Here is a 60948-nt window from a genome sequence, read left to right as displayed (position 1 = left end):
TCCAGGAAGATATCCAACTCCACTAGCTGTGTGACCACTGGCTGCAAGTTATACTTCTTTAATAAATCTTTTCATATTTAAGATGAAAATAATGAGCCTGATAGAGTTATAGTGATGATAGCCTGAGAAAGTCCAGTGGATAGGGTGTGTTAATTGAGAGTAGCTGTCTTTGTAACTTTAAGCTATACTCTGTAGATTCTAGGAGAGATACCAATTTGTGCAATTACACATCAAAATCTAAATACTGTTATTTAGATTTTATTCAGAAGTGACATTCATTATTTTTCTGTTTAGCCTGTAGCATCACAGAAACATATCATATAAATAATTATATCATTTTACTTTATAGCATTTTATGAAGCTTTGGTTTCTTCTTTGAGAATGTTACTGATGAAATAAATCACTTTTTTTATTGTTGGTCGTTCAAAACATTACATAGCTCTTAATATATCATATTTCACAGTTTGATTCAAGTGGGTTATGAACTCCCATTTTTACCCCGTATACAGATTGCTGTATCACATCAGTTACACTTCCATTGATTTACATATTGCCATTCTAGTGTCTGATGTATTCTGCTGTCTATCCTATTCTCTACTATCCCCCCTCCCCTCCGCTCCCCTCTTCTCTCTCTACCCCCTCTACTGTAAATCATTACTTCCACTTGTATTATTCTTCTCTTACCCCTCATTTCCTCTTACATGTAATTTTGTATAACCCTGAGGATCACCTTCCATTTCCATGCAATTTCCCTTCTCTCTCCCTTTCCCTCCCACCTCTCATCCCTGTTTAATGTTGATCTTCTTCTCAAGCTCTTCGTCCCTACCCTGTCCTTGGTTACTCCCCTTATATCAAAGAAGTCATTTGGCATTTGTTTTTTAAGGATTGGCTAGCTTCACTTAGCATAATCTGCTCTAATGCCATCCATTTCCCTCCAAATTCTATGATTTTGTCATTTTTTAATGCAGAGTAATACTCCATTGTGTATAAATGCTACATTTTTTTTTTATCCATTCGTCTATTGAAGGGCATCTAGGTTGGTTCCACAATCTTGCTATCGTGAATTGTGCTGCTATGAACACCGATGTAGCAGTGTCCCTGTAGCATGCTCTTATTAGGTCTTTAGGGAATAGACCGAGAAGGGGAATAGCTGGGTCAAATGGTGTTTCCATTCCCAGCTTTCCAAGAAATCTCCATACTGCTTTCCAAATTGGCTGCACCAATTTGCAGTCCCACCAACAATGAACAAGTGTACCCTTTTCCCCGCATCCTCTCCAGCACTTGTTGTTGTTGGACTTCATAATGGCTGCCAATCTTACTGGAGTGAGATGGTATCTTAGGGTGGTTTTGATTTGCATTTCTCTGACTGCTAGCGATGGTGAGCATTTTTTCATGTACTTATTGATTGATTGTATGTCCTCCTCTGAGAAGTGTCTGTTCAGGTCCTTGGCCCATTTGTTGATTGGGTTATTTGTTATCTTATTGTCTAATTTTTTGAGTTCTTTGTATACTCTGGATATTAGGGCCCTATCTGAAGTGTGTGGAGTAAAGATTTGTTCCCAGGATGTAGGCTCCCCGTTTACCTCTCTTATTGTTTCTTTTGCTGAGAAAAAACTTTTTAGTTTGAGTAAGTCCCAATTGTTGATTCTAGTTGTTAACTCTTGCGCTATGGGTGTCCTATTGAGGAATTTGGAGCCCGTCCCCACACTATGTAGATCATAGACAACTTTTTCTTCTATCAGATGCAGAGTCTCTGATTTGATATCAAGATCCTTGATCCATTTTGAGTTAACTTTTGTGCATGGCGAGAGAAAGGGATTCAGTTTCATTTTGATGCAAATGGATTTCCAATTTTCCCAGCACCATTTGTTGAAGATGCTATCCTTCCTCCATTGCATGCTTTTAGCCCCTTTATCAAATATAAGATACTTGTAGTTTTGTGGATTGGTTACTGTGTCCTCTATTCTGTACCATTGGTCCACCCGCCTGTTTTGGTACCAGTACCATGCTGTTTTTGTTACTATTGCTCTGTAGTATAGTTTGAAGTCTGGTATCGCTATACTGCCTGATTCACACTTCCTGCTTAGCATTGTTTTTGCTATTCTGGGTCTTTTATTATTCCATATAAATTTCATGATTGTTTTATCTATTTCTACAAGAAATGCTGTTGGGATTTTGATTGGCATTGCATTGAACTTATAGAGAACTTTTGGTAATATCGCCATTTTGATGATGTTAGTTCTGCCTATCCATGAACAGGGTATATTTTTCCATCTTCTAAGGTCTTCTTCTATATCTCTCTTTAGGGTTCTGTAGTTTTCATTGTATAAGCCTTTCACCTCTTTTGTTAGGTTGATTCCCAAGTATTTTATTTTTTGGGGGGATATTGTGAATGGAGTAGTTGTCCTCATTTCCGTTTCAGAGGATTTGTCGCTGATATACAGGAATGCCTTTGATTTATGCGTGTTGATTTTATATCCCGCCACTTTGCTGAATTCATTTATTAGCTCTAATAGTTTCTTTGTAGACCCTTTTGGGTCTGCTAGGTATAAAACCATGTCATCTGCAAATAGTGATAATTTAAGTTCTTCTTTTCCTATTTTTAAACCTTTAATTTCTTTCATCTGTCTAATTGCTCTGGCCAGTGTTTCGAGGACTATGTTGAACAGAAGTGGTGAGAGAGGGCAGCCCTGTCTTGTTCCAGATTTTAGAGGGAATGCCTTCAATTTTTCTCCATTCAGAATGATGCTGGCCTGTGGCTTATCATAGATTGCTTTTACAATGTTGATGGATGATCCTGTTATCCCTAATTTTTCTAGAGTTTTGAACATAAAGGGATGCTGTACTTTGTGGAATGCTTTTTCTGAATCTATTGAGATGATCATATGGTTCTTATTTTTAAGTCTATTGATGTGGTGAATAACATTTATTGATTTCCGTATATTGAACCAGCCTTGCATCCCAGGGATGAATCCTACTTGATCATGGTGTATAATTTTTTTGATATGTTTTTGAATCCGATTCGCCAGAATTTTATTGAGGATTTTTGCATCTAGGTTCATTAGAGATATTGGTCTGTAGTTTTCTTTCTTTGAAGTGTCTTTGTCTGGTTTAGGCATCAGGGTGATGTTGGCCTCGTAGAATGTATTTGGAAGTTCTCCCTCTTTTTCTATTTCCTGAAATAGCTTGAAAAGTATTGGTGTTAGATCCTCTTTAAAGGTTTTGTAAAACTCTGCTGTATACCCATCCGGTCCTGGGCTTTTCTTAGTTGGTAGTCTTTTGATGGTTTCTTCTATTTCCTCTATTGTTATTGGTCTGTTTAGGTTGTCTATATCCTCCTGACTCAATCTGGGCAGATCATATGACTTAAGAAATTTATCTATGCCTTCACTATCTTCTATTTTATTGGAGTATAAGGATTCAAAATAATTTCTGATTATCTTCTGTATTTCTGAAGTGTCTGTTGTGATATTGCCTTTTTCATCCCGTATGCTAGTAATTTGAGTTCTCTCTCTTCTTCTCTTCGTTAGCATGGCTAAGGGTCTGTCGATTTTATTTATTTTTTCAAAGAACCAACTTTTAGTTTTGCCAATTTTTTCAATTGTTTCTTTTGTTTCGATTTCATTAATTTCAGCTCTGATTTTAATTATTTCTTGCCTTCTACTTCTTTTGCTGTTGTTTTGCTCTTCTTTTTCTAGGATTTTGAGATGAAGTATGAGATCATTTATTTGATGGTTTTTTCTTTTTTTAAGGAATGAACTCCAAGCAATGAATTTTCCTCTTAGAACTGCTTTCAATGTGTCCCATAGATTCCGATATGTTGTGTCTGTGTTTTCATTTAACTCTAAGAAGTTTTTAATTTCCTCCTTGATGTCTTCTAAAACCCATTGATCATTCAGTAACCTATTGTTCATTCTCCAAGTGATGCATGATTTTTCCTTCCTTCTTTTATCGTTGATTTTCAGTTTCATTCCATTATGATCAGATAAGATGCATGGTATTATCTCTACTCCTTTATATTGTCTAACAGTTGCCATGTGACATAATATATGATCTATTTTTGAGAAGGATCCATGTGCTGCTGAGAAAAAAGTGTAACTGCTTGATGTTGGGTGGTATATTCTATATATGTCAATTAAGTCTAGGTTATTAATTGTGTTATTGAGTTCTATAGTTTCCTTATTTAACTTTTGTTTGGAAGATCTGTCCAGTGGTGAGAGAGGTGTGTTGAAGTCTCCCATGATTATTGTATGGTGGTCTATTAGACTCTTGAACTTGAGAAGAGTTTGCTTGATGAACATAGCTGCACCATTGTTTGGGGCATATATATTTATGATTGTTATGTCTTGTTGGTATATGGTTCCCTTGAGCAGTATGTAATGTCCCTCTTTATCCCTTTTGATTAACTTTGGCTTGAAATCTATTTTATTAGATATGAGTATGGACACTCCTGCTTGTTTCCGCAGTCCATATGAGTGATATGATTTTTCCCAACCTTTCACCTTCAGTCTATGTATATCTTTTCCTTTCAAATGTGTCTCCTGTAGGCAGCATATTGTTGGGTCTTGTTTTGTGATCCATTCAGCTAGCCTGTGTCTCTTAATTGGTGAGTTTAAGCCATTAACATTTAGGGTTATTATTGAGATATGGTTTGTTCTTCCAGCCATATTTGTTTATTAATGTTACTAAACCTGATTTGTTTTCCTCTTTGATTACTTTCCCCCCTTTACTGTCCTACCTCCCACTGTTGGTTTTCATTGTTATTTTCCAGTTCCTCTTCCTGTAATGTTTTGCCAAGGATTTTTTGAAGAGATGGTTTTCTAGCTTCAAATTCTTTTAACTTTTGTTTATCGTGGAAGGTTTTAATTTCATCTTCCATCCTGAAGCTTAATTTCGCCGGATACACGAGTCTTGGTTGGAACCCATTTTCTTTCAGTGTTTGAAATATGTTATTCCAGGATCTTCTAGCTTTCAGAGTCTGTGTTGAGAGATTAGCTGTTATCCTGATTGGTTTATCCCTAAATGTAATCTGCTTCCTTTCTCTTGTAGCTTTTAAAATTCTCTCCTTATTCTGTATGTTGGGCATCTTCATTATAATGTGTCTTGGTGTGGATCTCTTATGATTTTGCACATTCGGCGTCCTGTAGGCTTCTAAGATTTGGGATTCTGTCTCATTCTTCAAGTCTGTGAAGTTTTCTCGTATTATTTCATTGAATAGATTGTTTATTCCTTTGGTTTGGAGCTCTGTGCCTTCCTGTATCCCAATGACTCTTAAGTTTGGTCTTTTAATGTTATCCCATATTTCTTGGATGTTCTGTTCATGATTTCTTAGCAGTCTTGCTGAGCTGTCTATGTTCTTTTCAAGTTGAAATACTTTGTCTTCATTGTCTGATGTTCTATCTTCTAAGTGATCCACTCTGCTGATAGTATTCTCAATTTTGAGTTTTTAAGTTGGTTTATTGCTTCCTGCATTTATAGGATTTCTATTTGTTTGTTTTTTATTACCTCTATCTCCCTGTGTAATTGATCTTTTACTTCCTGGATTTGTTTATGTAGTTCCTTGTCAAAGTGATCTTTCATTGTCTGATTTTGCTGTCTCATGTCTTCCTTGAGACTCCAGATCATCTGAAGCATGTATATCCTGAACTCTTTATCTGACATTCCATCTGTTGCAGCTATTACCTCTTCTAAAGTTGAGTTGACCTGCATTGCTTGTGGTCCTTTCTTTCCTTGTCTTTTCATACTGCTCGCGTTTCTTTCTGCTTGGTGAAACTGTTGTGTTTTTGAAATTTTCCCCCTATTTATTTATATTGCTCTTGTATAGTTGGAAAATCTCCCTTGCAGGGTGGGTAGTGGCTGTGCTCCTCCTCTAATTAGGGTGATCTGTCTACCATGCTGGTCGGTCACAGGTCTGCCCACCCTGCGGGCACGGGTGGCGGCTCTGTTCTGCCCCCACTTCAATTGTGGTGACGTAACTACCATGCCCTCGGGTCGTTGGTCCTGATCCGGATGTGGGCGGCGGCTCTGCTCGGCCCCTACTCCAATTGGTGTGACGTATCTACCACGCTGGCAGGCCTCTAGGCCTGTTCCGCCGGTGGGTCGCAGGTCTGCCTACCTTGCGGGCTCGGGCGGCAGTTCTGCTCAGCCCCCACTCCAAATGGGGGTACCTGACTGCCTCTCCAACGGGTCGCTGAGCCTTTTCCGGACACGGGCGGCGGCTCTGCTCCACCCCCACTCCAACCAGTGTGACCTGACTGCCTTGGTGCTACGTGTCTACCATGCTGGCAGGCTACCGGGCCTGTCCTGCCAGTGGGTCACAGGTCTGCCTACCTTGCAGGCTCAGACAGCGGTTCTACACAGCCCCTACTCCAAATGGGGTGACTTGGCTACTGCGCTGTCGGGTCGCTGGTCCTGTTCCAGGCGTAGGCGGCTACTCTCTTCGGCCCCAGCTGCAGTTGGGGTGTCGTGATACCACGCTGGCGGGTCACTTGGCCTGTTCTGGGTGCAGGCGGCAGCTCCCCTCTGCCCCTCTGGCCCCCACTGCACCCAGCAGGACCCGGACTGAGAAGCAGTTACCGCGGGGTCCCCATCCCTGGGCCAAAGCCGCTCCAGGAGCCAGAACCTGGCCTCTCCGAGCCCGGTGCACGCTCTGCTAGGAGCAGGCTCCAAGGAGTGATCTCCGCAGGTTCCCCAGCCCTAGGGTAAAGGAGCTCTGGGAGCCAGAGCCCGGCCGCTCCAAGCTCTTCGAGCTCGGTGCACGCTCTGCAGGGAGCAGGCTCAAAGATGCAGTCCCCACGTGTTCCCCAGCCCTGGGCCAAAACTGTTCCGGGGGTCAGAACCCAGCCGCTTCGAGCTCGATGGACGCTCCACTAGGAGCTGGCTTCCATATGCAGTCTCTGCAGGTTCCCCAGCCCTGGGCCAAAGCAGCTGCGGGAACCAGAACCCAGCCGCTCAGAGCTCGGTGCACGCTTTGCTAGGAGCGAGCCCCAAGGAGTATTCTCCACAGGTTCTCTAGCCCTGAGCCTGAGCAATCTGTCTGCGAGACGCAGGCAAATGCCAGCCTGAAATCACCTGTTCCGTAGCTGAATGAGCTGAGATCAGTAGAAAACAGGGATGATTCCATCAGCTCTCCAAGATGGCGGCCGCTGTCCTCCTCCGTGGTCCGACCGGTGTCGAGAACCGAACTGGACTGCTTCTCTCCTCCGTCTCAAAGCCAGAACTCAGCAGTAAGCAAGGCCATTGCGCCGCTGGCAGGAGCCCCCAGAATCCGCATCGCTGCACCCCCGCTCCGGCACCTCGCCGCTTCCCAGTGCCTTTTTTTTTTTTTTTTTTTTAAAGCATGGTGGAGTTACTGGGAATTGATCCCTCGGGTATTTTGCCACTGAGCTATATTCTCAGCACTTTTTACTTTTTATTTTAAGACAAGGTCTCATTAAGTTGCTAAGGCTGGCCTTGAACTTGTATCCTTCTGCTTGGGCCTATTTAGATGAAGGAATTAAAAATCAGTTTGTGCTTGGCAAATCAGTTTTGTTTTAATCTTTCAACCCAACAGCTATATTTATTAATAAAACTTTTTTCATGGAGTGAAAATGCCAATCCCACTTCTTGCTTTCCAAATTAAAGAGTTCAGATTACTTGTACTTTTACCTTGGATACCAGTACCAGATACCTAGAATGAGTAACTTCAGGTAATATTAATATCATTATAACAGAAAATTTTAAAAAGTTTACTTAAATACTATTTTACATTTGAAATATGTTAAGTGAAAAATTAAAATGCCATCCTGAAAGTTAAACAAAACACTATTTTATTTTTTAAACATAAGAGTGCAGCATCATTCAGTACCTTTAAATATATTTTCTTTGAAGATAGAAAATTAAAAAAAGATAGTTTAGATCCAACACGACTGTCAGCCAAATCAGAAGCTAATCAGTCTTCCAATATCATAATAGTGTTTTTTCCTGAACAATAAGTGAAAGAGACAAAATTTCAAAGATATTTTATTCAAAATTCTCCAACTAGGAGAAAAGATAACAATGTTCACACATGCTTTAATAACTTATTTCACTGTACATCTTACGTTCTATACAACAATACAATAAACCAACAAAAGAAAATAAGTCAGCACTTAAATAGGGATCTACCATATAAAAGCATTGAGCACATACAGGACACTAAAAGATGGTATCTACAAAATTTTTCTTGACTGAGCTACATGTAGTATATCCATCTTGTTCAGTGTTTAAGATGTCTACCTCTTTCTGACTCATTATGCAAAAGCTATTATGACCTTTCAGAATAGAACATATCTTTTTCATTAAATTTTGTAGATGGGAGCAGAAGGGCTCTATCAATTTTATATCTTTCATCTACTTATATTTTCCCTTTCATGTCACTTCCAGTTTTAAATAAAAATATCTGTGTTTGATATGCTCCTATGTCAACACTTCTCTAGCAGAGAATTATGTTAATTATTTTTTAGCCAGTAAAATGGTCCAAACACATTAAGGAAAGTAAAGAAACAGACCACTTAGTTCTGACAAAAATAGCACCTAAAAAAATATCACTTCTGTCAAGTTTTTCCTGCTGCTCTTATGTGATGCAGGCAGCAAGGCAATAACTTCCAATACGTGGGCAGAAATAAAAGGTGGAAGAAGACCAAAAACTGTTTTCTGTTCTCAAAAGATCTTATTAGTTAGTGTATTCTCTAATGCATTTTATAAACTTGGATCACCATGACTGCCAAACCAGGTAAATGATAGACTCTGTATGAGAAAAATAAGTGGAAAGGACTGACCAGTGGAATCCGAACTTCTTCCAAGTAATTATACTTTCCATGGGGGGGCAGGGAAGGCACAGGAGGTGCACATTTCTATTTGGCTTGAAAATAACAAAAATTAATCTGAAAAGTTGGCAACAACTACTAAAACAATTCAATTTCCTATATTTTCCTGGACAGAGCTTAACCATATTGGATGTTGACAACAATGATAAACAAAAACCACACTGAGTTTACCATAATCAGGGACTGCACATAACTGCCTGACATTTTTATATAGACTGAATTCTAAAGACTAAATCTACAAAGTAGGATCTAATGATTAAATTTCAATAATTATTGAATTATTGATCAATCTCTTCTTCATATTCAAGCTAACTTCTTTTCTGTGGAACTGAAAATTTTAAATGCTCTAAATTTGCAGATGATTGCAAAAGTCTTACAGTAATCCTACACACCAAGAAACACCAAAAAATGTCAAGTCAATTACTATGATATATGCAGAAGCTAACTCAGATTTCACTTTGATACGTGTAAACCATGAATCATAAATTTCAAAAAAAAAAACACAGTAGTTGTGGTCAAATTTATATACTATTAATATATCTTTAAAAGACAACAATAGTATTTGTTATAATTGTAAACAGAAGCCCCCAAGAGAGCACATCTAGAAAGAGAGATATTCAATGTTAACGATGCACCTGACATCCCCTACAGACCTCTTGTGGCAACTGTAGTGTAACTAACTTTAACTGCAATGCTGAGTAGGACTCTAGGGGAATAATTTGGGGGAATGATGCTTCCCACACCATGGAACTATTTCAATAGCAATAGTGACTGTGATGAAATATACTTAATAAATTCCACGTTTAAAAAGTCATCAGGACATCTCGTTCTTGTACACTTGTGTAGAAAGGTCTTCCAAAGATAAAAGAATGTAGGCCTGGTTTGATTTTCTCTGCTAGAGCCATTATTATGTTAAGATCGCCCTCTGCTGTTAAATCAAGGTCTATCTTCAGATTCCGAAGAGATTTAAAGGGCTTTTTCCCCTTCTGCCTACAAATAATAAAAGAAAGAAAGAAAGAAAGAAAGACCCAAACATTATAATACAGCAAATATCAAAAGGGAACAAAACAAAAACATACAAAGGCTTTTCTTCTGTAGAGGACTGTTACTCACGTATCATCTTCTATGTATTTTATTAGTGTCAAGGCTTTTCTGTGAAGGACAAGCAGAAACTGTGCAAGGAAAGTACTCCTGAGAGATAAACCAGGTTTCAAATGAAAGACCTGCAGGAAAATGAAGCATTTTAACACATAGATTTCCTACCATTCTATGTATACAGCATGTTTCCCTGACAGTGTTGGGAGTTACCTGGCATTTTCACTAATGCCCTCTAATATACAGGAGTATGGTAGTAGCACTAGACTGAAAGCAATCTGAGTTTTTATAATTTCCTATTTTATCTATTTTGGTGCACTCAAATTCTGCATTCTATATCAAAATATATCCATGATCATTTATTTTATTATGAAAAAATCATTATGTAAGTTATTTGATGCTGTATTATCTAACTTTTTTCTAATCGAATCTTAAAATTTCCTATTTTATCTATTTTGGTGCACTCAAATTTTGCATTCTATATCAAAATATATCCACGATCATTTATTTTATTATGAAAAATCATTAGGTAAGTTATTTGATGCTGTATTATCTAACTTTTTCTAATCAAATCTTAAAATTGAAGCCTTCAGAAGTTAGGCCATGCTCATGGACTATGGTTTTGAAATACATATCTATATTCTAGCATGGGTAGGAGAAATGTGTGCTTATGTAGGGGGAGAGTAGAAGGGTTTTACTTCGGCATGAGAAACATGGAAATTGCATGACTACAAATTATCCTTGAACTTTGCAATATATCCTTGAACTTTGCAATATATCACAAACTACACAGACCTGGATCCAAATTTTCCAGTTAACATAAGGATCTCATTATTTCAAAGTTACACGTATGACAGTCTCCTGGCTCAATCCCCAGAACAACATTACAACAATGTTTTGTTATATAAGAAATAAGTCCCAGGTATCTATCATTTTCTTCAAATGTGTAATTAAGTAAATATTTTTTTAAAATGAGACAATAAAGATGTTATAATCTAAACAGAAGTATACTAAGTTTTAAGAACATTTTTGGCTCAATAAAAGCAAATAAATAACTTACCTCCCCTCAAAAAACAAAACCCCTGAGTGAGGCTAGCATTTGAAATTAAAATATTTATTTTCAGTGGGAATGCTGGATCTTTAATTGTTAATGAGGCTAGTCTCTACTAATAATTCATAAGAAAAATGCTTTAGGAGCTTTAGAAAGATCATAGAATAGGTACTACAAAAAAGAGAACTTAATTCCATGATGTTTCAAATATATAGCACAAGCACTATATGATATGTTTGAAAAGAAAACATTTAATCATTCTGACAATGGATGGTTCCATGTTTACCTGATCCAGGAAGGCTTTGACTAGAGTGTCTCTGTGTAAGACATCCTGGAAAATATTCCTACAAAGAAAAGAAAAGGTCCAAATGTTGAAATGGCTGTTTAAGACACTTTCTACAACCTCTCACTCCACAGTCAATAAGTTAAATTCATATAAATGGTATATCATGCATAAACATATTTATTAGATTATAGATGTACATTTTTGGAGATAGAAAATATATTTCCAGAGGCTGGCATTGGATATTTAATGGTACAATGTGTGTTTAGCATGCATGGGTCCCTGAGTTCAATTCTTAGCACCAAAAATGAATAGATAAAAATAAATAAATAAAATTTAAAAATACACAGATCCAAACTCAAGGACATTATTGGTGTTTATCAGGTTAACATATAATTATTTTTTCTAAATAATATTCCCACACTATGGAACTACTTCAACAGCAATCATGATTATGATGAAATATACACAATACACCAGAAAGGGTATGTGTACATCTACTAATCTATTTCAGAACTCTCATCTTACACATACAACAAAAGTCTTGGGGCTGGGAATGTGGCTCAAGCAGTAGCGCGTTTGCCTGGCATGCGCGGGGCTCTGGGTTCCATCCTCAGCACCACATAAAAATAAAATAAAGATGTTGTGTCCACTGAAAACTAAAAAATAAATATTAAAAAATTCTTTTTTTTTAAAAAAAGTCTTAGACAATTAATAAATATAATTGCTAATTCTGACAATCTCACAAAAAAAATAAAACCAGCAGCAAAAATAACATTAATGTTATCACCAAAAACTAAAACAAATCAGTGACATTTGAGTGGGATCAAGGAATAAACCCAGTTGATAATTGGCGATATCACAACCTCTGGGTTAGCATTAAGAGGACACCATCTGCAAATAACATGAACTAGAAACCTAAGAAAGTGTCATCTACCTTGGCAATGACCAAAGAGAGAGAAGTCAAGACATAATACCCACTTGAAATGATTTGTGTCTAACACAGCACCTAGGACATACCAGATGCTAAAACAAGAAAGGCTGTTTTCTTCCCAGGCCTCACAGCTTTTCATCTTTTCTCTTCCATCTTCCTTAGGTTTCATTCAGATCAGAGAGGTGACATAACATTCAATAAACGAAGTAATTTTTTAAATGAAAGAGAGACTGAAAATAGTAGATACAAATCATCATATTACTGATAGGAAGGATACAGAAGAGAATGGGTGGTACAAACTAAGTAAGAGAGTAACTCAAGTTTCTTAATTTAGGAGATGAGTGTAACTAACTACAGCAGGAACTGAGAAAGGAGAAGTCAACATTTCAAGATTATTGGCTGGGCATTAACAGCACCACTTTTCAAGCTTTGAGGAGAGATTGTGACTATAAGGCCCAGTGTTCTGGTTTATTTCATTGAATGAATATCTCGATCATATCAGAATTGTATGAAGCAAAGTATCTAAAAATATTTTCAGTGACTGGATTTTAATATATAGACAGTGACTAAAATTATTTTTATAAGTTAAGTTGAGGTAGAATGCTTGCCTAGTATGTATAGGTCACTGGGTTGGACCCCAGCAGAGCAGGAAAAAAAAAACAAAAACAGCTCCCATACATAGAAAAAGTAAGTAGTATTGTTTAAAACACAAAAAATGGTAAAATGAGTCTACCACAAATTAAAGTTTACACATATTCTTGTAATCGAAACTATTTTTCAAACTTTTATGTTCAAAACATTTAGGGTTGTAAATAAAATTTTAAATTTATGACATTATTATGCCATTTTCAGCAAAACAAGAATATCTGGCTTAAACATATTTACAAAACAAAACGAAAACACTAAATGGTTGCAAACCCATTCTTTTTTTGTTTTTTAAATACAGCAACAACAGAACTATTTTCTTTTTTTTTTTTTTTTTAGAGAGAGAGAGAGAGAGAGAGAGAGAATTTTTTTTTTAATATTTATTTTTTAGTTTTCGGCGGACACAACATCTTTGTTGGTATGTGGTGCTGAGGATCGAACCCGGGCCGCACGCATGCCAGGCAAGCGTGCTACCGCTTAAGCCACATCCCCAGCCCGCAAACCCATTCTAAAGTTTACTAAATTCTCTTAATGGAGCTCCTAAGCAGGCAATCAATCAAAAAAAAAAAAAAAAATTCTAAACCTTTTAGAAAGTACAGATTAATTTTGAGAAATCTATATTCATACCCAAACTACTAATATGTGAAAACTCAGTGACATGGAATTCCAATTTGGCCAATGCTTTTTTTCTGAAGCAATTCCTCTAAAACTTTCTAAATAGCCAATGAGAACACTGGAGACCTGAGAAAGATGGACCCTAATTAAGTCATCTTTATGCATATAGAGACCTATGTTGCTGGGGATTCCTTGGACATAACGTTCTTATTCTGTGCTTTTGGTCAACATTTTACTATGGCTACTATGCTACATGAGTCTGTTGCCTCAGTTCAAAATTTTTCTTAAAAGCAAAGCATAGAGCTACTCAATCCAATTTTATTGCTGCTTTATATACTTCAACCTAGGTTATTATAGTTATGGTTTTTTGAGTATATTCTATGTGCCAGCACTGTGCCGAGCACTTTTAATTGATTCAAAAAACCCTAGTATACTACAATTCTTTTTCTGACTTCAGAACACCATTTAAGTATTTTCTTGAAGTTTTATAACTATGAATTATCATCATCATGTTTTTTTCCTTAAATGATCCACAATCAATATTTAACTGTCATTATTATTCTTTTTAGTGCACTGATCACACTTTGTGGTAAGAAATGACTAAGGCAAATATAAAAATAACATAAAATATATTGCATGCAATATAAAACACAAAACATAAGAACACTATATTAATGTATTTCAACAGTTTAATTTTTTTTCACAATATCTTTATTTTGTTTTTTTATCTTTTTATGTGGTGCTGAGGATCGAACCTAGAGTCTCAGATGTGCAAGGCGAGCACTCTACCACTGAGCCACAACCCTAGAATTATTTAATATTCATGTACAAGAAAAAAAGACTTGGAATTACTTTATATAATAATCCTGTTCACTAAATTATACACTAAATTATAAGTAGTGAAGGGAGGCTATTAACCATACTATTTCCTACAGGCTATGAGCTCAATACCTATTTGTTAAAAAAGTATTTAAATGTTTCTTTTAAGAGCTAATTTTAACTTATTTTAGGGGAAACACAATAATATTTTCAAAATGGATAGCTTTTTTTTTTTTAAAAAAAACAGTTGATTAAATATTTTTTAAGCATCATTATGCTAGTGATATTTCTTTCCTTTTAAATATAATGTGTTTGTTTTTACTCATAAAAGATTCATATTGTTTGCCAAAATCAAAAGGCGGAGCATTACATACAAATCAGGAGTGAAGCTCTCATCTGTGTAGATGATGGTGTCCTGTGCCATGTCTTCTTCTGAAGTGGCTCTCCAAAATGCTGTCAGCTCCGATCTCATGTATCTACGCTGATTATAAATGTGTTCATGACAGGGTGGCATCTGCTTCACAGTATTGACATCCACATCGATATGTGTGGTGGGATATGGTGCATACATGACTTGACGGAAGGGCAGTACAAAGCTTCCAGTTGAATCCTGTCAGAATGAAAAGAGAACTTACTGTCTTACATGCCAAATGATATGAAGTTTTTTTTTTTCTAATTAAAACAATGGCTTTGATTTTATTCTAGAATTTTATCATACCTTACAGACAGAAGTGTTCATTACAACATCAGTTTTAAAGCAAAAACATGAGAAACACTTTAAGCATCCAAAAAGAAGTGATTAAATAAATTTAAAATGAATTTATTATCTAATTGATAAAAATAAAATTACTGAAAAGTTCATGTTGAAATTGGAAGAGGTTTACAAAATATTGTGAAAAAGCAGGTTAGAACATGCAGAGTATAATTCAATGGGGAGAGGTTGAAGAAACTACATAATTTACAAAGCTGAATTAATATTTCCAGAGATTTTATTGTTTCAATATATTTTTCATTTTTAATTGACACATAGTAATTATACATATTTATGGGGTATAGTATGACATACATACAGAAGAAAAAAATACTAGAAAGATATGTGCCAAATAATAACTGTGGTTATATCCAGGCATAGTGGTGCATGTCTATAATCCCAGTGACTCAGGAGGCTGAGGCAGGAGGACTATGAGTTCAAAGCCAGTCGGAGCAACTTAGCAAGGTCCTGAGCAACTAAGTGAGACCCTGTCCCAGGATAAAAATAAAAAGGGCTGATGATGTTGCTCAGTGGTTAAGTACATCTAGGTTCAATTCCTGGCATCAAAAAAAAAAAAAAAAAAAAAAAAAAAAAAAAAACTGGTTCCTTATTGATTGTATAATTACCTATTGTGTATGAGATACTATGTTATGAAGAGAACATAGAAGCTATTTCACTCTAATAATGCTGCAGTAATCATTTTTATATTATGTCAAGGTATTTTCTGGAAGGTTATATAATTTAGATTTGCATGGAGAACTCCTGAAATAGTTTTTCATTAAATCAGTTTCAAGTTTTCCATTAAGCATCTGGTACTGATCTCTTTCAGGATAAAATTATATAATAAAATGAGAGGCTGCTGAAGAAACCTTTTATGTTATGCCTTTAGTAGAAAGAAGTACAAATTTTTAAATTTGTAAAACTTAAATTAGAAACATGCTTCTTTAGTTTATTTTAATACTATTCTTCTGAGTGCAGTACAGGCATTTTACTGTGCTCAATTAATAATTTATAAAGCTGAATTAATATTTCCAAAGACTATTGTTTCAATACATTTTTTATCTTTAATTGATATATAGTAATTATGTATGTTTATTGGGTATAGTATGACATTTCAACACATGTGTTCAATGTGTAATGATCTGATCAGGGTAGTATATCAATCACCTCAGATATTTATCATTTCCTTTTGTTGAGGATATTCAAAATTCTCTCTACTAGCTATTCTGAAATATACAATTGATTGCTGTATTAATTCAAAATAACGTGCTACAGGACACTAGAAGTTATTCCTCCTATCCAACTGCATCGTTATACTCATTAAGCATCTTCTCTCCATCCCTTCTCCCTCACACCCTTTCGAAGTTCTGGTAACCATTACTCTATGCTTCTATGAGATCAACTTTTTAGCTTTTACATGTATGTTAGAATATAGATTATTCATCTTTCTATGCCTAACTTATTTCACTTAACATAATGTCTTCCAGTTTCATCAATGTTGCAGCAAATAACAGAATTTCATTTTTTTTTTTTTAGAGAGGGAGAGAGAATTCCAATATTTATTTTTCAGTTTTTGGCAGACACAACATCTTTGTTTGTATGTGGTGCTGAGGATCCAACCCGGGCCGCACGCATGCCAGGTGAGCGCGCTACCGCTTGAGCCACATCCCCTGCCCCCAGAATTTCATTTTTAATGACTGAATAATTTTATTTATCCATCCATTAATGAACATCTAGGGTGATCTCATACCCTGGCTGTTGTGAATAGTACTGTAATAAACACACCAGTGAAGATGTTTCTTTGATATATGGATTTCATTTTTATTGAGTACATACTCAGTAGTAGGACTGTTAGATCAAATGGCAGTTCTATTTTTAGATTTCTGAGGAATCTTCATATTGTTTTCCACAATGGAGTGCTAATCTATGTTCCCACCACAAGCGAGCTCTCCTTTTTTTTTTTTTTATCTTTGAAAGAATGTTATTTTTTTGAATTTTTGATCATATCTACTCTAACTGGGGCTAAGATGGTATCTCATTGTCATTTTAATTTGCATTTCCCTAGTGATAATATTGAACATTATTTCATTTGTTTATTGGCTATTTGCATACATTTGACAAATGTCGATTCAGATAATTTTTAAATCTGATTACTTTTTTAAAATTTGCTGTTGAGTTATTTGAGTTCTTTATACATGCTGGATATTAATCCCTCATCTAATGAATAGTTTGCAAATATTTTCTCCTTTTCCACAGATTGTCTCTTCCCTCTGTTGACTGTTTCCTTTACTGGGCCAAAGCTTTCTAATTTGAGATTATCACATTATTATTTTGAATTGATTTTGTACAGGTTAGGAGATAGTGGTATAGTTTCACTCTTCTGTATACAGATATCCAGTTTCCTAGTACTATTCATTAAAGAGACTTTCCTTTCTCCAATGTGTATACTTGGTCCCTTTGGCAAAGATCAATTGGCTGTAAATAATGTGAATTTGTTTCGGGATTCTCTATTCTGTTTCACTGATCTATGTTCATGTTTTTATGTCAGTACCATGCTGTCTTGCTTACTATTACTTTATAGTATGTTCTGAAGTCAGGTATTAGGCCATCAAATTTGTTCTTTTTCCTTAAGATTGATTTGGCTATTTAAGGTCTTTTGTGGTTCCATACAAATTCTAGGAGTGTTTTCTATGAAGGATATCATTGGTATTACAAGAAGAAATGCATTGATTCTGTAGATTGCTTTGTGTGGTAAGAACATTTTTAGAATATTAATTCTAGTCCATGAACACTGGATGTCTTTCCATTTTTTGGCATCATCTTCAACTTCTTTAATCTGTTTTATAATTTTCATTGTAGAGATCACATCTTTGTTTATATTGCTCCTAGATATATGTTTTTGTAGTTATTGTGAGTAGGTTTTTTTCTTGATTTCTTTCTCGAAATTTTGTTATTATTATGTCAATCAGTACCATTTGTATGTTGACTTTTTAATTTGTAAATTTACTGAAATTGTTTATCAGTTCTAACAGTTTTTTTGGTGAAGCCTTTAGGTTTTTTGATATATAAAATCAAGTCATCTACAAACGGATAATTTTATCTCTTCCTTTCTTATTTGGGTGTCTTATGTCTTTCTCTTGCCTTCTTGTTCTAGCTAAGACTTCCAATATCACACTGGACAGGAGAGGTAAAAGAGGACATCCTTATCTTGTTTCTAATCTCAGATGAAATTATTTCAACTTCTCTCTAATCAGTATGATATTCGTTGTAAGTTTGCCATATTCAGCCTTTCTGGCATTGAGGTGTGGTCCTTCTATACCTAATTTTTTAAGGGTATGTGCAACATTTTAAAATATTTTAATACTTATTTTCTTTCATTTTGCTATGCCTACATCCTTAAGAAAGCATTTACTATGAAAGAATCACACAACCATAAGGAAAGCATTTCTTCATTTCTTTGACTATAACTGAGACATCAATAGTAAATTCAATAAAGTGCATAATTGCTTTCCCTTAATTATTGAAAATAATTATCAATTACCTTTATATGTTTTAGTCTTTGAAAAATAAAGTCAGTTAAATGAATATAAACCTTTTCTAATATGTATTAGTAATACATACTTTTTCAAATGTGTATATTAATATATATATATATGAATTACTCAAATCTTACACACTTTTAAAGATCTTTAATTTTCAATAAATTTCCTATGTAAATACAAAATGGTAACACAAAAATTCAAATTGGTTCAGTAAAAAGAAATATTTAGAGGTGCAACCTAATTCAAGCACATATTTTTAAAAAAATCCTGAGGCTATACACATATCTACACAGGAAACCACCTGGCAAAGAAAAGATATTTCATGGTGTTACACTGACGATACTAAATATATATTCATAAGATAATATAGTCTATGCTCAGAACTATGTAAAGGAAGTCAGTCCTTGGGCATTAAACAAAATACTTCAAGTATTTTTACAAAGAGTCTCAAAAATTATTTTTAAAAAATGGTTTCACTTGTGATAAATGGAAAGTATACCTTTAGCAGGCCTTGCACAAAGAGTCCTGACTCATATTTAAATGATGATTCTGCTTCACATAATCTGGAGCATTTTCTCTCTGCTGGAGTCAGAAAAAGGCATAATGTTCTCACTATCTATAAAAGAAAAGATTTTAGCATTAAAATATGAAGTAAAAAGACCACTGATTTGCTTATGAAAATTTTTTTAAATTAAAAATTTTAATTGTTTTGTCAATTAACATAAAAATATAAATCCTGTATTCCTTAGTTACCTGGAACAGTCCATAGGATATAACACTTTTTACTTACAAAAGGTGATTTTTATGGCCAAATGAGTTCAAGATATGCTTAGTAAATTAACTGTATGGTGTCTCAAAATCTGTAACTTTTCTTTTTTTTTTTTTGTACCAGGATTGAACCCAAAGGCACTTAACCACTGAGCAACATCCCTAGCCCATTTAAAAAAATCTTTTTTTCTTTAAATTTTGAGACAGGGTCTTGATAAGTTGCTTAGGGCCTCACTAAGTTGCTTAGGCTGGTTTTGAATTTGTGATCCTCCTGCCTCAGCCTCCCCAACTGCTGGAATTACAAGTGTGCACCACCACATCTGGTAAAATCTGTAATACTGAATACATATCGTGACTCTCCAGGTGAAAAATATAATATGTACCTTTTCTCATACTTATTTGACATATTTGTATTAGGTTATTAATTTTAGTGGGAATTTATGACCTAATACAGTAATTGGTTATATCTCCACCCAGCAACAATTGTTTTTCAAGCAAGTAAATAACTTTCAAGAATAAAACTAAGTGCATTTAAATTACCCAAATTATAACTTATGTTGTAACAGTTCTACATGTAAATCCCATTATAATGAATATCAAGGAGTATCCAAATTCTTAAACCAAAAGAAAATTAATTCTATTAAATTTGACTTAATATAAACATGCTATTGGTGGGGGTTCAGAAAACACTGATTCTAATAGCATCTGACCTAGGGTACAACTAGAAAAAATAAAAATGAGCCATATAACTGTTGGAATTCAGACTAGAGTGATAATGTTAAAGCACTGGTTTTTAATTACAGAAGTGGAAACTTTTTTGTCAAATTAAAAAGACAAAAGGCAAGCTATTCAATCTTAAGAGGATAAAGGATGAGAAAAAAATATTTTTTTAGTTATACATGGGCACAATATCTTTATTTTTTTTTAAGAGAGAGTGAGAGAGAGAGGAGGACAGAGAGAGAGAATTTTAATATTTATTGATTTTTTCTTAGTTCTCGGCAGACACAACATCTTTGTATGTGGTGCTGAGGATCGAACCCAGGGTCTCACACATAAGAGGAGAGTGCTCTACCGCTGAGCCACAACCCAGGCTGGAGAAAAATTTTTAATAAACAGAGCCTTCCTCCTTTCATAAAGCAGACTGAGAAGCACTTCTAAAGAACTCTAAGGCTTTGTGGGGGTGGGTCACAAATGGGAAGCCACATTTTTGGGGCAACACAAATAAGATTAATAGTCTCTAGATGAAATATAATGAGAGAATATTAATCTCTCATAAATGGTTGTATAAGAGATATAATTTTGGTAAATTAAGGCTCATGTGAATACATGGGATGACAAATTAAACAAAAATAATGAATAGCTTTATAAAACAAATAATCACCTCCAACATACCTCTTATTTAAAATGTTGTTAAAAAGAAATTAGATTTGCTTAAATTGATAGACATATGTACTTATCTCTGGATTCTTTCTAATTTCTAACTAATGGTCAGTGAAGAAAAGTACAAAATATCTTAATTTACCGACTAATGCTTGGAAATATAACTAATTGTTCACTAATTAGTTACTCAAAGCACTGAAGGAAGTAGTCAAAACATTACTGAATAAAGTATAGCCTCCACTTACCATCTAGAAATATTAGCTCCCTAAAAAGGATAGACATGGGGTAAAAATCAAGGCAATGAAATCAAGATGATCAAATGCAGTTCTTCAGAACTAGTATTATAGGCCAGGCTATATGGGCAATGGCCAAACAGACTCCATTTTACCCTAAGATTCCATGACATGTAAGAAATCCTTCTCTCCTGGGAACACCCTGCCTCTGTACCCATCAACAGTTGCTTGGCATAGCATGTGTGACAACACAAAATGGCAATTCTTATATAACGTAAAATTGTTCTCTTTGGTTACCATTTTTCTTGAACAAAGTACCCTGTCAAAGAATGATTGCCTAGACGTTAGTAACCATTCTTTAAATTGTATTCAACTGGGTCATTTTGACACACTTTCCCTTCTGTTTATGATTTTAGATCTCATGACATTTGTTTATGGTTTTGAATCATAGCAACAGCCACTTATGATTAATGTGTTTCTGGAATATAAAGGTAGACTCACAGCCTGGGATAGAATCGAAGGGTGTAGACTTGTAGCCTGTCCCTTGGCCTGCCAGCTGGTGAATTCAGACTGCCTGCTGGTGAATAAATGTTCCACCTCTTGCTTTAAGATCAACTTAGTGATTTATTGCAATCTTGCCATAACACTAGTACCAAAAGTACATAGCTATCTTTATATTTATTAAAGATAAAATTGGGAAATAGAAGGCTTTTAAAAGCTATCTGATTTTAAAATATTCTCAAAACCCTTTATACACAACTGAGATTGGTGTTTATGAGTTATCAAAATGAAACTGATAACTGAATTCCTATTCAAACAGTTCATTTCAAATTCATTCTGCCATAGGGTATCACAATAATTCGCTAACATTTTATTTTTTCCTTATACTATTAGACCATTTGAATTATAACTTAACATGTAAATGACAATCCATGACATGTTAGTAGTATTAAAATTCAGATCATAGTCTATGTTATAAAATGAATTACCTTATTTACTTTCTCTGCACTGCTGCCTACTACAACAGAGCAGCCACAGGTTTGCAAGTGTGAGCTGATGGCACTGTAGATCAATAAATAAAACAGATTTAAAACCCTGGCTATAAAACAATTTCATAAATTTAAAAAAATAGTAAATAAGCTTCAAATAACTCAAGAGTAGTTTTACATGATAAACACCAACACCATAAGTATAATACTATCTTTTATTTGTATGAAACTTCACATTATCTAGGGGCCTTTCACAGAGATTGTCTCGTTTGAATATTAAGATGACCCAGTTAGTAAAATATTATTTTATAGCTTAAGAAACTGATATGTAGAGGGGTTAAAGCCAAATGAGATTAAAAATAGTATATGAATGGCTGACTTAATAGATTTAATACTAAAGGGCTTATGATTCAAGCTATTAAGATTTTTTAGGTTAAACATGCCTGATACTCCATCATGAGCCTAGAGGAAAAGAATGTAAACATAAAAGTTAATACTTTATTTTTTCACTTCTCATTTTTAAAAACAAAGTTCACGATTATCTGCAAATGTAAAGAAATATGAGATAATACATGCAAGGCACTTGGTATTAGGAACTAGCACATAGGCGCTCAAAAAATAGTGGTCATTACTATTATTTTCCTTAGAAGAAATATAAATAGAAAATGTGAGCTATTGGCTCATAAGTGATTTTATGTGCCAGATAGTGTTGTAAGTGCTTTATATGATTTATCTGATTCAATGCTCACAATAACCCTAGAAAGTAAGTACTATTATTCTTCCCATTTTACAGATGAGGAAAAGGAGGCACAGACACCTTAGGTGGCTTATCCAAGCTCACACAACAGTAACCCAGGCAGTCTGGCTTGAGAGTCACCCTCTTAAGTACTAAACTTCATAGTTAGATAAAAAAGATCAGCACAAATAATTTTAACGAATAATTTCCATTTCGAGGCCTAAATTACTTGAGGCTATCTATAATACAACTTAATTTAAGGATTCTTAATTTTAACATCAATGGGAAGTAAAACAAGAAATCAGAATGAAAGGACCAAGCTCTCTTGTCTGGGTACTATGGAAACTCAGCATCTTAAAACACTAAAAGGAGTAACAGCAGATATATCACAATGAGTGAAAAAGTAACACAAGTGTTAGTTCAAATATGCAATGTTATCCTTAAATTGTCTGGGGAAGTAGGTATCATTATTTTCTTCCGTCCAAATCTTGTTATGGGTGAGCATATAAGATTTGTATCTGTTTCATTCAGCATTTAGGAAATGAAACAAAATTCTTACTTGAGAAGAAAGCCTTCATGACAACTGTCACCAATATCATCATCATTGAGTACCGTATCAGCTATCTAAAATGCACCCAAAAAATGAACAAACGAAAAAATTAGTCTGGGTAAAACAGGATTGAGAGAATGCTTTTATACCTAAGTTTTAAAGTCTAGGTTCAATATAACACATTGTCCTCATTTTGGAGCATCAAGAAAACCCATAAAATAATCTCTTTGAACTATCACAACCTTTTAAAGAACAAATGTGAAAGGTGGTCAGTCAGGTTAAGCAACATTTTTTACAAGACAACTTCCTCTTCTGAGCTGTCAGAATCAAGAGACCAACCTCAATGACAAAGTCAGAAAGCAGTAAGAATATTTTCTAAAGATCTCTCTCTATACATGCATAATGTGTGATTTAAAATGTTCTCAACAAATGATTAAGGAAACTAAATTAGTGAATGTAAGTAAACTTCCATTAATAGTCATTAATTTGCACATTGCTTTGTTGCAAAAAATACTGTATTAAATACTTTAATGTTTCTATAAGTTCTGGAATTTTCCCACTTTTAGGAAACATAAAGGTGGTAAAATAACTAAATTTAATTTTGCCATGACTATCAGTGATAAAAAACTGATCATAAAATTCAGGATTCTATGTGTGCTTATTTGTGGCTAATACTTCATCCGAATAGTATAATGATAAAATGCTTACCAGCAAAATTAGAATGTTATTAAAATACATAATAGTAGAATAATTCAGGGGAACTGATCAAGGTTACCCCCATAAGAACTTACATCTATTTCTTCAGGAACACTGTGAGATTTCATAGATGAAAGCAGTTCCATTACAGGAATGACTTCTCCAGTAAGCATTGGAATAATACTTTGACCCTGCACAATAAAGTAAAATGAAGACTTTGTTAATGCCCCATACTTTCACAAGAATTATTTTGCTTTTTTTGCAGACCTTGTACATGCTAGGCAAGTGCTCTTCTACTGAGCCACACCCCAGGAAGCCACACCCCTAGTCTCTCATTAGTATTTAGAAAACTAAATATTTTTTAAAGCATCATTCTGTCCCAGTCATACTGAGGAGAACCAGAGCAAAGGCAATGTAGCCATGCTTAAAAGATTGGAATTTTACAAGAAGAAACAAAAAGGGAGGGTAGCCTATCAGAGCAATAAGAGTAAAGTTAAGAACATTTTCTCCACTGACGATTCCCTTCAGGAGAACTTTTCTGCCCCTCAATGAAATGGACTGTATTTAATTTCTATGAGGGAAGTTATCCTCTTGTAGTCATGCTTCTCAAACTCTTAGCATCTATTATTCCCCAAGGTCATTCAAAGGTACAGGATAAACATGGTATCTTTTCCTAAGGAATCAATGTTACTGAATGTCTAAATGGTAAGAAGCTAAAAAATGTCACTGGCAAATTTCAATATTAAAACAAACAGATATATCATGGAATAAAATATAAGCTGCATTAGTTTTAAAGATACAGCATGAGACTGAAGAAATAGTCTTAAATGTGCTTAAAGCTGTGTTGCGCCCTGAACACCCACTCCTCATCTTTCAGTTACTCATATACAGATATCTGAGAAACAATACCTAGAAGATCATATATACATTTTAAAAATTTTTATATGAACAAGTTTTCCAAAAAAGGGAGCAAAATAGTAATTTGTAGATGTAATTATCATTTCCCTTTATTTATTTATCTTTTCAGATGTAAAATATAGATACTTTTTGTCCAGTTTATTTTATATGAAGACTGTTTATTTTCAGACTCACTCTGTCAAACTAACATGTCGTTAAGGCCTTATAAGGAGCCAAATGCCTTGTATGGATATATGCTATGGGAATAATGGGATATGACTGCATGTAATCTGCATTTTACCTGATCTTCCATTCTCTCTGTGCCTTCTAAGACAATCTTCTGGACATTTTCTTGCCTTTCCTAAGCAAAAGAAAATTTACTTATTAAAACCACTGCATTTGAATACTTATTTTTTCAATATAGATATGTTCTGTGTAATTTACTTTATAGAAAAAAATATTCTCTAGAGGGAACTAAAGGGAGCAAGGCAGGATGAACCCAACAAACCCATGCTTTCATAGACAGTATAAAACAAAATACCCTTTATTCTGCAGTGAAAAAAGAAATATAATTTAGCAGGAAACAATCAAGTTTACACCTGCAGTTTCAAAAAGGAACATGATAAAGCATTTTTAAATGAAACAAAATCAAATTGAATCTGAGGAATACAGAGCTTGTTTATTTTAAATGATTTTCATAAACATATGAGGAATAAGGAGGTGAGTCTACAAAGAGCAAATACCTATTCTTTAAAGGTGCTATTTCTCCTTACAATCAGTTAGAAGTCTTACACAATTAATAATGCCTTAGTAAGACTTTCAGGTTAGTATTAAATTGGAAAGTAGGAAGAAAACTTAAATTTGTTCTTTCAAAATGCTAGAAGAATACTGAAATATAAATATGATTATATATTAGAGTACAGGATTTAGTGGGAAATGATAATTCCCTCTAGCTTAACCTGCAAAATTAAAAGGAATATCTATCTCCTAGAAACTGTTTGGTCCAACCTTCTCATTTTATAAATTTGGGAACTTGGCAAGTTAAAGGGACCAAAGGTTCCCAGCAGATAGTTTCTGAAACAAATGTTCTAAACTATTATACCTACACATTGTTGTAAGTACAAGACAAGGTCATGCAATGAAATAAAAATAAAAATGTTTTAGAGTCAAAAGCTCCTAAGACAAATCTAAACTCTAAAAATTTCTTTTTCTCTAAGCTTTAGCTTTTTGTTTGTAATACAGAGTTACCACCTCCTACCTTCCATGATTACTGTGAAGACAAATTCATTTATATCTAATGGTGTAGACATAAATATATGTTGGCTTATGTCAAATGTTAAATGCATATAATTTCCAAAAATTAGATAAATGTGTCTGAAAATAAACCCTGAATGGCTATGTTAGCATGATTAACAAGCTGAGAAACCACTCACCTTATGCATCCATATCCTTCCTTTCCGAATAATATGCGTTAATCTATCAACACACACTCTGTGAAGTGGGAGATAGAAACTAAGTTCCGTCTGTGGAAGTATAATTGATAGTCCATAAGTACTCCGATCTCCATTCCAGTTTCCATCGAAGATTAATGAAACAATAATTACTCCTTTTTCAGACAAGACAAAAAACTTTACATCTATAGCCCCACTCTCTGCATTTCGAAGAATTTCTCCATTTAGGGTGTGGTTGGCAAGAAAAGTTATTTCTCCATCACTGAGAAGTACCTGATCTGTCTTAGGGGCCCAAATATGCCTTACTCTAGGACCAAGAATATTGTCCCAGTAAGCAAAGGTAGCTGCTAATAAAGGTGATTCACCACTTAAAGCAATCTCTGTCTTGGCAACAGCAGGAGATGGTGGTGGGCAGAGAGTCGACATCACTGCATCCCAAATTTCACATTATCCAAATGTTCCAGAGATATCTAGATGAGAGCATACAAAGCAATGATTAGGTTCAGCAATTTTAAAGATATCCATCCGAACCCCCAAAGAGACGAATATTATAACTAAAGCTCATACAACAGACCATTGTTACCCAAATATCTGGACTATGTGCAATTCTACCATGATTAAATATTTGGTTCTTAACCATTATAACTAAAGAGGGGCAAAATGGGAAGGGGAAGTCTCAGCTAGACATGGTGACACTTCTTGTGGGTTGAACTGTGTCCCCCCAAGATAGGTTCAAACTCTAACCCCTTATATATGTTAATGTGACCTTATTTGGAAATAGGTGTAATTAAGTTAAAATGAGATCATATTAGATTAGAATGGGTCCTAATTCAGTGGGCTTCTAAGGGGAAAGAGAGAGATTTGGAGACATGTAGACACAAAGGCAAGACAGCCATGTGAAGACCAGAAGATAGAAACTGAATGATGCAACCACAAGCCTGAGAATGCCAAGGACTATAAGTAACACCAGAAGTGGAAGGCACAAGGAAGCTTCCCTACAGCCTGTAGGATCATGTTCCTGCTGATACTGGACTTCCAGCTTCCAGAACCCAGACAGAATGGATGCTATTTTAAGTTATCTAGTTTGTGATGCTTTGTTACCCTAGCCATCTGACAGTAGAAATACCTTAAACCTGCCAAAAAAATTTTTTTTTCATAAGATGACAAAATCACATGTCTGAAGCTACAACAACAACAAAAATGATTAAAAAGTTTGGTTATCCTTGACAAACTCTCTGGGAATCAGGATACTGAAGCTCACTACTGGTGAGCTGAAAGGTAAAAACACTGACAGGTGAAAACAAAGATAAATACATTTAATACATTAGTAAAGAAAATGGTATAGTACTTTACCATTGTGAAGAGAGTTCTATACTAAGTGGCTAAAATAAATGCTTCAGTTATTAGAATAGGAAAAAACAAACAAATGGATAAAGCCCGTTCAAAGCTTTCAATCTGCTGAGGAAACAGACATAGAGAACACAAACAAGCTTGCAGCCAAGCTAGAATGCAGGGCTCAACTCATATATCTTGATCCACTCAAAGACATCACTCTGAAAGTGTATATTCTATGTAATATTAGTGTAAACCTAACCAACCTTGCAAGTACTATAATTGAAGACTTATAATCAAAGACTGAAAGTGAAAACCATTAGGACAATTTCATTTAAGCAAGTCTAAAATTATGGATTCTATTATCATAATGTAATGGAGAGCAGCTACAGGTGAATGCTGATACACCTGTTTGATGACTTTGGAGCTAACATTTGATTTATAACAAAATTTGTGTCAAATTAAACCATTTTATATTAAGGAATTTTATCTACATATTGTCAAGAGAGTTCAGAGTCTTATGAAAAGCAGTGACTTCTATTTTTAAAGTTTGTGGTGAATATTTTTATCATACTATGAAAAGGCACACAAACTATGGCAAAACACTTAATGGTGAAGTATGTACGAAAATAGTTAACAAAAAAAAAACAGTATTTACCTGTGTATTTTTAATTTCAAAACTTCATTTAGGTAATATTTGCGTTTTAGTATATGTCAATTTAATAAGTCTTAAAAGGCCACAATGGATATGAGCTCTATCGCTTGTTAAAAATATCTACTGTTTTGAATATAACTTCAACAGTCAGTTTACAATGACTGAATACAACAAGGTAATCTGAGTTGGAACTGTTATGATGCTTTTGCTGTCATTATCAACAATAGCAAATGGGAAGTGGAGGCAATAAATTAAAGTAAACACATAGCCATAAAATCATACTGCAAAATATTTCTTTTTTATTCTTTCTTTTTGGATAAAAAGGTGAAAATCAAAAAGGCAACATTACAACTCAAATTATTATATTGAAATTAAAAGAATTTCCTAAACAGGATTGAGAGCTATAGCAAAATCTGATTGAAATATGAGAAAACCTTTTACCTGATTGTGAGAACTAAATTACTAATAATCACTAATTACATTCAGTCTCACTCCTAGTATTAGAAAGAAAATGAAGGCTAAAGATCATGTTGAACTGCTTAGCTTTAAAAGTTGACAAAAGAAATACAGTAGTTGCCCCTTATCCTTGGGGGATACCTTCCAACTGGATGCCGGAAACTACAGGTGGCACCTCTCTCTATATACTGTAAACTCTAATTTATGAATTAGGCACAGTAAGAGATTAACAATAAAATAGAATTGTATAAGTTATGTGAATGTTTTCTCTCTGAAAATATTTCGTTGTACTATACTCACCTTCTTCTTCCTATGATAATGGGAGATAATACAATGAATATGTAATAAAGTGGAGTGAATGACATATGTGCTGTGACTCAGCTTTAGGCTACTAATGACCTTCTGATGATACATCAGGAAGAAGACATCCACTTCAGGTGATCCTGGATCATTGAATCATGACAACATTGATGTTAGATGTTAGCAGGAGACTACTTTGATGGTTGAAGATCTTCCAAGTTCAAGGGAGTTTTCTGGAAGAAAATTTAATCAGAAGTTGTTGTCTCTAACTCATAGGGTTGCTGCAGAGGTTTTAATACTATGGGTGACTTTAATGCTGTTCTATCTGAAGGCAGTATTCCATAATTTTGCCCTTTAATGTCTGTGCAATTTCAAATACTTCAGCAAATTTTAGAAATGTTCAGGTTGCTAGTTCTGTTTCAGTTTCATCTTCCTCTTTCTCTGCAGATTACTAAATAAGTTCTTCTGATTCCTCATTTTTAAAACTTCCCAAAGGCCCTCAACGTTTTTCTACTTCTTCATCCAGCATTTTGGCAAATCCTTCTCCACCAACTTGTCTTACAGCTTCTCCAGTATTTTTTGTATACTGCAGTAAATGGCTTGGTGCCACATGTTTCAGAAACCTGCTGATGCCTTTGTGTAAGTTCAATGCTTTCTGGTACAATGTGCTGCCGTCACTCAGAACACATTTTCTGTTTATCATATATCCACAAATTGAATGTGTTTTCCATCTTAACTAAGCACTTATCACACACTGTGGCTGTAACTTTTGTAATTTGAGGCATATCAGCAAAACTAGCATAGTACTTTTTCCTTCTTCACAATTTCACAATTTTTTTATCATAGATCTTAGCAATGTCAACATACAGGGTTTTTTCTTTCCTTATTGAGAACTTTTACCTTTTCACTTAAAGAAAGGAACTTATGTCATTTTCTCTTGCATATCCAAATTGCCAGCATCCTTACTCCTGTGTTTTGGGCCATTATTAATTAAAATAAGGGTTACTTGAACATAAGCACTGCCATACTGTGACAGTCTACCTGATAACCAAGATGGCTACTAAGTGACTAATGGGCAGGTAGCAATACAGTGTGGATACACTGGACTGTTCAAGGACAGCTGGGTGCAAGAGAGCAGAAAGGTGTAAGACTTCATCAAGCTACTCAGAATGGCATGCAATAGAATTTTTCATGTATTATTTTTTAACTATATTTGAATACATAAACTGAAATCATGGATAAGGTGGGACTACTATAACCTAAGAAATGAAATGTCACAGAGAAGTATAATCAGGAGAGTTGTAAACATTAATTTAATGCTCGAATCATCTTTGGTAAGAAAAATCCATATGTACAAATGTGGCAAAAAACGTTCAGCTGAGGGCTGGGGATGTGGCTCAAGCGGTAGCCTGGCATGCGTGCGGCCTGGGTTCGATCCTCAGCACCACATACCAACAAAGATGTTGTGTCCGCCGAGAACTAAAAAATAAATATTAAAAAAAAAATTCTCTCTCTCTCTTAAAAAAAAAAAAAGATTTCTTAAAAAAAAAGGTTCAGCTGAAAACTAATATTTTTATCTACATATTTTATGTACATGTAGTGTAGGCTACTCCAGGTTATCTAACATTAGTCATATAATCTTTTTAGGGAAGCAAGGATCCAAATTGGGTGAGATGGTGGTTTGCCATTCCTATAAAGAAAGAACAGGGTTCATGAGGGTTTACCCAATACACTTTCTAAAAATAATCCAACGTATGCAGACATATTATATTAATTAGCATCTATTTAATCTATTAGCATACTGGTAAATTTGAGCTTTTGCTTCTTTAAACTTTTGCTAAAAATCAGCTATATCTTTCCTGAATGGTATTTAGAAAGTTGACTGGTCCACTGCTGTGAATCAGAATTCTTCTATGATAGGCTCTCATTCCCTATAACAATGTTTTCTGTTAATTTTTCCCAGACCCAAGAGAAGCAGGGTCCTAAACCAGCCCACTTCCAAAACAGGGGCTGCCTATGGCTACTTTAAGGATAGTGAACTGCTTAAAACACTTTCTAAATTTTTAACATCAGGCATTACTCAGAGATGAAGTTCCTAATATCACTATCGAGCCATCTCTCACAGATCAAAGTTTCTCAGATTAACAGGTAAATTAATCTACCACCCCTTGGAAGTACGCAATTAACACTGAACCAATAATAATCTTGAAAGAAAGGAGTCTCCATTTTTTTTTTTAAATCTCTTTCTCTGAAAGTAAACTTTAGACTGCTAACATAGCCAAATAGAGATTTTATTAATTTCTCAAGTGGAATGTAATTGTTTCCTGGAGGAGGTAAATACTGGCTTGGTTCACAATCAAGAATATAGTCTGCAATTTTTTTCACTTTTGTTTCATAAAGAGCACAGCCATACTGGGGCAATTTCCAACAGATTCAGTTTTCTTAAAGTGGCAAGGGCATGGTGGAGGTGCTGGTTAACAGCACTTGTGTAACAGAGGTTTCAGATACCTGTGGTCAAACTTGATCCCAAAATATTAACTAAAAATCCCCCCACTCCCAAATCATAAGTTTTAAATAGCACACCATTCTGAGTAGTGTGATAAAATTCACAGTCTGCTCCAAGGATGTGAATCATCCCTCTGTGCTTTGTATTTATATAGATATATTCATCTATATATTCATATACACTACCTGCCCATTAGTCACTCAGTACTCCTCTTGGTTATTATCATAAGACTGTCTAAGTATCAAAGTGCTGGGTTCATGACAACCTTTATTTTACTTAATAAAGTTGAAAGTACAATGATATTTTTAGAGGGAGAGAGATAGAACATTCATAGAACTTTTATTACAGTATTTAGTTATAATTGTTCTATTTTATTATTAATCTCTTGTGCCCAATTTAAACTGGATCATGTCTGTATGTAAAGGAAAAAACAGTTTATAGTGTTCTATACTATATATAGTTACGATCTGTGGTTTTAGGCTTCACTGGAAACCTTCTTATGTATACACTAAAGATAACTACTCTATATTTCAAATATCCTGGTTCCATATAGTTTTTTTTAAATTTTTAGTTGTAGATAAACACACAGTATCTTTATTTATTTTTATGTGGTGCTGAGGATTGAACCCAGTGTCTCACACATGCCAGGCAAGTGCTTTGCTGCTGAGCTACAGCCCCAGCCCACGGTTCCATATAATCAATACCCCATATGTCATAGTCTTGTTTTCTGTGATGCTCCCAGGTTATGCTAAAAGTTTCCCAAAGTTTGTTGAAGATCCTAATAGTCCTTTTTTGAACGGTTTGTATAAAGTAAAAGTAGTGCCTAATTGTGTACCCTCGCCTTGCAGCACTGGTGATGGACAGGAACAGAATAAACAGAATTTATTCATCTGCGCCTAACAATCTGGGCGTCTGAAAGGGGTAACCCTCCTAGGCCAATGCACCAGACTTCCCACCTTTTCCTGAACACAAGTCCTGGTGGAATTCACCCTGATTAGAGAGACCCTGTGTGGACGCAGACATGTAATCAGTGCACTTCTTTCTGGAACAGATTACCATCAGCCAAGTGATACCTAAGTCACAAGAGTCACTTCCTTTAATAAATGTATGCAATCTCGGAGCTGTGAAGCAACCAGGCCATGTCTCACAGATTGGGAATACACTCTGCCTAGCACTTCTGCCCACATTTACAAAACAGCACTCCTCACAAACTTCTACTGATAATCTACAGACGACCAGTAGTCGGTTCACACCCCATCCCACCCGGGGCTGTCTCCTCTCGGCAGGAGCCCTCTCCGGTTCGCCCAGAGGGGCCGCGCGCACTCCGGCTTTCCGCGGGCCAGCCCCTTCGGTGCCCGAGGCTCCCTTCCTCGAGCCCGCAGCGGAAGCGCAGCTGGAGGTTGCCCCGGGTCTCGGGAAGAGGCCGGCTCGAGGCCTGCGGGCGAAAAGCCGGGAGAGGCCCGAACCCATCCCAGTCTCCGTGCCACCGCCGCCGGGGGCCGGGATGCAGGCAGCCCTACTACGCTAAAGCTGGAAAGCCCCAGGGCGGCTTTCATCCCGGGAAGAGAATGAGTCGAGCGCTGGGAGAAAACCCGCGATGGCCCCAGTGGCGACCCGGCAGGCTGACCCCAAACTGCTGGTCTAGGACTTGCCAGTTGTCCACTCACCCACTCGCCGCCGCCAGAACCTCCGCCACCGCCGCGGGCGCAGGGACCGAAACCGCAGCCCCGCCCCCGGCCCGCCCCCGGCCCGCCCCTCGCGCGTCCTACAGCTACCGCACCGCCCCACGCCGCAGTTCCTCTTTCGTTCTCTTCTGGTTAATATTTATCAGTTCGTTCCATGTTCGCTCTTTACGAATACTAAGAAAGAAAGTGGAGGGCAGGAAGGGTGGGAAAACAAAAACACACGCCACCTGCTCTAGTTAGACCCGCCCCTAGAGAGAAGGAACAGGGCAGCAGGCGTGGCTGACGCGCCAAGCGCCATCTTTTACGTGGGCGGAACTTGTCCGTGCTTGATGCACGCCTATTTCCTAGTAGGACACCGTAGAACACTCTTTGACGTTTTCAGTGTGCGAATGTCGTTGGCGCGTGGTGAAAGGAGGCGTCGGGGCGGGCCGACTTGCAGGTTCTTCTTCCGAAGCCGTGCTGCGTGAAAAATGTTATTGTGGCGTTAACCTAGATAGTTGGTGTGGCAGTAGTAGGGAAATCTGCTGGACTCTGAGAAAGCAGAACAGAGTAAGTGGTTGTCAGGTAGTGGACGTTCAACAAATATTTGATGAATAAGCGCCCACCCCCCCGCCGCGCCTTTACCGTATGGTTAACTAGAACACGTTTATGACTCCATGACAAGCACAATATATTAGGCATTACCCCTCATAGGTCGTCACTGCAATTTTAGCATTTTCTCAAGCATGATTGCCATATTTGTAAACATCATTTTTGCTAACGCACAATGTGAATACTTTTTTTTTAACCTTGGAAAAATGCACTTTATGTTTGATATGCTTAGTGATTCTTTTGTTCTGCAAGTGTGCATATACCTCTTTTGCCTTGCAGATGAATAGCACTTAACTTTTTTTTCAACATTAAAAGTCATGCAGTAATGTTTTTTATTCCCAGAAGAGAGAAATACACAAAGTACTTTCCATCAGTCTATACCTTCAGACCCCTTACTTACTGTTATATGCTAAGTGGTTACCATTTGTCAAGTTTTCACACTATGTTTTGTATTATGTTCTTCATTCCATAAGGAATTATACCTCATTTATATGGGAAATTGAATGCATAGAAACAGTAGAACCATGATTGGGAGGCCAAAATGGGGCTGGGAAGCTATAGATCAAAGGGTAGGAAGTTTTAGTTATGTCAGATGAGTAAGTCTAGAGATCAAATGTACAACATGATGGATACATAGTAATATTGTATTCTATACTGGAAAATTGCTAGGAAAGTGGGTTTTAGGTACTAGCATGCACAAACAAAGGTAACTATGAGACAATGGGTCATTAATTTTTTGACTGCAATAATCACTATATATGTCTGTTGAAAAATCATATTATGTACTTTAAATATAAACAATAAAAAAGAATTACACTTAGTTTTCCTGACATCTTTCGGCTATAGGTATTACTCCTTTTTTTTCCCTTAGGAGATCATAAGGGGTCAGAGAGAGTAAATTATTTGCTCAAGGCCACCCATTTAATTGATTCTGTACAGTATCCAGCAATTTCAGGGCCCCTGATGTGCTTAGGACATCAGCTTGATACCAGGTCGATTACAGCCTTTCTCAGGTAACACCTGTGGTGATTAATACTAACACCTCTATTTTAGAGTAAGATTGGAACTTGGATTAAGTGCCTAGGGAAGGAATACAACTCCTAAAATAGTTTTTCCTACTTCAAAATTTTGCCTAGAAACAAAATAATTCCATTGTCTCCAACGGATTTCTGGTTTGTGCAACATCATTCCTAGAACAGTTTCATTACAGAAATAATAAAACACAGAGGCCTAAATTCTGTATAACTCTGAGAAAAAAGATAAATTGTAATACAAAAGTGGTGCACACCTGTAATCCCAGCGCCTGGGGAGGCTGAGGAGCATGTTTTCCAAGTCAGCCTCAGCAAAAGCAAGGTGCTAAGCAACTCGGGTTGAGACCCTGTTTGTAACTAAAATACAATATAGGGCTGGGGATGTGGCTCAGTAGTTGAGTGCCCCTGGTTCATTCCCCTGTGGGCCCCACCCCCACCCCAAAGTAGCTTTGTATGCATGATGTTTTGTGCTCAATGAATGTGAATCTTTTCCCCCACATCTAAATGAACAATTATTTAGCCTTTGTGTAGCAGTGCAGTAGCTTGTATATTTTCCATTGATGTGAAGCAAAATAATAAAATCAGGAGTGAAACAATAATTATAATTTAGTAAGGTGGTTCATAGTGCTTGTATTGCCTTAAGATCTAGAATTGGAGGACAAGTATTCTAGCATACATCCCTTCTTCAGAAAACCAAACAGAAAAATGATATTAAGTTTTTAGTAAGGTGATCCATGTTAGCCCTCCAAAGAATCATTTGGAAGGACTTTAATCCGTATCCCCTCCAAACTCTTCACCTTCCCAGAGAAACCACCTCAACTAATTCTACCATCTTATTGAAAATGAGCTTTGCTATATATCCATCTCAGGAATCATAGTCCCATATTTTCCAATCAGAATAACGATTTAAAAACCCTATGTAGAAATGTTTGAATGATCCACATAAAATTAGCATTCAATCATAGAAAGTGGCCTCTCTAAGGGAACAGTAAAGCAGATAGAAACAGAGCTGCTGTAAGTATTGTTTCTGCTTTTGATTACTTATGAAACTTGGGGCAGTACTTCTCTGTGACTCAGTTTCTTTAGCCACAAAATGGCATGCGTAATAATTTCTCACAAGGTTATGAAGCTTGTGCAATTAAGCAAGCTAAGAATTTAGAAAAGTACATTCAAGAAGCGATGACTCTAATCTCAAATTTAGTAACTATCCAGGGATAATAGAAGCAATAACAAATGAGTTACAAGTTTTTTTTGAGTTATGTACATATTTATACTTTTCATAAATATTATATCTTAACCCAAAGAACATTCCTGCTGCCTCAGAAGTGCCAGTTGTTTCTCATCCTGTCTATTAATGTGTTTCAGAAATGTAATATCTGCTGCTTTAGAGTTGGAGCTGAGGGTTTGCTGATTAGCTCCCATTTACCAAGATTATAGCAAATTAGATTTAACTGTGATTGGCATGTGAACAATCTGATGTTGGACATGGATGAGGAATATTGCTATATGAACCAGGGTGCATTTAGTTTCTTTTAAGTAATAAGATTTTATGTGGTTGCTTAAATCATTGCAGACTTAAAATATGCACTTTCATTACCTTTTGGTGAAATCTGAGTGAACCAACACACGATATAGGTACATCCAGGTGTAAGCTTGGTTCTTAAATATGGAAAGGTAGTTCCATGAGCCAAGTGTGATGTAATGATTTAGATAGATCTCTTTCTGTCTCTCTGGAGCTAACATAATATAGGCAACACCCCTGCAAGAGAATGTCATTAAGATCCAATTATATTTCTCTTCAGCTCCTCCTGGGACTCACAATTCTATAAACACTAAGCCCATAATCCTCTCAATGAGAGGAATTTCATCATCTACTAGAAATTATCCTCTGTTCCTTCCACATTGGTGTTCTGTATCTTATGAAAAACAGTTGTGAGTGACATAAGGCCTGAATTAGAGTTCCCGGATAGGGGTGGGTTGCTCATCAGTATACACAAAATGAAAAAAAAAAAAAAAAAAAAACAAGATGTGGGAAAATAGAGCACCATCTTCTTAAATCTTAAGAGGAGCTGGGGTTGTGGCTCAGTGGTAGAACCCAGCAAGCTTGAAGCACTGGGTTCAATCCCCAGCACCACATAAAAAACTAAATAAACAAAATAAAGGTATTTTTAAAAAATCTAAAAAGCACTAGTTTATGGAGGAGAAGAGAATTTGAAATGCTCTAATTTCTTTAGAGGTTGAGAGAAGTTGTACTTGATAGGCTGGTGGTCATATGGGATGGACTTTAGATGCGATGAATAGTGCACTCTGATGCTTTTGATGCTGCTCTATATGCCTGAATCTCAGAGGACCTGTTCAGTTGAGCCACAGGGTTCTCAATGGCAAGGACTCCCTTTTTAGCCCTGCATTTTCTAAACCCAGCTCAGAATATCTTCCTGCGCACATCTGCCTCATTTTACCCTTCTAGTTGCAACTCTGTTTGGATTTATGCTTATACTTTATTGTGCTTACTGACATGCTGCTTTGTAAGCAGGTTCTTGAGTTATTTTCTGTGTAGTGTGCAATAGTTGCCTCTCAACTTTGTCACAGAACCATAGGCTTACAATTTCACCCATTGACTCCTCCTTTAGCATGTGTCAGATGATTAGCAATGCCAGGTGGTTGATTGAAACTTCACTCCAGCTACGCAGGAGTGTATTCTTGGCCCAGAGCTCCTGTGATGCAATTGCTTCTTTTTGAAAATAGCTTTTGCTTTTATTTGAGAGTCAGGTCACACTGATTTAAAGTGGGTGAGAAGCTATGGGGGAACTAATATCTCTATTGTCATCAGTGTAGCCTCTTTGCTAGCGTCCTTGCCCCTACTATTTCAATAAAGAAAAGAAAAAATGACGCACATATGTAATTTTAGCTACTGGGGAGACTGAGGCAGGAGCATGGCAAGTTTGAGGTCAGCCTGGGCAACTTAGTGAGACACCATCTGGAAAAATATGGAGGTGTGATGGGGGTGTAGGGGTGGAGATGTAGCTCAGTGGTGGAGTACCCATGTGTTTAATCTCCAATACCAGGGCAGGGGGGAAAAACTTAAAAAAAAGAAAAAAAAACATAACTAATGTCTCTGGACTAATTTAAGTTATTTAGTTTTCAAGTGTTTTGACATCTGGTAAGTTTTGACATTTACCTTTTTTCTTCATTAAAATTATCTTGACAAACTTGTCTCTTTCTCTTCCATATAGTTGTAAGGTCTGATTGCCTGCAAATTTTCTACAAATAACTTTGTTATAGTCTTATTGGAGTTGTGTGAATTTATAGATTCATTTCTCTTCTTTCCATTTACGAGCATGGCATAGCTCTCTACTTACATCTTCTCCTATCATCATTAATTAGGTTTTACAATTTTCTCTTTATATCTTTTGTGAGATTTTCCCCAAGTTATATTTGAATTGTGTTTTCACTAAAAATTATTTCTTCTAAAAATGGCACTCTCTACTTGTTGCTGATATTCAGTAATGCCAGTTTTATATGTTCATCTTGAATTTGGCAACCCTCCTAAATATTCTTATTGGTTATAAATTTTAAAAATAAACAACAAACAAACCCCCAAACAATCCCCAAACCCAAGAGCTACTAGTCATTTAACTTTCATGAGCTTCAGCTTTCAGTAGCTTCCCATTTCCTACAGTGTCCTAAGTGTGGCTCCACAGTCCCTTCACAATCTGCTTCAGTTGACTTTCCAGAGTTCATTCCTACTGCCCTTTCCCATTTCCCTTGCTGATCCCGAGCACTCACTGCTCTGTGACCATTCACACCATTTATCCAGCCCCATCAGTTAATAAGGAAATCTCATTATCTATATCCATATGCTGCCTCCTACATGAAGCCTTCCGAATTTTCCCTTTTGGAATCAATGAATCATTGCATTGTGCACTTCCACTAGTAATACAAAAACCAAACTTTATATTCACACGCTACATTTTTAGGGCAAATGGTGGTCATCCAATATTGACAGACCTAATAGAAGCTATTGGAAGTGACACAGTATAGGGTTTAAAGGCATGAGCTTTAGAGTCAGATCAATTTAGACTTAAATTCTGTCTCAAGCACTTTGTACCCCTGGGTGTTACTGAATGTCTTTGAGCTGCAGTTTCCTCCTCTTGAAAATGGGATTGCTTTAAGGACTAGATAAGATGATTCCTGTTAAGTGTTTGCCCTGATACCTGCATGTATCAGTAATTGCTTAGTAAGATTAGCCACTATGACCACATGATGGATGCTCAAGGATGATTGCTGAATAAATCTATCCTGAGCTCAAGTCTACAGATGAAGATAGAGGAAAAGTAACTTACCCAAGGTCACAGCTTTAGTTTGGGGCTAATCTATAACTAATACTTTTGCATGCCATTTACCAGGGGAGACCTCTTTGTCACAGGAAGGCATATAGAGCCAGGTGAGGTGGTATACATCTGTAATACCAGCAGCTTGGGAGGCTGAGGCACGAGAACTGCAAATTGAAAGCCAGGCTCAGCAACTTAGTGAGGCCATAAGAAACTTAGCGAGACCCTTTCTCGAAATAAAATTTTTTAAAAAGGCTAGGAATGTGGCTCAGTGGTTAATCATCCATGGATTCCATCTCCAGTCTTCCTGAGGACAGAGACCTTGTTTTGTTCACCCTTTGCCTCTAAACTTAGTGAATTCTCAATGAATGTTGAATACAATTCAACTCGAGAAAATTTCCATCAGTGACAAGTATAAATTAATAAAATCCCTTTAATCAGTGTATAGGTTGCACTTAGCAAAATTTTACTCAGCTCTAAATATGGCACATGCTCAAGTAACATTAATGATAAAAAGTGTAATTTGAACATTATTGCATTTTTAGGTGACAAAACAATAGAGCACTTAATCATCAAGTTTTATAGATAGAGTAGACATTTCATACACTGCTAAGCAAAATGAATAAGAAATTAAGACACATTTTATATTTGCAATTGTATCTATGGAATTTATCATCAGTTTAAAATTTGCCTATAGAAGATTTAAAAGTATTGCTTTTACAGAAGTAATGGAATTTGACAAGATGTTATTATAAAGGATTAATTAGTTGTTTTTTTAGGAGCAAGGAACTGAGTCATAGGTAGTAACTCTGATTTCAATAATATATGAAGTTACAGACTGCTATATCATTGTTTTTCATCTCAAAAATATGTGGAGAGACATACACCTTAAATAGCTTACCTGGAAAATTACAGAATGTCTACTTTACTATATTTAAGATTTTGCAAAATTTCACATACATTATAGACAGATGTGCATCTGTCTATAGTAGTATAGAATGTAGTATAGAACAACAAACTGGGTGGATAGATGGGAAGGAAGTTATTATTTTCAAATCACAATATTATTTCTCTCAAAATTTATTTTATTTTTCTTAATTTTATTTTTTTATTCTAATTTGTTATATATGACAGCAGAATGCATTACAATTCATATTACACATATAGAGCACAATTTTTCATATCTCTGGTTGTACACAAAATATATTCACACCATTTGTGTCTTCATACATGTACTTAGGATAATGTCCATCTCATTCCACCATCTTTTTTATACCCCTTGCCTCCTCCCTTCCCCTTACTCCCTTTTGCCTTATCTAGAGTTCGTCTAATCTTCCCATGCTTCCCCTTCCAACCCCACTATGATTCAGCCTCCTTATATCAGAGAAAACATTTGGCATTTATTTTTTTGATATTGGCTAACTTCACTTAGCATTATGTTCTCTAATTCCATCCATTTACCTGCAAATGTCATGATTTTATTTGCTTTTATTATTGAGTAATATTCCATTTTGTGTATATACCACATTTTCTTTATCCATTTATCTGATATGAGCATCTAGTTTGGTTCCACAGTTTAACTATTATGAATTGTGCTGCAATAAACATTGATGTGGCTGTGTCTTTGTAATATGCTGTTTTTAAGTCCTTTAGGAATAGACCAAGGGGTGGGATAGCTGGGTCAAATGGTGGTTCTATTCCAAGTTTTCCAAGGAGTCTCCATATTGCTTTTCATATTAGCTGCACCAATTTGCAGTCCCACCAGCAATGTATGAGTGTGCTTTTCCCCCCACATCCTCACCAACACTTATTGTTGTTTGTATTCTTAATAGCTGTCTTCTGACTGGAGTGAGATGAAATCTTAGAGTGGTTTTGATTTGCATTTCTCTAATTGCTAGAGATGTTGAACGTTTTTTCATATATTTGTTGATTGATTGTATATCTTCTTCTGAGAAGTGTCTGTTCAGTTCCTTGGCCCATTTATTGATTGGGTTCTTTATTACTTTGGTGTTTATCTTTTTGAGTTCTTTATATACCCTAGAGATTAGTGCTGTATCTGATGTACAGGTGGTAAAAATTTGCTCCCAAGCTGTAGGCTCTCTATTCACCTCACTGATTGTTTTCTTTTGCTGAGAAGAATCATTTATTAATTCTTGATATTAATTCTTGTGCTGTAGGATTCTTATTAAGGAAATAGGGGCCTAATCTGATATGATGGAGATTGGGGTCTACTTTTTCCTTCTGCTAGACACAGGGTCTCTGGTTTAGTTCCTAGGTCCTTGATCTACTTTGAGTTGAGTTTTGTGCATGGTGAGAGATAGGGGTTTAATTTCATTTTGTTGCATATGGATTTCCAGTTTTCCCAGCACCATTTGTTGAAGAGGCTATCTTTCCTCTTATGTATGTTTTTTGCGCCTTTGTCAAATATATAACTGTAATTATGTGGGTTAGTCTCTGTGTCCTCTGAATTTATTTTCTTACCCAGAAATTTATTTTCTTACTCATTGTTTGCCTATATTCTATATGCAGGATGTTGAAGAGAAACAGTCTTCTCACATTGCTGATCACATCTCAAGTGTCAGTTCCTTTTACCAAATAGTGCTTTAAGAAAAGAATGAAGACACTGCACAGGAAATGACACAGGATCTAATACTACAGCAGTTTTTCCATTACAAATCCAGAGATGTGCAGTTTTCTTTTGTGAATACAGAGGAGAAAAGAAGAGATAAAACCAAGTGGACTGTTTGATGAATAGCAAACACCTAACTCTCTCCTAGTTTTTTTACACTGAGATCCAATTATCTCCCACATTTCTTGAGTTTTCACAAACTATGTGTGTATTCAAGTAGAATTAAAAAAAAAGAAATCCTAATGAAGAAAAAAATTAAAAAACGAACAAAGAATTGTAGTTCAGATAATTTAAAATGTTTAAATAATGTCCTTGTGGGGGGGAAAAACATTAGAAAAAGTGTAGTTCAATTTCATACTTGGTGTAGGGCAGTTTGCACAGTGTCCAGCTCAGTTTGCCAAGTGCTTGTTAAAATTAATTATCGTACAGCAGCTTTCACTGTCTAAGTCGAACTCCCAGAAAATATGCTTAGAGTGGAAAAATGCAAATTGTGTTATGAGGTAATTTTGCACTCTAGGGACAGATTTTTTTTTTCATCTCACAATACTTCATGTTGGAAAAGGTTCATTATTATTTATAAAGCAGAACAAGCCCCAAAGCCAATCCATTTCCAGCCGCATTGTCACTTTCTGCATTCCAAACACCACTACATTCCCAAATGAATAGGCTAATTTTTTCCTTACAGAGCCATAAAACTTGCTTGGGGTATTACTAACTTAAGTGACAGCACTTTATTCAAAATAATTCTTATTCTCCATGAAAATCATTCAAACTCCTTATTTTGATGTGGCCATAACTCTGGTGGAAGAGAAATAGGCTTATTGCTTGTTTATCACTATTGAATTTTGTTTCTCTGAATACTGTGGTCCTATAACAATGGGGGCTGCTAAAATCCTTTAGAGTATGGGCTTAGAAGACAATTATTTACTACTTACAATTTTATATGCACTCCTAAAACTTATTTTTCAAGTGTATTTGATCAGTGAGGTGATTAAGTAATTCATTCAATGTAGAATGCTGTAATATCCTATATTGCAATATCTAAACATTGTTATCTAATTAATCATTTCAAATGCATCCTGATTCTACAGTAATTTAAGGCAGGGTACTTTTTCTGGGGTGACTGGGGTAAGTCATGTGAGATGAATGTGTCTTTCTGCAGGTCTCCAAAGTTCCAGGAGAGCCAGCGTGTTGCAGCTAGGAGGTTTTTCATTTCAACATAAGAACTTGTGACAGTCAGAGCTGCATCAGATGGCAGCAGTGGTAATCTCCTGTCAGGGGAGTGTTCAGAGGTGGACTAGCTGTGCCAAAGAGGCCATTCAGATATTCCATGTTCTAGTCCCAAGAGCCATGATTTAATGGCTCCTTTCAGTGTACGTTTCCTCTTTTCATCGATGCCTGGTTCCTGCAACCCAAAGAGCACTTACAAAGTGAAATCCTTTTCTAAGTGTAGGACAGGAACAGAAACCTTCAGTTCCTCTTCTGATTCTGGCCAACCCATGCAGAGAAAATATCTGTGAAGGCTGTCAAAGGGAAAAAGCTTCCTGAGATGATAGAAGATTTTAAATTGGAGAGGAATAAAATAAAGAAGTGAGACTTTTTAAATTGTAAGTTGCAATCCAACTCTTATTTCTGAGAGATACTTTTGTTTTAAGAAAGAACAAAAGACTATTGGGGGAGTCTAATTTTGCAAGGTTATTCACTTTTTGATCTTTGGGTAGAAATCATGGGGCAATGTCCTTCCTACTACTCTCCTGACCTCCTGCCTTAGGAAAAAATCAACCCTTTTGGGGTCAGTGCTAATTATGGCAGAACTTTTCCTGAAAAAGACTTAATTTTTATGATATCCAAGGCTCATTTATAGTTTTTCTTCCCTTGAAGCCTTTCTGGATTCTTTCTTCCAATAGGACTTTTTCTGTTTCTGGTCTAGAATATTTATCTTTTAGGATTTATTTGGCTACTATTGGGCTCCTTTCAAATTTGAAATAATTTCATCTACTCAGAGGCGTTTGGATTCATCATTTTGGCATCATTATTTATTTAATGACATAGTTTAGAGGTTGAGAATGTGCAAGTGTGTACTGATACCTTCATAGTCAGAGGGGTACACACACAGGGGAGCTAGGACAATGACTTGTTTCTGGTATAGTCTGTTTCATTGTGTTCTTCTGGAGAGATAAACTGCCACTTGCTACCCAGAAGACAGAGTAAAATATATTTAGGATTCACCAGAGTACAAGTATTTTTACATCAGGAAGCAATTGTCTAATTCTTGTTGGGCAGCACTGTTGAAGGTATATTTAGTAGTAATTTTAATCAGCTTTTCACTACTGTGACCAAGAGGCCTGAAAAGAACAATTTTAGTTTATTGGTCCCACACTTTCAAGGGTCTCAGTCTGTAGATGATCAACTCTGCAGCTCAGTGCATCAAGTGTGGCAGAACATTATGGCAGAAGAGTGTGGTTGAGGACATGGCCACCAGGAAGCAGAGAGAGACTCTCCTCACCATGAACAAATATAAACTCCAAAGGCATACCCCTGGCAACCCACCTCCTCCAGCCACATCCTATCTGTCTACAGTTACCACCCAGTTAATCCCTTCAGGGGATCAATTCACTGATTAACCCAATCATTTCAACTCTAAACTTGCTGGCATTGTCTCACACATGAGCTTTAGGGGGACGCCTCATATCTAAACCATAATAGTAGTCATGTTGGTTTGTAGGGCTGATGTAACCAATAACCACAACCTAGGGAATTTCAAACAACTTTCTTCATTCTTTCACAGTTCCAGAGATCAGAAGCCCCAAGTCAAGTTGTTGGCAGGCTGTACTACTCTGGAGGGTCTGGGGAAGGATCCTTCCTTGCCTCGGTTTCTGTGACAGTTGACAGTCCTTGGTTTCCTTAGTTTGTGAAAACATCACTCCAACCTGCTGCTCTAATTTTACGTCCCCTTCTCTTCTGTTATAGAGACACTTGTTATTGAATTTAGGACCCACTTGGGTAATCCAGGATAATCTTATCTCAAGAACCTTAATTTAGTTACATGTACAGACTTCTTTCCCAAATAGAGTAACATTCCTAGTCTCCAGGGATTTACATGTGGATATTTTGGGAAGGGATGTGTCACTGGACCCTCTACAGCAGTACAAAACCTTCTCAGGGATTTCCAGCCCTTATTCACTGCAAGAATCTACTCCCTCTGGCCGTTGGAAAGGAACAGAATTTGTGCCTTTGTTCCCATTTCCACCATCCAAATCAGTGGTGAATCATATAAAGGTAGCACAAGTAGATTTAATGCCCAGCACTTCAAACATGTTTTTAGTAACCCCATTTTGACTGATTCCAGGGTCATATGTCCACCTATTTCTCCCTTGTGCTGTGCCATGGGCAGGTGGAGGGCAATACTTATTGACCTCCTAGTCCTTAATAGCCTGCCCTGGAACAGAGAAATTAAGCATTCATACCCACAAGCCATCCTGTTGGAACCAGATTACTGAAGGAAATCATTTCTAGATGTGGGTGTTGCTATAGTTTGTGAGAGGCTTCATCCCCAGGGTCACACTATTAGGAGGTGGTAGAACTTTTGAGAGTTCAGGCCTTATGGGAAATTACTATGCCATTAAAGTCATGCCATCCAAGACAATAGTAAGACCTCAACTCCTTTCTCTTCCTCTCTTTGCTTCTAGGCCGTAAGGTAAGCAGTTTTACCTGCCATTTATCTCTGCCATGGTATACTGCTTAGCCACATGCCCAAAACAATGGGGCAAATTATTTATGGACTGGAACCTACAAAACTGTGAGCCAAAATAAATCTTTTATCTTATTAGTTGGTTATCTCAAGTATTTTGTTATGGTGAGGGAATGCTGACCTAAATATCTTCAGAAAAGTTCAATTCCAGGACCAATTACGAATGTTAGGAAAGCAGCTCTAATTTTGTAGACACTATTTCACATCAATAGAAAACAACATTACAACACAAGATCAATATTTCTGATATCATGCTTAATGTTATTCTTTGAGAATGACCAGAAATTGTCATTTATATAGAGATGTGTTCTATTTTGATAATGCTAGAGAACAAGTAATGACTTTGGAGAACATAAAGACTTATGTTCCCAGGGTCAAAATTTACCCCCTAGTCAATGTAATATAAAAGCCACTAGTACAGCTTACCTGAAGGGAAAATGAATTCCACCCCTACTTTCTTTTATCTGTAATAATATATTATTCTAGTCCTGTGTCTATTGCATTTATTTTTTAGACTTGTTTTAAAACTGAAGAATATAGCACATACATAGAAAAGTACACAATTCTTAAAACCACAGCTCAGGGGATTATCACAAAGTAAATACACTGGATTGTCACCATCCAGGTCAAGGAAAAAACAAAAAAAAAAAAACATATTGGGAGGTTCACTCTCCCCAGGAGTGACCCGCAAGCCCCTTTTCTGGCACTACTCTGGCCCATCTCACCAAAGTAGCTAATGTCTTGGCAGCTAACAGAATTAGTTTTGCCTGTGTTATAGTTTTATATCGCATGTATACTTTAAACCTTTTAAATCAAAACATCTGAAAACCATCCCTTTTGTGATATCCCTTCTTGGAGGTAAAAATAATTGTTTCTTTGTAGGTACCTCTCTGTCGGTAAGATGGGTAGTTTGGCCCATAAATCATTATCATAGAAACTTATTTGTAATTTACATGAGAAGTCAGCATGAAAAGTAATATGACTTGGTGATCTAACACAGAGAAACAAATGGAATTATTTAAAATAAAGATAAATGAGCACTGGATTTTTCAATTTGTAAATTATCTGATTATCTTTGCTTTATTCTTTCTCTTGGTAATTGTGACTTTAACATTTGGGACACAGTAGCATTTGCTTTATTATTTTAAAACATTTTTTTTCTACTTGCTTGGTCTCCTGTTAGAATGCATTTTCCCAACAAAATGCTTCAATGTTTAATAGTTAAGACAGAAATGACTCTAAGGGGTGAGGCTGTAGCTCAGTGGTACAGTGTTTGTCTGGCATACTATGTGTGAGGCCCTGGTTTTAGTCCCAGGCACTGCATAAAAAAAAGGAAAGAAATTGAAATTACTTCTAAGCTAATAATGTGTAGATGTAGAGAGGCTTAAATTTGGTGGCATAAAATTCTGACTGACCCCAAGTCCTAATTAACATATGTGAACATTATATTTACTTCATTCAAGGGTGGAATGGGATGTGAGATACAATGAAGAAGGAAAATGGAAAAACCACAAGGAATGTGATTTGCAAAGGAATCAGGTATAAGGTATAATCCAAATTCAAAAATATTGAAATGTTGGAGAAAAAGTGCATTCTTAAAATCCAGGAATCATGTTATTGTCATCTGCTGATGACATTGTACAGAGATACCTAATGTTGGTAGAATTTCTTGTAAAATTTTTTTTAAAAAGTAAACAAGCAAAAAAGTCTCAAAAAATCACTCTGGAAATTTTATTAACCTCCATTAGTTGTCATTAGAAGTAGGACCAAGTTATCTTCTTGAGGTAGTGGGAACATTTGTGTATCTTGTCATTTTAAGATCTCTCCTTGCCCTTAAGTGTTTGTTCCACTGTCTACCCTTCCTTTCTACCATCTAAAGAATTCCATTTTTTGAGTTAGTCCTTTGAGTATCATTTGTGCAAGATGCCTGGGAAAGGAAACTGGCTGCTTGGTTTCTTCTCTGGCTTTCTCTTGGTTCATTTGCATGGCTTAATTGTATATGTTAGTTAATTGTCACTATTAAAAGCACAGCTCCTGACCTGGAAGTAATGAAGTACAGGACACATACCTCTTATTTTCCCAACTGTGATCTCAGTTTACTGAGAATAGAAAACCCCCTTAAGGTCTGAGAGTGCTTGACTCACATGAAGGGAGTTTCCCAAGGGTGTAAAAAGTGGAAGTCCAACTGGCTGGGTAACCCTGTGTTTAGATTTGAACACTGGCTCTTTTGTATGGGCTTTTAGGAGTGGTCAGTAGGTGCCATTTTTTAAAAATTTGCTTCACTTTGACTTACTTGTAAATACATGTAGTTATGCAGTATCATTTTCCATATCTTTGTAAATATCTGAGCAATTACTTTCTTAATTTTTTGTTAAATCATCTTAGTTTTTGAAGTATTATTTTAAGGAAAGATTTTATATCACTTTTATAATACAAAACCACTACCACTTCCCAAAAATGTGAAAGAAATAATAATAATAATACCTTTTAAACCATCTGCCTTTTTTTGGTAAGTGGCTTAGAAGAATAAATTGGGGATTTGGAATTAGAAGATGAAACTTTTAATCTCAGATCTTCTACTTTTGAGTTCTTCAATTTCGGGAAAGTCACTTAAGTGCTCTAAATCCCAGTCTCCTCATTGGAAAAGAAAAAAAGTGTTATTCTTTGAGAATGACCAGAAATTGTCATTTATATAGAGATATGGGGAGGAAATAATAATGCCCACTGCAAAGGGTTATCATGAGGATAGAGATGACACTTACAATCCTAATATTTGCCTTCCTTCTTTCCAAATGACATTGGATCAATCAGGCTGCAAAGGAAAATGGGTGGTTCCCTTTATTTTTAAGCCTAAAGTCAAGGCAGGTTTGGCACATGGGGCTCATCTCAAGTGAAAACACCCATCCCATTGGCTGGCAGTGGTTCCCTGATAAGGGAGGTGTGAGACCCCACTGTGACCTATGGATAGATGATGTCTGCTCCAAGCTTTGGGGGAAGAAGGCTGATCTCAAATATGTAACACCACTTAACTCCTGCCTCCTCTTCACCAACTTCTCTTGGCTCTCCAGAATCTGCATCTTGGAAGTCATGTTCAGCATATACTATCTTCTCAAACAAACCCTCCAAACTCTCCTCAAGTCAATCATACAGAGTTTTTCCCCACCCTGAAACAGTCAGTGTTCCAAAGAAAGCACTCAGGCTCTTCTCATTCTGTCACCACTTTCTCACTCCTCTGAAAGAATTAAACTTCCAGTGCAAGGAGTTCTTCTTTAGAGAGAGAAAATGCAAAGAAGAGCTGCCCATGTAACTGATACAGTTGTTCTACCACTTTCCATGTCCTGTAATGTGTCACAGAAGGTTATTGGGCACCTGCCCAAGGAGGCTGGGGTGAAGGAAAATTGTATGAGTCTGGTTAGTGTTAATGAGGTTAGTGTTGAAGTCTCCACGGCACTTGCTGAATGCTACTTTATCAGTCTCTGCAAATAGCTCCCATAATGGGAAGTGCTACCAAGAGTGACACAGTAGAAAAAGCATGGGGCATAAAAGACTATTTATGACACTTCCCTTTTTTCTAGCTCAGACTTTGGAATGAAGGTAAACAAATCATTAACACACAACAAAATTATTTTTTTAAGCTTTAATGTTCTGCCTTGTAGGGAAAAAATACTGTGGAAGGAAACTTGACAAAGAATACTTTGGAGAATTTCACTTTTAAAAGACATTTTGATGTTAACAGATTCTAAAGGCTGACGTCGACATTTCTAATATGTGTCCATTACTATTTAATACAATAGGTTAAGTGTTGCTTTAGGGAGTTTAGAATTGTTCACTTCCAAAGAGTGAAGAGGATGCTTATTATTTTTCTCATTACTTTTCTTTAGAATTTGCATTGCTTTTATCATCCACAAACTGCTCCTTGGTAATTTTTATCGCCAACAAACCTATATCCTGATTGGCTTCTCTTGAAATAGAGGGTATTGTTAAGTCACTCAGGATAACAGATATTGTACTGATGGGATCAATTAAAATGAATCGTAGCCCAGGGAAAGGTGCTTTGTGAACCATTACAATGTGACAAGGATGAGTTTGGAAATAATACCTTATTTTATGACCACATTTCATAATCTTGCTCACCCAGATATTTATGACAATCACATTCTGGACCCACATAAAGGATGAGATAGAGGAAGATAAACTGGCAAACATGATTTAAAAGGAACTGATGTTTATTGATGAATTTATTTCAGCATTTCAAAGGGTTTTCAAAAAGGCATCTTTTATAGACAACTAAAGGAAGAGGGCTGTTAATTCGGTTGACATCTGAAAGCTTTTCCACACCTCCTCCTCATTACACTTTCCAGTCTTTTGCTCCTCTCTCCATTAGACATTATAGAACCTCTGGGAAATTGCATTTGAAAGTGACCCCAAATCCCTCAAACATTGACTAAAGGCCAAAGTTAGGGTGTGTGACCTTTCTGACATTTTTTTTTTAAATAATTGAATCGAATGCCTAAGCTGTACAGTTCCTGTCATATTATTTGAAATTCTGATTTTAGTGATTATATGAGAACCTTCTAATATGATGAGGGATTTAAATAACTCACTACTAGATTTTTCTTTTTCACTTCAGCTTCATCCCAAATCTCCCTTACTCAAACCTCTTCAAGGATTATCTTTCTGGCTGCCGAGGAACCCCCAAATTTCTGCCTGGCTTTAATGGCTCAGTTCCCTCACATTCTCTCTACCTCCCTCCTTCTCTAGCCTCATTATTCTCTGTACTCTCCCTCACACTGCATCTTATGCTCTCTCTGTTCTTCCTCTTACCTTCTCCCCTGACTTTCATTTCATCAATGTAATTCCCATATTGAGCTTTTCTTTCTCTCTCTCTGCCTTTCCAAGTCAGAAAGACCTATTCAAGGCCTATTTTCTTCCAAGGACCCAGGCTAGGCCATTCTGTAAGTTCTCCTTCCTCTGAAGTAGTTTTTAAAGCCATGATATCCAGCAGAAATAAAATGCAAACCACATAGATAGTTTTACATTTACTAAAAACAAGTAAAATGAATTTTGACAATGTGGTTTATATAAATTAACATATCCAAAATATCATTTATACATGTCATCAATTTAAGATCAGTGATGATATATTTTCAGTTTTTCTAAGTCTTAGAAGCCTGGTTAATATTTTATAGCAGATCCCAGTTTGGACTGGCCAAATTTCAAGTAATCAATATGGTTAGTGACTATTATATTGGACAGTGTAGGTTTAGAGTCTATACTATATTCTCTAGCTCTAAAACATATACATTTTTAAATCACATCTTTGTGTTAGGACCTAATTACAAACCACTCCTTGGCTTTGGAGGTCATGTTTTATAATTCCTCTGTCTTTAGAGTTCATTCCTAAGTATGCAGTAAGCTGTTAGTCATTGCCTGTTGATGTATTGGTGATATTAATCTTATCTGTGACCTCTTCAATACAGCACACTTACTCCCACTACATCTCCATGCTTGAAATTTTCCTCTTCTCCCCCATACTTGTATTATGATTCAATAACCATATCACCTGTGTTGTGTTAGATTTGAAGCTTTGTGTGTATGTTAGATAGAATTATAAGAAATAAAATGTGCATTATTTTCAGTTCTGTTGCACTAGAGAGCAGCATTTTCACAGAATACACACCATTCAGACAACTCAGGCAAAATAGGATTTATAGCTGAAATCAATGGAGTAATTGCCTCCATTGTTTTTCTTTACTTTTCTAACGGAGACCTGGGCAAAGACAGTAACAATCTTATTGTAGCAGGACTGAACCATGAAGCAGAGACTCTCCAATTTGATTATAATGGCAAAGACACAGTTTTCCAAGATGAAACCAAATCATTGGGCTGAGAGTAGCTTATAAAATAGCAGTCAGGAAAAGAAACTCTAGAGAGTCCAAGACAGATGAGGGGACCTGAAACAGAGGACAAGATGAGGAGGTTATTAAACTCTGTCATGGTTGCTAAGTGGGGATAAGCAGGTAGTCTATACAAACCTTACCTATTTTACAATTTTACAAACAAAATGGGCATGTGCACTATTTCTAGGCCTCTCATCAATGTACTTCAAGACAAATGTCCCCCAAACAGAATGTCAGTATTCTAATCCTAGAACTGTGCCAATAAACAATAAATCAAAGTTCATAATTTGTCTGATCACATAAATTATCATATTAAAGTTACAGACATTATCTTCATATAGTCTAATGCTTAGATCTTAGAATATTTATTTAGAATCTATCAGTTGGTCCTTATTAAGTACAAAATCCACTTAATAGTAAAGTCTATTTCTGCTTCTTATTGGTGATGCCAAACATATTTGCCTATTAACTTTTCCTCCACATCATATCCAATATATCTGTTCCTGAACAGAATTGCTTATCTTGGCTTAATTTTATGTGTTACAATTTCTCCATTTAAAATATTTGGGGTATTTACAAACTAGTGAATTTCAATAGCAGGATCTTCATATCATAGGCATTTCAATGAAAGCAAAGCTACAAGTAAGCACCCACGGTGCTTCAAATGAGGGGCTTGGGAATTTGCTGTGACCTAGGTGTGAAAACTGTCACATTGTGCTACTGATATTTTTCCCTCAGGATGTATGTATGTTGTCCATGCCTTGGCCAATTCCTTCATCCTGAATACAGAGTTGCACATGCACATGCTGACTTCTGAGGAGCCTGGGAGATCCTTGTCTCAATACTCACTTACCACTTGCTAAGCGATGCCTACAGTGCTAAAATAAAAGCATCTTTTTTGCTTATGTATTTTGTCAGTGGAAATGTCTACAGATGGGAGACTTTGCTTATTGGCAATTTATGCCAATGTTTGGCAAATTGTAGGTAATCTTCTGAATGGGCCAAGCCATGATGCTTATTTTTTTCTTACTATGTTTTTCTTGTTATGTTTGTTTTATTTATTACAATGAGTTTTTAAGTATTTTAAAACTAATAATAAAAAATTGGGTTTTGTAATTTAAATGTCATTTTGTCATTTATTTTAAAATTGCATTTTCCAGTAACTCATTTTTAATGCATTGTCCAAAAGCATTGGTCTTCAATGGGTCTTTGGTCATAGTTTAAAAGACACTTATTTTATTCCTTGGTATATAGAGTAGGCAAGGGTTTCCCTTTCCTTCCTTCCTGGTCACCATCTGTCCTACCTTAGAGTACATTTTGATAGGAGGAAGGAAACATAAAACTTTGGCCACCAGAGGGAGGGAATAAAAAAGAGGGAATAATTGTTTTAATGAAAAACAGGACTGTCCTTGTTATTTTGCCTAAAGCTAGTTTCTGCATCTATTTACAAATCTCCAATTCTGTGATCTCTTATTCAATGTTCTCTATGTTCAAGGCATTGTCCTTGGTGCTAAAAGGGACTGGGTAGTCTTACATTCCTCTCATTAAAACTTTAGTGATTCCCAAATGTGCCTGCTGTACATCAGAATCACATGGAAAGCTTTAGAAAAAGTATAGATTCCTGATTTCATCTGAAATCCTACTGAGTCAATATCTCTGTGGGTGGTATCTGCAGTATCTTTTCAAAAGCTTTTCAGTGATTTTGATGCCTGACTTGGTTTAATTGTACTACTTTTAGTCCTTTGTCACCATTTGACATAAAGGATGTAAATTAGAATTAGCAACAACTGGAATATGAAAAAAATGTAATCATTACCTCAATAAGCATAGATTAAGCACTCTACTTTTCCACACAGTAGATACAAGGAAGTTGAACTAATCAGGGTTATTAGTACTAGATGCTATAACCACAATATTTACACTTTAATTGAACAATATATAATAGAGCTTTATTTCTTTTTCTTTTGTTGATACCAGGGATTCAACTCAGGGGCACTTGACCACTGAGCTACATGCCCAGCCCTATTTTGTATTTTATTTAGATACAGTGTCTTACTGAGTTGCTTAGTCCCTGGCTTTTTGCTGAGGCTGGCTTTGAACTCATGATCCTCCTGCCTCAGACTCCCAAGCTCCTGGGTTTACATGCACGTGCCATTGCGCCCGGCAAGCTTTACTTCTTAGAGTACGCTGCAGATTTGATCTCATGGTGAGCTCTTCTCAAAACAATGAATCAGAAATGTATGCTCTTTCAGCTTGGAACACCACCATCTTTGCCACAAGCCCTCCAAGTTACCCACGTAGGGGAAGAAGGAGAGGATCATGCATGAGGAATGTTTGTGAACCAGGCCAACAAGTAGGATACATTCCATCTGCTCACACTGCCTGTCTAGAAGTAGTCACAGTACCTCGGTTAGATGAAAGGGGGCAAGGAAATGACCTTCCTGAGTGTCCAGGAAGGAAAGAAAGTGATTTGGTAAATACATAGCATCTCTGCCACAGATATATAAAGTGTAGTCTCTGTTAGTCTTTTAAGCAACCTCATTTCTCCCAAGGTAGTGGGAAATAAAACCACTGAAGAGACACAGTTTAAGCAAGTACAAATTTACTTCTATAGATTTTATGAAGGGTTGTAAAGGGTGTTCTCCTAATTCTCCCAAGGAATGCAAGGTAATGGAGGCACTTGCTTTTGCATTATAAATTACATCATTAGTGCATATCTATGAGGTCTCCAAATACTGCTGTTCACATTCTACATTCCATATATGTGTTATGTAAATATATATGTTTTCAGTATTTTCAAATGAACTCAGGAACAGTGACCACTGAGCCACATCCCTATTTTTTTCCTTGGAGATAGAGTCTCACTCACTATGTTGACCAGGCTGACTTCAAACTTGCAATCCTCCTGTTCTAGTCTTCTTAGTAGCTAAGATTACAGGCAAATGCCTCTGTGCACAGCTTATGTTCCAAATACTTTTAAGCCAAATTTTCATTTGGTCTATCTTTTAGATTAACCATGGACCAAGGATATGATGGTGGTCCCATAAGATTATATTGGAGGTGAAAATTTGCTGTTGTGTAGTGATATAGCTATTGTATAGTAAAGGTGGTTGTATAAAATTATAGCACATATAATTATTTATAGTACATAACATTTTCCAATGATAATAAATGACTATGTTTTGGTTTATGTATTTGCTATACTAGACTTTTATTTGCTATACTATGCTGTACTATACTTTTCATTTTAGAGTATACTCCTACTTATTAAAAAAATTTCTGTGAAACAGTATGCCACCTTATACCAGCAGCAGTCTCGTGCATACTGTGCTTACTGCATTTTCATTGCATCATTTTCTCTTTTATTTGATTTAATCTCATGTTGTTTTGTTTGTTATGGCTCTAGGAGTAACATATGCCATACATATATAGCATATAGACTAGGTATCTTGTAGGATATGGCATTTGGGTTTATGTAAGTATACTCTATGATGTTTGCACAATGATAGAATTGTCTAAAGGTGCATTTCTCAGAATATATTGCTGTCATTAGGTGATACTTTATTTTGTATTAATAAAAACAACTTTTTATTAGGGTAAGAGATTAACCATCTAAGATTGCTTTCTGTTACCAAGATTATGTGCTGAGTAATTGCCCTTCTGAGTAATTATACTCCTGGGATATAACTTTAGGAAATATATATATATATATATGTATATATACATATATATATATATATATTCTCTACCTATCTATCTATAACTATTACACACAATTGTTCTTTGAACCATTATTATTACTCAAAATATGTACATTTTAAAATAATCAAATGTACATTTTAAAAAAATCAAATAGAAAGGAATGGTTAAATAACTGTTGATATATACTCAAATGATATATTAATAATTATATTAATGTTAAAAACTGATGACTTTCTAGCAGCTTGAAATGAAGTGTATGACATAATATGGTATTAAAATACCAGTATACAAAGATGTGGACATTCCCACTAGTAAAACAAAGATTCACTAGTAAAAGGAGAAATCAGGGAAAGCAATCAGAGGACAATGAGGTAAAGCATAGAATCTGTCATTTCAGTGAAGCTTGAAATATGGACAAATGAAAGGCAAGAGAGGCAGGAAAAGTTGAAGTGCAATCCATTCATCAGCTTTAATGCACTTGCATTGTTGTAGATCCCAGGAGGAAATAAAAAAGAGATGGTTTTAAAATTGTGCCTCCACAGGCCCTTGTCTTTACAAGGTCGCAATTTCATTGAGAGCTTTTTGTAAACTTGGGAGCATTTTAGTTATTAATATATTCAGATGATATTTGAAATTCCTCAACAAGGTGTAATTTATCTTTTAAAATAATAGCCTTTATAGAATGCACATGCTGCACATACAGTACTAAATATTTGAATTTAACAGTTTTTAGTACTGCTCTCTGCCCTTGAGTTGAGTTTTGTTTGAAATAATCCAAATATTCTCTAATAGCAATGCAGAGGATAAACATACATAAAAGACTCATTATTTTTGCTACTAAACACATTGCAAAAATAATATTTATTATGCTCTTAGGAATATGGATTAAAAGCAAAATGAGTTACTCAAAAGATGTCATGTTCTGCAAAAGCATACTTTGACTTTGAAAGTAGACCAGCAAGGTTGGAGCACAGAATCAAAAGGCCAAAGGGGGCTTGAGAAATCATATTTCCATTACTTGCTTTCATGCAGAACTGCAGCTAACCCATCTTAGAAAAATGAGACCCTGGTTTTTAATGACATCCAGGAAGGCATACTGTAATCATATTGAGGAATGGCTTTGGGAGTGGACAATAAACTTGTCTGCATATCAGTGTTATTGCATTTGAAGAAACATTGCTTAGCTATAGAAAGACCTCAAGGATTAAAAATGCCTGTGTAAGGCACTAGCTCTGGGGCAGCAGTTTATTTCTCTGGATTTCCACAGTCCATGTGCAGAGAAGCAAAACAGATTCATATACAAATCGTGTATACACATACATGCTCATATTAATAAAAATAACCAACTACAATCATTTCTACATAGGACTCCATAAGTAACAGTAGTTTTATTATTAAATAACGTGTTAAATATCTGCAATCCAGCTGTAATATCTTAGAAAACCTAGTAATGTCATTCCTTCCTTATTTAAAAAATATGTATTGAGACTGTAGTGTGCAAAATATCACGTTAGGTACTATGAACCTTCTACACACAAAAAAGGGTGCTGCTCTCATTTACACTTAGCAGTGGGGAGGAGACACAAATAAAATATACCTAGGAAATACGTCATAGAATGTGAAAGGATATGGATGCCTTGCAGTTGAAGCTAAAGACATTGAACTTGGACTTATGACCATCTGTTCTCTGGGTAAGCACATTCATTCTTTCAATAGGTATTTATTCAATGACCATGGGCCAGGCCCTATGTTGGTAATGAGTAAGCAATGGTGAAGATGATCTAGATCCAGGTCTCCTCAAGTTTGTAGTTGAGGGATAGGTATGAAGCAAACAACCTCCAAGCAAAGTAAAAATGAAATTATCATCAGTGCTGAGGAGGAAATGTATTCATTTCCCAGTACTATCATAACAAAATCCTATAAATGTGGTGGCGTAAAAGAACACAAGTTTATTTTCGTATAGTTCAGGAGGTCAGAAGTTGGAGTTCAAGGTGTTGGCAAGGGTGGCTCCTTTGTGAAGGCACACCCCCTAGCTTCTGGTGGCTACTGGCAGTCCTTGGTGTTCCTTGGCTGGTGGCAGCACAACCCCAATCTCTGCCTCCATTGTTTCATGGCATTCTCCTAATGTGTCTGTCTCTGTGTCCAGATTTCCCTCTTCTTATAAGGCCAGCAGTCATATTGGATTTAGAGCCCACTGTAATTCAATATGACCTCATTAAAACTTGATATTTCTTCAAAGACCCCATTGCCAAATAAGGTCACATTCACAAGATCTGGGATTAGGACATGGATTTATCTTTATGGAGAACACAATTCAACCCCTACCAGAAAAGAACAGGATTACATGGATAGAAGTAGTGTGGGGACTTAATTTATATTGGGGCCCTCAGAGGAACTAACATTTAAGGCATTCCTAAAAAGAATCCAGTGTTCTCAAGAACCTTTGCTCCATTGCAAGATGTTACCTAAAAGAAGGGAGAGCAGAAGCTTCCTGTTCTTCCAGAAGGTCCTTTTGAATCCCCCTTCACGTTTCCTCAGCAGGAGACTTGAGGAGCATGGTCTAGGTACCCCACTGGTAAGTCACTCTGGATTAGTTATTTGGAGATGTAACCAGAGTACTTGCAAGCTGTAGTTAGGTGGAACCAGAGATAGTTCCAGTCCTTACAGATTTCAGCTATTAATCACAAATGTCATTTGGATTTTTACCTTCAACCCAGACAAAATTAGGACTTTTAAAGACATTGGACATAAGAAGTATGGATGTGGTATTACAATAATGAAGTTGGGATCACTGTTTCATAAAACAACTCAGAAAACCTAATGTGATTATGAGAGTTAAAACTTCACTTATTGTTGCCAGTGGAGCAAAACTTGATCAGTTTTCTCCCAGAAGGCAGGCAAGATGTAAGTCTTTTGTGAAATAAATTGTAATTGGAAAATGATACCTTGAGAAAACCTCATAAGGTAATAGAATCCTGCTGAAAGTTACTACTTAGGATATTTTATTGCAGAGAAAAGGCAGGGGCTCAACATTCACTTTTATTATTACTGTACTTTGATCATTAGAAACTATCCTTTGATAGTATAACTAATTATACAAGTAAGTCTGGGAAACATTCAGTAACTCTCATTATTCTAGTATGTATGCCATCCATTACTGACCTCTTTCCATGAACAGTAAGACCTGAATATCTATGTCATTACCTACAGTGTTTCATTTAGACCCATTATCTATAGCATCTCATTCTTATTTTAGAACCAGTTTGTACTTCTGGACACTGATTTATAAATGTGCTACAATGAAATCACATTTTAAACAACCATCTAAGCTAGGAATACCACACTCAAATGCTAACCTCACAGAATACCTAAAGCTCCTCTTTTTCAGAATTCTTCATTAGTGTGTCTTTATTATTACCAATTACACTGCTCTCAGCATTTATGAATCAGTATTTGGTCCAAATAATTCACAGGACAAGTTTTACCTTGAAAGGAATTTGAGAATTCTATGTAAATGTAGTTAGTTCTGTGTTATCTTTATTTATGGGTGATGGTGTAGCATGAATAAATCAAATAATACCCAGAAACTTAACTCTACAGGATGGATTATTTTTCTCTCAGTACTGAGGATGGAACTCTGGGCTTTGCATATACAAAGCATTCACTCTGCCAGTGAGTTATATCCTCATCCCTAGATGTATTCTGAATTAGTGATTTTCAAATTCTATGTAAGTCCTGAAAACCATTCTTCAAGTCCAATGTTGTGCATAACCCTGATGTAGGAAACAGATAAAAGAGGAGCTGCTTTGATTTAAAACAGGGTTAGAGGCTGGAACCTCCAAGAAACCTCGAGTTTCTCAAAGTCCTGAAGACCCTGCATCAGACCAAGGATTTTAAAAACATGTAGTCCATGAGTCCCTGTGGCCATAGGACTCTGCTAAGGGGTTGTGGAGTGATTATTTTCACAAGAAAATAATGCAAATTTCTGGGTGAAAAGAAGCTACTTAATAGTGATATTTTGTGTCTTATTATGGGACACAAAAGTTGTATCATTATTGTTTTAATCTTTTCTTTATTATAATTGTTAACATTTAAACAGCACTGAGTTCTTCCTCTATTGAAAAGTGGTAGCCCAAATTGTAGGTAGGTTTTAGATCTTTTAGTTTATCTAAATGAGACATGGGGGAAAATGTTTGAAAGTTGTTCCTTTAAAACTATATTGAATTTCCTCTCTGTCCAGTCTTGGCAATAAATAGACAAATGAACAACTTTTCATTCCAGCACAGTTTATTTCCTCTGGCCACTTTCTGATGGAGGTGTGAAAAGCCAAATTGTGAATAGCTAAAGGGAAAAGCAGAAATAGCAGCAAAGAGCCTCATTAATGGGAGAAGCAATATGTGAAAGGGCTTTGAGATGCTGAGAACACAGATATTGTGTAGCAGTTTATTGCTGTTATTATTCTACAGAATGTGCAAATTCAAAAGCAGCAGGAAGTCACTGCTCTTTCTCTGCCTATCTCCTAGCCTCCGTGGACTTACTCTTTCCATAGCCTGCTGTATCTGGCCTCCCACACACAGGATCAGCCCCACCTGCCTCACACTCTATTGTATGTATCATATTAGTCTTCAAATTCTTAAAGCAGATCTGTTTTGCTGCAGATCTGATAAGTGGGTCTCTCTGAGTTTCATGACACAAGGCTTCTAGGGCCCCGCTACTCAAAGTGCTCCTCAGGGACCAGCAGAGTCAGCATCAGCTGGTATCTTGTTAGGAATGTAGCCTCTTAAACCTCACCTGAGACTCACTGAATCAGAATCTGCATTTTTCTAAGATTCCTAAGTGACTTGTATATACATTAACTTTGAGAAGCACTGGTATAGTCACCCTTGTGACTACTTGCAGGCTCAAACTTGTCCCTAGGATCCACGCTTCCCTGAGGATTGTTGCCTGCTGCTCATCCACTTGCTTATTAGGTCTTGTCATTACTGCCTGCTCTGAGATTGGCCATCACTTTATTGGGCTTAACTCTTCCTTCTTTGGGATCTCATCTCACATGGACCCAAGCTGATGCTTCTCCTGGTTTGCCTTAAATTGTATGCATTGATGATCTTTGGGAACAATGTATTTGCTGTGGTTTGGAAGTGGCCTCCGCCAAAGCCCACATGTTAAAGGCTTGGCTGCCAGTGTGTGATGATTTTGGGACATGGGACCTATAGAAGAAGTTAGGTCATTGGGTGTGTACCCTTGAAAGGGATATTGGGACTCTGGCCTTTTTTTTTTCTCCTTTGTTGCTTCCTGGCTATTACAAGGTGAACATGTACTCCCACCATGATATACTGTGCTCCACAGAGTTGAAGAAGCAGGGTCAAATGAATATGGACTGAAATCTCTGAAATTGTTAGCCAAAGTGAACCTTTTCCCCTTTTAAAGTTGATTATCTCAGGTATGCGTTACAGTAATGGAAACCTGACTAACACAATATCAAACTGAACTCTCTTGCAGTATCTGTAGGTCTCAGTCCACTGGTCCTGAATAGGTTTAACAACCCAATGCTCTTTAACAACCAACATCTTTATTTTTTTTTCCATTTTATTCTTTTTTTTAAATTGGTTGTTCACAACATTACAAAGCTCTTGACATATTATACTTCATACATTAGATTGAAGTGGGTTATGAACCCCCAATTTTACCCCAAATGCAGATTGCAGAATCACGTCGGTTACACATCCACAATTTTACATAATGCCCTATTAGTAATTGTTGTATTCTGCTACCTTTCCTATCCCCTACTATCCCCCCTC

The 60948-nt window shown here is 36.2% G+C and overlaps 1 protein-coding gene across 3 annotated transcripts; it reads right to left on the bottom strand.

Moving 5' to 3' along the window:
• Nucleotides 1–7785: 7785 nt before the first annotated feature.
• C9orf72 (C9orf72-SMCR8 complex subunit) lies at nucleotides 7786–33316 on the bottom strand. 3 transcript variants are annotated; one of them, XM_081282652.1, is made up of 12 exons: nucleotides 33198–33316; nucleotides 29025–29257; nucleotides 26264–26751; nucleotides 25132–25191; nucleotides 24029–24124; nucleotides 23247–23311; nucleotides 21952–22024; nucleotides 19081–19197; nucleotides 14663–14898; nucleotides 11279–11336; nucleotides 9960–10069; nucleotides 7786–9836 (listed from the first exon to the last, which is right to left on the bottom strand). In XM_081282652.1, the coding sequence occupies exons 3-12, from the start codon at nucleotides 26705–26707 to the stop codon at nucleotides 9650–9652; spliced, it is 1446 nt and encodes a 481-aa protein (XP_081138778.1). In that variant the 5' UTR covers nucleotides 26708–26751; nucleotides 29025–29257; nucleotides 33198–33316; the 3' UTR covers nucleotides 7786–9649. The 3 variants fall into 3 exon arrangements, with proteins under 3 accessions (XP_081138778.1, XP_081138780.1, XP_081138779.1); XM_081282654.1 differs by lacking the exon at nucleotides 29025–29257 and having other exon boundaries at nucleotides 26264–26353; nucleotides 26647–26751; nucleotides 33198–33220; XM_081282653.1 differs by lacking the exon at nucleotides 29025–29257.
• Between the last annotated feature and the right edge of the window lie 27632 nt (nucleotides 33317–60948).

Source organism: Spermophilus citellus (genome assembly GCF_964194105.1).
Source record: "Spermophilus citellus genome assembly, chromosome: 2".
Classification (NCBI taxonomy): Eukaryota; Metazoa; Chordata; class Mammalia; order Rodentia; family Sciuridae; genus Spermophilus; species Spermophilus citellus.
The sequence above is the reverse complement of the archived record's forward strand: the minus strand, read 5'-3'. Positions and strand labels throughout refer to the sequence as shown.

Coding starts and splice junctions, on each gene's coding strand:
- C9orf72 (XM_081282652.1), bottom strand. CDS start 26,707: ATGTCGACTCTCTGCCCACCACCATCTCCTGCTGTTGCCAAGACAGAG. Junction 25,192..26,263: donor GAAGGATATGGATGCATAAG/GTGAGTGGTTTC, acceptor TCTTTTGCTTAG/GAAAGGCAAGAAAATGTCCA. Junction 19,198..21,951: donor GTGCAGAGAAAGTAAATAAG/GTAATTCATTTT, acceptor TTTCTTTTATAG/ATAGTGAGAACATTATGCCT.